Genomic DNA, 72,089 nt, shown 5'->3' on the forward strand with positions numbered 1-72,089 from the left:
CCAATATCATCTATTTTAGTGCATGGTACCAACAGCCATTCAGTTTTGAGAGCCAGAAACCTAGGAGTCTTCCTTGAACTCTCTCTTTTCTTTAATACTCATATCCAAACCCTCACAAAATCCTGTCCTAAAAACTTCTCTAATATGTACATTTCTCTTTATCCTCGTCACCTTTCCCATACATAGTCCAAGCTACCCTCTGCCCTTACCTAGAGTGTTATAATCACCTCCCATTGATTTCCAATGCTTTTCTTCATATGCCATGTTACCATCAGAGTGAAGCTCCCAAAACATATATTGCATCTTGTCAATCCCAGCTTAAAACACTTGTGTCCCTTCCACTGTTTTCGGAATGAATATCAAATTTTCTAATGTTGTCTTAGTCCATTTTGTGCTGCTATAACAGAATACCAGAGGCCAGGTAATATATAAAAAACTATTTTTCACCATTCTGGAGGCCAGGAAGTCCAATATCAAAATGCCAACATATGTCAAGGGCCTTCTTGCTATGTCATCCCGTGGTGGAAGGCAAGAGGGCAAGACAGGGTGAGAGAGAGAGAGTGGAAGAGGGGGATGACCTCATCCTTTCCTATGGAACCCACACCCACGTGAAGGAACTCACTCCTGCAATGACTTCATTAATCCAATCATGACAGCGGAGCCCTCATGACTTCATCATCTCTTAAAGGTCCCATTTCTCAACACTGCTGCATCCGGGATTAAATTTCTAACACATGAACTTTAGGGAACACTTTCAAACCATAACACATGTCCTCTAAATCTGTTAGTGGTCTGGCTCCTAAAAAGCCTCCTGCCTTACCACTTTTTCTCTAAATCAGTGATTTCTTCAGTATGATTTCTAGACCAGCAGCATCAGTGATCACCTGGAAACTTGTTAGAAATGCAAATTGTGAAGCCCCACCCCAGACCTACTAAATCAGAAGCTCTGGGTGGTGGGGACCAGCAGTGTGTGCTTTAACCAGCCCTCCTGGTAATTCTGTCACATGGTAAAGTTTGACAAGCAGGGCCTTAGAACTCTGTGCTCCAGACGCAGTGGCCTTTTCTCCTGGATTTGCTCATTCCTACCTCTAGGCTTTTGAACATGCTGTTTTCTCTACCTGGCATTCTCTTTCTCTACCCTTTGAAATAGTTATTCTCCTAGTCTTCTTTCATATCATAGCATATTGATCCTCCAGTCAAATCTCCCTTTTGTATTTCTGCACAGCATTATCACACTTTTTCATAACACTCACCCCAATTTTAATTTTAGGTATATTTTTAGGTGATTGTGTGATTATTTTCTGCCTCTCCCAATAGCATGTGAGCTAATGATGGGCAAGCCTTGCAGGATATTGCTCACCATGGTACTCAACACCCTTGTTGGATGATGTGGCACAAAATAAGCACTCGATAAATATTTTAAGGGAGTGAATACTGGCGCTTAGATTGGCATGGCTGTGAACCTAAGTGGTCTTAGTGTGATTCTCGAAGTGGCTAAATTATTTTCTCCTTTAGAGTTTTCTGTATTTACTGTTATTTTTGTATTTTATAAACAAAAAACAAATATATCCAAGGGTGAAAAAAGAAAACAAGACACTATAGCTACATGTTAAATGCTGATAAAATTAGACCTGCAATTAATTTCTGGTTATAAAGAGAATGCTCATCGTTAACAGGAATTTTACTTACACCACGCTATTGAATTTGATTTTAATAAAATTATTATCAACTGCATATTTTCTAGTTGAAGCTATTGTCTTCCAGTTGGCCATTAAAACTTAACTGATTTAATATACTTTGTATAACTTCATTTACATATTCATATATACATATATATGACTATATAATTAGGATTCCATACTAATTATGTATGTAAAACTATATGTGTATAATTTAGAACAGAGGTTATTATAACAGCAATAGGGGTTCCTGCTATGTCTAGTTAGAACTCACTGAGGGTATCCATTATCTTAATTTTTAATAGCATAGATTGTTGTTTTCCCTATTTTTCTCTACATAAATGGAACCAAATGTTATATACTCTTTAGTGTCTAGCTTGAATAGTATGTTAGTGAAATTCATCCATATTATTGCATGTAGTTGTAGACAATTCAATCTCAATGTCAAATAATATTACATTGTGTGAATAAATAAAATTTGTTTATTCATTCTACTATAGTTGGGTATTTCGGTAGCCTCATGTTAGGGCATATTTAAAATCTGTGCTTCCTTGTGTGTTTCAGTGAACATGTGCACTTATTTCTGTTGTGTATATAGCCTCACATTCATAGAATATGCATATGCTTAGTTTTAGAAGATACCATCAGTTTGGCAAAACAATTATATCAATTTACACTCTCACCAGTAATTTGGGTTCTGGCTGCTCCACATCTTTGCTAACATTTGTATTTTCTAATTTTGACCACTGTTGTGGTCAGTAGTAATATGGTTTTAATTAGAATTTCTCTGATGAATAATAAAGTCAAATGTCTTTTCAACATTTAATGGGATTTTAAATACTGACTTAAGCTTTCCAGGGTCTAATTTTACAAATGAAAACAATGAGTTTAATATAAATATTACTATATCCTTAAACTAATAAGAGAATATTACTAATTTCTTAAATATATAGAGAAAAATATGTATCTGATCTAAATGTGCATATATATGTGTATGTACGTGTGTGTGAATTACTGGCATTTTGAAAAATCTCTTAAGATAGTTTATTTTTGAAACTGAGACTCTGTTAGTTCACCATTTCATTACTCCCAATAGTGTCAGGACTGTATAATTATTTCTAACACTGAAATTCTCAACAAGTTTGGCAATGGCACCATCAGAAAAGACAGCATCTATTCATCTGAAAAATTCCCACTGCAAAGGAAAATCATTGCTGTCTTCTCTCCTACAATTCTAGGAAGTCCGAGGCAAAGATTCTCTCTCATTTAGCTCTTATTTAGACACCTCTTGTTTTATGGCCTCTAGGCAAACTCCAAGGTTTCTTTTTTATTAGGCTACTGGGATTAAATGAATATTGTGGGTTGGAATCATTTTCAAAATTGTAATGGACACTAGTAAACCAAGAGGTCCCTCATATGGAGAAAAACTAGGACATAACTATGTTTATATGACACTAGGAACATCAGATAGGGGCTTAAATTCATTCAGACTGGTTTCTTGGTTGTCATTAAGATCTATGCACATGGTATTACTATATAGATGGACTGGGTTTTTGTTGTTGTTGTTGTTGTTGTTTGTTTGTTTTTTCCAAATCTCTCCATGAAGAAATCAAAGCATTTCTATCTTATTACTATCAGAGCCACAAATTTGCCTGGAAATTTTTCCCAACACTATCTTAAGGAATTTGTTCTGCATTACTTTCACTGTAATTGGAGCCCTTATTCTTTCCTGAAAAAAAAATTGCAATCGTTTTCTAATAGGTTTCTCCATTTCTAGTTACTTATAAGTCACATTCTCCCTAGGGATTTTGAGACAGGGTCTCCCTTTGCTGCCTAGGCTAGAGCACAGTGGTGTCATCATAGCTCACTGCAACCTCAAATTCCTGGGCTTAAACAATCCTCCTGGCCAGGCGCGGTGGCTCACGCCTGTAATCCTAGCACTCTGGGAGGCCGAGGCGGGTGGATCGTTTGAGCTCAGGAGTTCGAGACCAGCCTGAGCAAGAGCAAGACCCCGTCTCTACTAAAAATAGAAAGAAATTATCTGGCCAACTAAAATATATATAGAAAAAATTAGCCGGGCATGGTGGCACATGCCTGTAGTCCCAGCTACTCGGGAGGCTGAGGCAGTAGGATCGCTTAAGCCCAGGAGTTTGAGGTTGCTGTGAGCTAGGCTGATGCCACAGCACTCACTCTAGCCCGGGCAACAAAGCGAGACTCTGTCTCAAAAAAAATAAAAAAAAACAATCCTCCTGCCTCGGCCTCCCAAGTAGCTGGGACTAGTGCATACCACCACACCTGGCTGATTTTTCTATTTTTATTTTTGTAGAGAACTCCTGGCCTCAAGAGATCCTCCTATGTCAGCCTCCCAAAGTGCTAGGATTATAGGTAGACAGGAGCCACCATGCCTGGCTAACTTTTTGAACTTAGTAAAAATGGAATCCAACTACTTATTCTTCTGCAACTTGTGCCTTACTCTCAATTTTATGGACCACTTCTGGCTTCCTGTTTGATTATTTTACTCTTGTTTGGACCTTGGAGTTGTTTCTAATTTCCTGATATTATGATTGATGCTGGTATGAACATTCTCATATGTGTCTCCTGATGTACATAATTGTGGAAGGATTGGTCTAAATTACCAATCCACCATTACAGGAAACAGAAATCCTTATTTACTTTTAGAAAAAAAAAAAAAAACCTGGGGAAATAGGTTTGATTCTCTCCAACATAATCAACCAAGAACTTCAGATTTGAAATTTTTAAATGACTTGCTCAAGGTCACAGTAGTAAGTGAAAGGGCCATGACTCAAATGACATTTTCTGATACTTATTTCCTTGCACTTTTCTCTATACCAGACATATTCCCATTATACTCTAGCTACCTCTTCCTAGCTACCTTAGTTACCTATGTATATGTACAGCCTTACTACTTGATTTTCTCAATTTTTAAAATTGAGAAAAAATAGTTACTACATTTATGTCTTTATTCCATGTCTTATTTATCTTTTTGTATATTTATTTACCCAGTTTATATTGTGCACGTATTGCAAGTCTGACAATGTGCAAGGACAATGTCTGGCAATATGCTGGATCCACAATAACTCTGATAAACAGTTTTTGAATTAATATGCTCATAAATATAGGGGATATAATGTAACAATGGAGTCATTATTTTAGAGCATTGTTCTGATTTTATGGATGGTTTTCCCAGATCTATTGATTAGTGTTTGGCCAGGAGGCACCGTAGTAAAATCATTTAACCTCTCCATTTGGGAAAAGACAGAATATAAGATATAATGGAACATTTATTCCTATAGTTTATATGAGTGATGTGAAAATTAATAAATCAGTAGACCAGATTACATATTCTGAAATTGTGTCAAATGATGCCAAAGCTATTGGTTGATTTGTTTTTTTTTCCTAAAGGAGCAAGATCAGAAATGGTTGATTTCATCTGCTCAGAGAACCATTCTATTGACCCAACTTATGCGCCATGATGGAAGGATTTATTTATTTTCTTTTGCTTTCCTTTCAGCACCTGCTTTGAACTTGTGTGTTCAGAGCTACAGACTCTAAGTGTAATGTTCATAATAGTGTATCCAATTTTTAAAAACATACTCTCAACTAATGTTTACCCTTTGTAGAAAAGAATACATCTGAGCCCAATTTTTGCCATAAGGCTCTTCCCTGTCTTTCTCTTCCTAGTGAATTTTAACTCCTTTCTTCTAGGCATTTTTAAAGTATGTAATGCTTTAAAAATTAGACTTTGTCTCAATACAGATTTTCTTTACATTATTTCAGTTTGCTGTTTCCTGTTACATTATCTCTTAGCTTGTTTGTTTTTTTTTTTATTAATCACACATTTTTCCTTCCATGATTTACTTGCCAACACATCACTGCTGAATTCTGTCCATGTCCTTTGTTGTTTTATTGGACATTTCCATTAGTAGTTTCTTTATAAAACAAAACTCAGAAATCAAGAAAGCTCTAAGAAGAAAAATTAAAAACTTCAGTATATGAGTTAGTATCTTGTATATAGTGGTGATGAATTTCTCAGTTAAAGAATACTATATTTTTAGAGGAGGCTAAAAACAAGAATAATTCATTTGGAAAACACATTTTGATTTTATACTAAATTTAGGCAGTTTTGCATGATTGACCCTGAATTTATCTGGATTCTTATTTATCCATCTTTTTTCATATTCCTTGCAGCAATGATATTCAAAGTGGGGGGAGGGTGTGTCCCATGATGAATACAAGATGAGTCATTGGTGTGCAGAAGGCAAACATGAAAATGTCTTTTCATATTTTTATCTTTCATCTCATCCTTTAAATTTTTGTATTTTCCGTATATTGAATACCAGAGGAGCACTGCATCTTTGTTCAATAGATTAAAAAAGCCAAATCTCATGAAAACCATTTCACTTGGGTAACCTTCAGAATGAAGGGGCAGTTGTAGAATATTAATAAATTTGGTGAGATTGTTTAAACACCATAAGAGGTTTTATGTCTATGTAGGAAGAATGTATTTTTTTTTTTACCTCAAAAAGCTGTCAATGAACTCTGATAATGACACTTTCTGTCAAACTTATCATGCCTCAATTATGTTAACACCTTCTTTTGAAGTTTTCTTTTTAACATGAAAAACACAATTTATTATAAAAGGTCTCCACATAAGTTGGAAGTATTCAAAGGCCCCCAACAGGCTGCTCTTAAGAGAACCGTAGGCAGGAAAAACTTGATATTCACACTGCGAGCAACTTCGTTTTCGCTTTGCTGCAAGAATAAATCATAAGAAAAAGTACATCTTGGAGGATCTGCAGCCATTATATAAGAATTTTATAGCCTCTGAACCAATCCCCTCAGGCTCCCTGAAAATCACTTCAAAATCTCCAATCACAAGATTCTCTGTGCTCCTCAGGCATGGCGTCGCCATGTTTTAGTAATTCAGTTATAGAGAGTTCACTTGTACTTTCTCTGTTTTATACGTTATTCCTGGTCCTTGTTTATCTTCCTTTCTACTGTTGCATATTGTTTTCTCTGCTCTTAGACCTCAAGACATCTTCTTATTAAGAAAGAACTGTATCCCAGAGATAATCGACAATCTTTTTAATATGACTATAACTGGGGGTAGAACACAAGGTTGGCAGCCACATATTTTACTTTGCTTTTCTCTGTAATTTTTTTTTATTTCAACATATTACAGGGGTACAAATCTTTTTGGTTACATGGATCGCTTTTATAATGCTTCAGTCAGGGTTATAAGTGTGCCCTTCACCCAGGTAGTGTTCACTATACCCGTTAGGTAGGTTTTCACCCATCCCGTCTCCTCCCCTCTCCTCTACTTGATTTCAGTTCAGTTTCGTTTCCCTCTATGCACATGGGTGCTCATCAATTAGTTCCAGTTTAATAGTGAGTACGTGTGGTGTTTGTTTTTCCATTGTTTAGATACTTCACTTAGGATAATGGTCTCCAGTTCCATCCAGATTGTAGCAAAAGGCATTAAGTCACCCTTCTGCATGGCTGAGTAATATTCCATGGTATACATATACCACATTTTATTAATCCACTCATGAATTGATGGGCATTTGGATTGATTCCGCATCTTTGTGATTGTGAATTGTGCTGCAATGAATATTCATGTGCAGGTGTCTTTTTGACTAAATGATTTCTTTTCCTTGGGATAAATACCCAGTAGTGGGATTGCTAGATCAAATTGAAGGTTGACTTTTAGTTCTTTGAGGAATGTCCATGTTTTTTTCCATAGAAGCTATACTAATTTGCAGTCCCACCAACAGTGTATAAGCATTCCTTTCTCTCTGCATCTGTGCCAGCATCTATTGTTTTTGGACTTATCTACCACTTAGTAAAAGTACTTGTGTATGTTTCAAAAGAATTCAATCTTCTGACACTCCAAAAAGCAAGCATTTGTAAACCATTTCTCTGTTAGAAAACTCATTTTTTTTTCCCTGTAGGTTAGCCCCATTAGATCCTTGCAAATGATGAATTCTCTTTTCTCTATGTCTAATTCAGGTGTTACTCTCACAGAATAGAAATGGAAAATTCTTAGCACAGTCACCCCACTTGCACCTGTTGGAGCTACAACAAATCATGACACTCTTTCACACCAGCAAAGATACATCTGCAACATGACCTTGTTGCAGCTATGACCCACTTATCAGAATGGCATTGTAAATTAAAATGTATTTGCTATCTTTGTCATGGCAAAAACACACCTCCTAAAATGCTTGTTAAATACTAAAGTAGTATTTATATTTGATGGGTAGGGATAATTTATATACCATATTAAGGATTTTGTTTATTATATATTTTTGAAAATATATTTTATATACGACATGGGCAAATGGAACAGAGGAAGAGTACGGCATCAGCTTTCTCTATTTCTCATAGCTGTTCCTACACTTTATATCATAGACTAGTCTGAAGACATGCAGATTTTTAATTCTTTTTAAAGTTTTCCAACAGCAATTAGACCACGAAGTAGGCCACCAGACCTAATTTCATTTAAATGTATGCAAATGCAAGGAGAAAAAGAGTAAGCAAAAGTATTTGGATCTTTTCTTCTGAGTGGTCTCTTTTCCTAGTTGCCCTCTTCCTTCCTCCATGTAGTCATTTAAAAAATAACTTTTAAAAATAATTTGACAATCAGAGATAAGTTTATGGCAACAAATGCTCATCTTCAGTCAATTCTTTTCTCCAGAGTAGGTGTATTTGCTTTAGTTTATGCAGCTAAGAAACTTCAAATGCTGGAACATCTGATGGAAAAGGGTTACCACAGTGTCAGCCAGGAGACGCTTTTATTTCAGCTTTCAGGATAAATTATAAGTTAGAGGAGACTAGAAAAATCCTTTAACTTCTGGTTTTCCCTTTTAGTGAGAGCAATCATGGGGGAAATGATGATCATTATCTAGCACACACATTTAGATAACACAAAGGCAGGTAGCAGCTCCTTGCCACATATTTTGCCTGGGAAAGAAAAACACGGTGTACCTGCTATGCAAGACTTTATTCTCTTCACAAAGGAAAACATAGACAATCAAAAACATCTTCACTAGAAATTAAAGAAGTAGGGTCAGACCGCCTCAAAGGTCTTCAGATTGTTCCTGAGGCTTGCAGTGTGCCTGGAATATTTTTCCCCCCAATTCTTCAAAATGGACACAGGGGAGAGATTTTATGAATAAGTCACTTAAGATCCATTATTATGGGTACAAACCAAAAGCACAATTTATTCCCACCTACTAAAGATTTCTGATGTTGTTGTTGTATGTTGTTGTTTAACACAACCTATTATTACTTGGTTGCCTTTGCAAGCTGGAAGATGTGCACATAAGTTCCCATCTGTTTTTGGAAGACCAATGCTGGAGACCAACATCCTGAAAATGTTCCTCTAGTTGGGATTGGTTGGTGGTGTCTACTGCTGTTACCCCCAAACTTTGTGGCTTAAAACAAGAATTTATTTTTTCTTATGACTCAGTGGGTTATGGATTTGAGCAGAGTTCAGATTGGTACCACTAAGCTCCAACTGGCGGTGACTGTGATCACTTAGATACATTCAAATAGAAGCTGGGCAGGGCTGAAAACTCCAATAAGCCAATCTGTGTTTTCTACATTCTTCCTAGACATCTCTCTAGCCAGATTTGCATGTTCATCAGGTATAGTTTCTGTACTTTCTATCCTCTATGTGACTGCAGGAGTATAACTTTTCTCGGGCCTCTAATATCAATTAGATACTCCTTTTTCTAGCCCCCAACATCAATTTCCTCACTGCAATCCAGGCCCCCATTAATAATATTCTCACTTCTCCTTAGGCTTCCTCTCCACCACCCTACAAGGCCATTAGCACATATTTTAGGATTATGTTATTGCAGCAGCCTATTTCTGGTACCAATTTTTCTTTCAATTAACTAATTTTGAGTAACAACCTCAAATGTCGGTGGCTTACTACAACACAACAATGAATTATTATTTCTTATAAAGCTTTGTGTTAGGATTATCAGGCAGGGCTCAGTTGGCCAGTTCTTTGACTCCACCTGGCATTGGCTGGGGTCACTCCATCAGCTGCATCCAGATGATGACTGTACTAGGCTGGAGAACCAAGACCCAAGAAGGTTTGATTCGCATGCCTGGTGCTTCAGTGCTTCTCTATGTGGGCTCTCCCTCCCTCTCTCCCTCTTCTTTTTATCTTATCATTTAATAAAGCTCAGCCTTCTTCATGTCATGGGGGGGCCACTTCACCAAATGGTAACAGCTTTAGTTATCAAGCCACTTAAAAGCTACAGTGTCAAAGCAGGTCACAAGCCCAGACTTCTTCAAGGGGAGGGAAATATACCCTATTTCTTGATGAGAACAGAGGGAGGCATGTGCATACAGGGGAGGGAGGAATTGTTAATAGCCATATTCAGTATCTACCTACCACAAGATCTAATCTGTATTGTAAATTTCAGGTAAAAGGCTCTAATTCTATCACTCTTCAACAGAGGGACTCAATAACTGTCAATATATCCTATCAAAGAAAGGGAATATTTTTGAGAAACAAGAGTACTGCTCAACATAGCACATTTTCTAGCATCTGAATTTTGCCATAAGTTTGAGTTTCCAGAAATTATTTTAGCATATATATGTGTGTGTATATATATATGTCTACATATATGTGTGTGTGCATGTGTAGGCATTTCCATCAACGTGTACTGCTTAGAAGAATATCATCCTATTTCATAATCCCATTTCCTACAAAACAGTTTGTCTCTTACTGGTTTCTAAGGCAGTTTGATTTAAAGCCAAATTTTCCTAGTTTCAAAAATAACTTTCAACTCTATGTCAGGAATCCTTTTACTTAACTACTGGTCACCAACTCAAATTCTTAGAATATTGTCATTCTTCCTGCAGTATTCCACAGTACCATTAACACTAGAATTCTATTGGAGGTTTAAGGGTAAAAGAGCTGATAGAGAATTTTGGCAATTAAATTCCAGTCTTACTGATGCTACAAATAAACCTGTTATTTGCTTCCTCAAGAAATTCCTCACTAACTCTGTCTCACTCTTAAACCCTAACCTCTGGACACATTGTCAATAGACATAGCTTCTCTTCACAGAAATGTTACTCTTTCTTTTTTCTCAGATTTCCCACCTATGGTGACTCTGCAAACTCAAAGTCCTGCTACTTTCTTAATAGCTCAATGTTTTCCTCTTATAATTTTGCATCTATGTTTGTCGAGGGTATCTTGGTATGGTAAGAAACATATAACATAAAATTTGCCATCTTAACCATTTTTAAGTGCATAGTTCAGTAGTGTGTTAAGCATATGCACATGTTATGCAACAGCTCTCCAGAACTTTTCTATCTTGCAAAACTGAAATTTTACACCCATTAAATGACAGTTCTCCATTTTCCCCTCTCCCCAGCCACTGGAAACCATCATTCTCCTTTCTGTTTCTATGAATTTGACTACTCTGGGTACTTCACATCCAGAAATGTATAAAAACTTACATATAATGACCAAGTTGCTTTTAACCCCAGGAATATAAGGTTGGTTTAATATTAGAAAATAAAGTTATATATTCAATTTCATTAACATATTAAAGAAGAAAAAATGAACATTCATCATATAATATATGCAGAACAATCATTTGAAAAACTCAATATGATTTCATAATATTTTAAAATAAAACCAGAATACTGAGAATAAAGGGACTTCTAATTTCTGATTTCTGCTCAAAGATTTCTTTCTTTAAAAAGTACAGCATATACTAAATTTGATGGTGAAATATTGAAAGTATTCCTTTTAAGATCATAAACAAGATAGGAATATCCACTATCACTTCTATTTAACAAGTTATTAGAGGTCCTTACCAGTGCAATAGACAAGAAAAATAAATAAAAGGCTTAATGGTTAAAAAGAAAAAAGCAAAACATGGGTTATTTGTGGATTGATATAATTGGCTCTGAAGAAAAGCCAAGAGTATCTAAGTAAATTATTAAAAATAGGCTGGGTGAGGTGGCAGCTCATGCCTATAATCCTAGCTCTCTGGGAGGCTGAAGCAGAAGGATTGCTTGAGCTCAGGAGTTTGAGACCAGCCTGAGCAAGAGCAAGACCCTGTCTCTACTAAAAATAGAAAAATTAGCCATGTGCCTGCAGTCCCAGCTACTCCAGAGGCTGAAGCAAGAGGATCGCTTGAGCCCAGGAGTTTGAGGCTTCAGTGAGCTATGATGACACCACCGCACTCTACCCAAGGGTGACAGAGCAAGACTCTGTCTCAAAGAAAATAAAATAAAATTAAAATTAAAAAAATAATAAGAGAATTTAGCAAATTTCTGGTTATAAATCACTACAAAATTTAATCACTTTTTTGTAATTGAGGGAAATTCTGTCATATGCTACAACATGTATGTAACTTGAGGACATTATGCTAAGTGAAATAAGCCAACTATACACACACATACACACACACACAAAAGATAAAATATTTTCTTTTCATCTTTCCTAAAAGAAATTCCACATCCATTAGGCGTCGCTTTCTATTTCCCTCCCTGTTCCCATCCTCAGCTCTCAGTGACACTAATCTATTCTCTCTAGAAATAGATTTGCCCATCCTATAAATTTGATATCAATCCAATCACACAACATGGTCTATTGTGGCTGACTTTATTCACTTAGCATAAAGTTTTTGAGGTTTATCCATGTGGTAGCATAATTGAGTACTTTATTCCTTTTTATTTCTAAATAGTATTCCATGGTGTGAATATACAGCAATTTGTTTATTCATTCATCATTTGATGGACATTTGGGTTGTATATACTTTTTAGCTAGTGTGAATAATGCTGCTATAAACATTCATGTATAAGTATTTGCATGGGCATGTTTTCTTTTATTTTGGATATACGAGTATTTCTAGCAGTATAATTGTTAAGTCATGTAGTAATTCTGTGTTAAACTTTTTGAAGAATTACCAAGCTGTTTTCCAAAGTGGCTGTCCCAGCTTATATTCCCAGGAGCAATGTACGAGGACTCCAATTGCTCCCCAGCTTATATCTAATCATATTTAAACATAGAAAATGTACATTAAAAATATGGAATAAAACATTAAAAAATGGTACACCTGTACAGGAAACTTACCATGAATGGAGATCGCAGGAATGGACGTTTTTCTAGGTGAGTCTGTGAGTGAGTGGTGAGTGAATGTGAAGGCCAAGGACATTACTGTACATGACTATAAGCTTTGTACGCACTGCACACTTAGGCTACACTTTAAAAATGTCTTTCTTCAATAAAATTAATCAGCTTACTGTACCTTTTTTACTTTATAACTTTTTAATTTTTTTAACTTTTTGACTCTTTTGTAATAGCACATGCTTAAAACACCCATTGCATAGCTATGCAAAAATATTTCTTAATATCCTTAGTCTCTCTCTCTTTCTAAATACACACACACACATACACACACACACACATTTTTTTTTTTTACTCTTTAAACTTTTAAAAAAAGAACAAACTAAGACATGAACTCACACATTAGCCTAGGTCTATGCAAGGTCAGAATCATCAATATCACTGTCTCCACCTCCACATCTTGTCCCACTGGAAGATCTTCAGGGGCAGTTCACACATGCAGCTGTCACCTCCAATGATAACAATGCCATTTTTCTGGAATACCTCCTGAAGGACCTTTCTGAGTCTGTTTTACCTCAGGTAACTTCTTTCTTTATAAGGAGAAGGAACGCACCCTAAAATAATGATAAAAAGTGTGGTAAATAACATAAGCCAGTAACACAGTTGTTTGTTACCATTATCAGGTATTATGCACTATACATAATTGTATGCTGTATATTTCTATATGGCGGGCAGTGCACATCACCACAACACGTAATGCATTGTGCTGCAATGTTAAGATGGCTGCAACATCACTAGGCAATAGAAACTTTCAGCTCCATTATAATCTTCTGAGGCTATTGTCGAATACACAGTCTGTCCTTAACCAAAACATTATGTGGTAAGTGACTATACTTGTTGTCCGTCTTTTTGCTTACAGCCATCCTAGAGGGTGTTAAGTCATGCATATTATATTAAAATCTTGCATGGTGTATGCCAGGCACACTGTCTCAAGAGTGGACACGCCTGGGGCTCTGACTCAGGGGGATGGGCGGGACACAGACAATGTATGTAACCTGAGGTTTTGTACCCCCATGAAGAGCTGAAAAAAAAAAAAAAAAAAAAGTATTGTTTTTTTTTTTTTCCTGTCAAGAAGTAAATGGGATGGTTACTAGTGAGGCTAGATTAACTTCTTTAACAAACAACTCCCCAAATCACAGTGGCTTAACAAAAACAAGGTTTATTTCTTGTTCATATCAGAGTAAATGTGGGTAGAGGAGCTCCAGGGTGGGAGGAGGTGGAGCTGCAGTTACCCAGGAAACCTCTTGCCCATTACTGGTCCCGCCTGCAGAGAAAGGCAGGCGGCTAGCACGGAGGGCACTGGGGCAGTGTTAGGGAATAGCCCATAAATGGCTCACATCATCTGCCACATTTCATGTCTCAGAATTCAGTCATCTGTCTCACCTCATGGCAGGGAAAGTTGCAAAATAGAATCTTGTCGAGTACCCAAAAGGTAAAGAAAATAAAGTTGATGAATGTATTACATTTTCTTTGCTACCACACGTTATAAATAAAGACTGAACAATTCTGTTTAAACAATGTTCTTGAAAACAGGAACTTTTTTTTAAAATAATTTCTGATGGAAACTCATTGTGCAATATTGGAATAGTCATTAAACATTGCTGGTGGCAGTTCTTCATCCTTAAATTCATTCTTGATATTCATATGACTTACAGTCCCAATTTTTTACTGCCTTTTGGTGTAAAATAATCTTTATATTTATATTATTGTAATGAAATGTAAAGGCCTCTGGAATTATTAAACGATCCATTTGAACATAATTTTAAAAATGAAATCCTCTTTCATACGTTTATTTAAAAGAAAAAACACTGGCTAAATCTGATGTTTAACCTATTATTACAATGGAAACTAAGATTATGTTCCCAGATCTAAAGTTTATTAGGTTGTTTCACTCTGAACTGCTGTTTGCAATTTAGATTGTAACATGATTGTGTCCATAAATATATTTACAAAGCTTTTAAACTGAAATTATTGGCATCATAAATACTGAAATCTTCCTTGGCATTGTAATTTTCTGTGGTATAAATCTTGTATATTCAAATTTTCTATGCATATATAGTATGTATCACAATAATATTACCAGAACCCTAGGCATTAACTACTGGACATAAATTTTGCTCTTTATGTAAATATTCTTATTTTAATTCTTTAAATTTAAGAAGCATTTTATTTGCAGAAAGACAAATTAAATCCTATTTTTTTAATATTCATTAACCATACGTAGTCTTGGAAATGTGCTGTGCTTTTTTTAAGGATATATTTTAATATTTATATTTCTCCTGGGTTGGCCAACACTTGCCAACCCAGCCATCTTGATTTCTCCTTCTATTTCTTTATTTAAACTAATAGATTTTGTTTTCACCTTTCCCTTTTACTTGGTCTTCTCAGTTCTACTCTTTCATGTTGCTTATACTCTCAAGTACTTAACAAGATAGCAAAGTAGTGAGTCATATAAATGTTGATAATTATGTAGGAAATACAGTAATGTGGTCAGACCAAAAAAGCAAAGAGAAATGTTTAATGAAACAAAAGTATTTGCTCCTGAATTCCATATGACCTGCTTCAAAAGACACAGAATACTAAACTGGAAGAAAGTATATTGTGATGTTTATAGTACACAAAATACATTCTGTGAATTCTACAATAGATCTCATACTCATCCACTACACAGAAAAGGAAAACAATATAGAAATTTAGATGTGACATAATTTATCATCTATGCCTGTTGATAATATAATTTATATCATTTTGATTGTACCAGAGAATTAAGGATGAAGAAGCATCATCACTTCGGGCTACATCCAGTATCATTCAACAGATAATTCTATTTATCTTTGTAAACTGATGTTCTGGTAGTTTACAACAATCCAGTATAGTTTGCTTTTTTTAAATAAAATTATTATGATGAATACTCAAGGTTTTTTATTTACAAGTAAAACATAATTTCTCTGGTTGTTCTGAAGACTTTTTCTTTGTCTGTAGTTTTCAGAAGTTTTGCTACAAAGTGCTTTGACATGGATTTCCTTAGGATTATTCTGTCTGTGGATTACTCAGCTTTTTGAATCTGTAGGTTATGCCTCATGACAAATTTGAGAAATTTTAAGTCATTATTTCTTCAAATATTTTTTAGGCTCATTCATTTTATCCTCTCCTCCTGGAACTCTAATGACACTAATGGTAGATGTTTTGTTACAGTGTCACAGATTCTTGAGATGGTGTTGATTTTTTTGTCTCATTTGTTGTTTAAATTTCCATTGCTCTCTTTTCAAGGTCATAGACTCTTTCTTTCTTTTCTTTGTCTTTTTTTTTTTATTTTTCTCCATTCTGCTATTGAGGTCATTGATTGAATTTTTAGAATTTTGATTATTAAATTCTTTAGTTCTAAAATTCTTATTTGGCTTCCTTTTTATCTTTAATTTCTTTTTGGCACTTTCTGTTTGTTGAGAATGCTAATTTTTTTTAAATTTTTCTCATTTGTGTTTGGAAATCTTAGTGAAGCATTTCCATTATGTCTACTTTAATATACTTATCAGATAAATCTAACATCTTTCACCTTAGTGTTGGAATTTGTTAATAGTTTTTTATTTTCTCATTCAGTTTTAAATGTTTTTTGTTCTTTGTATTGTTCCTCTAAGAGGTATTGAAAGTCTTGACTCTCCACCAGCCCTGCTATGACACTGCCCTAGAAGGGAGGGAAAGGGATACCTCATTACCACCGGATGGAAGTGGCAGTCCATTTCCCCTATGGTGGTCACAAAACACCATGGGGCTCTGATTTGGGTGGAAGTCTAGGACCCATGTTGCCTTTGCTGGCAGGGACTGTAGTTTCTCTGTGGTATTGCCTAGAGTAGGGCAGTTATTGTCTAAAAGTTTTTTATTTTCTTAGGCTCTTTCTTTCCCATCCTTTGGCTAGAAATATTTTCTTGGTGCTCTTTATTTTTCTGCACCTGTTGACATTTCCTGCTTGCCACCCTCTAGAGCACCCAGTATGAGATATATGAGACAAAAACAAATGCAGAAGACTCACTACTATGTTCTTCCTTGAGTTCTATGGTCCCTAAGCAGTCTGCCATCTTCTCTCCACCTTTGATAGCCTTCTTTTATTTACTTAATATATAATGTCCAGGCAATTTATTTGTACTTAGCATAGGGAACAGAGGAGACTCACATATTCTATTTTTAATTACCAGGAGTTCATTCTTGTTTTTTTCCTTCAGAGCATCTTGTAATTGTTTTGTATATTGTCTCTATAATGACAGTAATCATGGTTGACTTTTTAAAAATGTTTTCCTCTCCCCATCATTGTCTCTATTTTTTCTAGTTTTTTTAGAATCTTCTGTGTTTCTATACTCAAAAATACGGAAATCCTTTTTTAAGAGTGAGATGCTAAAAATATGATTGGAATTTCTTTATAAATAGTCAAAGCTTCTTAATTCCTAGGTTTCTTGTAGTGTGAATGTGTGATAAACTAGCTTCTAGCTTTCTCACTGACGATAAAGTATAATTGTCAACATGTAGAAGTCCCTTTCTCTGGGCTAGTTTAGATTCCCTAGCACTCAGGTGCTGTGCCCTGGGTAAGACAAGCTATAATTCTGGCTACTCCCATTCTAAAAATGGGTGGAGGAAGGGAGCTGGGAGCCCAGTTCTCTGGTTTGTAGATTTTCACTTAATCTTTATTTTCAGCACCATTCTCTTCTCCCATGTCTCCTCATAAACCTTCTCTGATATCACCAAAGTCCCAAATTCTTTTTGATCAATTTTTCCAGTCTCCCACTGACAGAAGGAGTACTTTTGTGGTCTAATCTTCCATATCCCAAGTTTCCACCAATTGTTGAAATTGTTTTCAACCAATATGTTTTCAATTTAGCACCTGACTTATTGCTTTTGAGATAAATTGAGTCTCCAGTTTCTAAGCATTTTTGGAGTTTTATGAAAAAAATAGAGTAGTTTCTTGGTGGCATCACCCTCTGTAGTCAAATAAGTTATAACTTCTTTTTCTAACCAAGCCAGTTATCATTTACCATCTTATTTACACCTTGCAAATTGTTAAAATAACTTATCTGCTATTATTTCTTTTTCTTTTCTCTTTGCCCTTGTGAATTTATGCCCTTATTATCTTGCTCTTATTTTAATTGAATTTAGCAAAGAAGAAAAAATAAAAGCACATGTACCCACTATGCCATATTAAGAAGTCTCAAAATGCCCCTATTTGCATCTATAATATATGAACTATTTGTTAAAGATTCCTATTTTGCAACTAAATAGTTCATACCATATGCTAAGTGAGGTTGATTAGCTGTGATTTTCCCAACTTATTTGAACACTTCAGTTTGTTTTCTTAACATTCTACGTTTGAGCCCATTGTACTTTAATTATATATTAAGCTATGAATACCACGCCTCATGAATAACGTAATTACTAATAAATAATTGCATTTTTACCTTCAAAGGAGCAAGTGAATTTCAAATAGATATTGATAGAATAGGGCCAAAAGTCCATTTAAGAATAAACTTATTAAGATGAAGAAAGGCATAAAACCGTGAGTTACTAACCAATTCTGATTTTTTTTTTTTTTTGGTAGACATAAAATGGAGTGAAAAGTCACATTTTTTTTCTAGGACTACACTTTTTATTAATAGTTCTAACTACTATATTCATGTATGTGTAGAACACACAGTGCCTAAAAACACTCATTTTAAGTGACAGTTCATTGATTTGCACATAACCCTACTTTTTTCTAGTTCTTACTAGCCTAGGAATTCAAATGAGCCCATTTTAATTGTAATGCCCAGAACTTGCTTTTTAAAAAAAATTTTCCCTACTTATCTATCCAGGATGCAAACCCTCCTTAAATTAACTTTTCCCATCCCTTCAAATATTTCTAGGCCATTTCAGGCACTGATTCACCTGTCCTTAGTTACCGAAGTGGATTGCTGTCCTTACCTTTGCCACTGCTTCTTCTCCAAACCATCTCTTCCCGCTGATCTAAGCTCCATTTGGAACCACAACTCATTTGAACCATTCTGAGTCAGCCACTCTTATTCCTACGCACCTTAGAAACTTAGCTTTAGGCATCATCTGTGTCCGTGTTAGTTGCTGCACTCTAGTGTCATTGGTAATGCTTGCTTCTGCGGCCCTGACTCACTGCTGGTGACTGCCACAGCTGCAGCTGGTCTGGACTTTGTCCTGAGCCACCTGGCACTTCTGCCATCTGACAACCTGCGGGGGCACATCTCTGCTGGTCACTGTGCTCGCTAGAGCTGCCAGTTCCCAGGCAGACTGTGGTGAAGGAAAAACGGAAATGAGTCACTCCCCTACATGCGAGGCTCTTTAAGGTTCCAAGTGGAACATTGTGTGGGTTCCAGTGTGTCACAGAGTTTAATAAACAGCTTTCTCATTTCACTCAGAGGGCATTTTCCCTCTGCAGCTAGCACGTACGCTTCAGGGGGCAGCGTCAGAAAGGAATCAAGACCTAGAACCATCATTTCCTTTTGAGCTTCGTGTTCACGTGGCAGACATTTTCAACTGAAGATAATGTTTGCTTTCCAGGGGACATTTGTCAATGTCTAGAGACATTGTCAGTTGTCACAACTTAGTGGTGGTGTTAGGGGTGCTTCTGGCATCCAGGGGGTAGAGGCCAGGGGTGCTGCTAAACATTCCACAATGCACAGCTCCCCGGGACAAAGAATTACCCTTCTCTGTCAAAATGCCGATTGTGCCAAGATGGAGAAAGCCTGTCGTACAGGAGTGGAATGGAATGGGCAGGCACACTACAGTCATGACAAAGAAATCCTATGAACTCCAATCTACCTGTGGCTGATACATAGATTTTTTTTTTTCTTTTTCCTACAGAAATGAAAGCTTTTGGACGTCATCCAAAATGAACTCACTGTATACCTACTTCTGCTTGAAGCCCAGGAATGGAATAACAAGTTTCCAGTGTAATCGTAGCTCCAGAATTTGCAGAATGACATGAGGGAACACAATTGTTCAAATCCTAACTTTTTCGTAAATGTATCTCATATAAATTTCTGCCATGCGCAACAATATTTCCCTTGACTTTAAAAATAAATTCACATAAAAGGAGGTAACTATGGGTTAGGATGATATAGTAGTGACTGATATGCCTCCTCTCAGGTTTTCCATGAAGGTATAAATTTTTCTGTAAAGATGAAAATGTGAAAGAGCGACGGGAACAAAAGCTGACAAAGACCTTACGGAAGCCTCTGAAAAGATCTCTGCTAAGTGGAAATGAATGGAGATTGAAAGCAACGGCATCTAAGATAGGAAATTCAGGCTGATGGGGAATGAATTAAATAAGCCTCTGGCTTTCTATACTGTTTGGCACAGTTTTGCGGCCACAACAAGCAGAAATAAAAAATTCCCATCCCCTCCCCCGCCATCTCCAAGGTATGAGAACTAAACTGCGAAGCAGCCAGAAACACATCTGCCTTCTACAATCTCATCTCCACCTACTTCATCCTTTCTTGTTTTATTTAATTCTTGCATTTATAACTTTTAGTACGCAATATTGGAAGAGGAAGGAGGTGACAGGACTTTGCCTTTCGAATGTGGACATAGCCATGCACAAAACTAAAGAAAGAAACAGAGCTACAGGGTGTGTCTTGGAAGCAGTGTGTGCATCTAGGTCTGCACTAGATTCCTCTGCACAAAGCAGTACACAAGAATGCCTTTTGGGCAAAGGATTTGGCAACCTGGACTTTTGCAGACTTTAATTCTGCTCAGAAAGTGCCATTCTCAATGAGTTCCTGCTTAGTAATCCGAATTGTATTTGGGGCTATAAAGAGCAATCTCCCACCTCTCTCTAATGTTAGATGGGGAATCATGAACAGTGAAGAAGGCTGAGGATGTTATGTCTGTTGACATGCCCTGGGAGAGAGTAGACGGCTTGTATTCGTTTCCTACTGCTGCTTTCCACAAACTTAGTGGCCTAAAGCAACGCTCACTTCTTATCTTATAATCTGGAGGGCAGAAGTTTAAAATGGGTTTTACCTGGCGAAAATGAAGGCAACAGCAGGGCTGTGTTCCTTCCGGAGTTGTTAGGGGATAACTTATTTTCTTGCCTTTTCCAGCTTCTAGAAGCCACCCACAGTCCTTGCCCTGTGGCCTCTTCCTCTGTCTTAAAGCCAAGAGTGGCTGGTCAAGCCTTTCTCATACGGCCTCACGTTAGTTCTCTGCTTTTATATCTCCTTCCCTGCTTCCTGCTTTCCTTATAAGAACCCTTGCAATTTCATTGGAGCGACCTAGCCACCCCAAACCCTCTCTCTCTCTCTCTCTCTCTCTCTCTCTCTCTCTCTCTCTCTCTCTCCCTCTCAAGATCCTTAACTCAGTCACATCTGCAAAGTCTTTCTGCCATTGGACATTTTCCCAGGTTCTAGGAATTAGGACTTGAGCATCTTTAGTGGAAAGGGTGCATTAGTCTGCCTAACACATAGCACTTCATGCAAGGATTAGTATGCAAACAGAAACTCTGTCATTGGTAGCATCTAAATTAACCTATTTGTAGGAACATCTGCAAAGGAGAGTTCAGGATGAATCCCTAAGTTTCCTTGTTCTAGAAAGAGTTAGCCTAACTTTCCTCAGTGGCCCCATTGTTCTTGGACAGGACACACAGGTGCTGGGCCAGGGAGCACTTACAGATGGGTGCTGTCGAAGATAATCTGTGGTCAGAGAACATTCAGGAAGGGTCAGTTGTGTCTCAGACCATAAAAAAAGAGACTGAATAGCAGCACCTGGCCTGTATTCTCCCCAGGTTTTTTTTTCAATTCCCCTTGACTGTAATTTCTCTGACCAAGCCTGCCTTCCTAGCTCATTCCTTTAGCTTTTATTTCTCTGAAAAAAAAAGTAGCTACTGTTTTCAACACCCTACCTTGTGCCAAGTACTCCTTCAAATACTAATTGAATTTAAACCTCTCAAAAATATTATAAGGTAGGTATACACTTGTTAGACACAGGTAAGGGGTACTGGACTTGCCACTCCACCATTCCTTCAAGATTGGCCCCCCAGAGACAGGGAAGGGTGGGGCCAGACCCCAGGCACAGTACAGACATTCAATACATGTTAAATGAATCAGATTAAATCTAATGTTTTATTTTCTACTTGGTAAGATAGAGATGGTGGGGCAGAGTTGAGAATTTCTATTTCAGTTAAAATTTCTATCAGTCTAAAATCGGATCAGTAGATGTCATTTAATCAGAAGTGAAAGGTTATGATTCCAGGAAGCATCATCACGAAGCTTATGTCGTTCGTTATCTGCCACTTTAATTGGAATTTGTCAATATTTACAAACACATACCTGTGTGCATCTAGAAGCCTGAGCAGAGCGTGTAAGGTAACAGGAAGGTGGAGAGAAAGAATCCTTATTCTAGAGAAAGAAATCACAACACTTTTCCTTATTGCTGTGTGTACGCACGTGCGTGCGTGCGTGTGTGTGTGTGTGTGTGTGTGTGTATACACGCATTTGTTCTTCTACTTTTCCTGACTTCCAGAACTTTGAATTCTGCTTGTCTGTCTATACTTGTGGTATGCATCTGAGAAGATATGAAACAAAATCCACTTGGACGTCAGACAAACCTAGGTTCACGTCTTGGTCTTGGCACATACTGAGTATACTTCTGATATCTTGCAAGTTTCTTCACTAGGCTTCAGTTTCCCCATTTTACAAATGGGGAGAAATTGCCTGTCTCAAGAGGTGAGTATTGAGATTTGGCTATGTTGCAGAGTTGGAGGTTGTGATATTGCGAAATATATATTTGGTCTTTGACCCCGTTTCCGGGCATATACCACCTAAAATCCTTAGGATCTCCAAAGTGATGTCTTTTGTATGCTAATGAGTTGACTGGTGGCCAGCAGCTCCAAGGTAGCTCCAGGATGGGGGCTGGTCACTCGAAAGACCAAGGCAGGATTGGAGGGGTGGGACGTTCAGCCCCACCCTCAACCTCTGAGGAGGGGGGGAGGCTAAATGTTGAGTTGATCACTTATGGTCAATGGTTTATCATTTATGCCTGTGTAATGAAGCTTCCATCAAACCCAAAAGAACAGAGTTTGGAGAGTTCCCTGATAGCTGAATGGGGAGGTTCCTGAAGCGTGGCGTCCCCAGGAGGGCATGGAAGCTCTACGCCCCTTCCCACGTACCTTGCCTTACACATTTCGTCATCTATGTCCTTTGTAATATCCTTTAGAACAAACCAGTAAACATAGATAAGTGTTTCCCTGAGTTCTGTGAGCAGCTCCAGCAAATTCATCTAACTGAAGGAGGGGGTCCTGGGAACCTTGATTTATAGCCAATTGATCAGAAGCGCAGGTATACCAACCTGGGCCCTGTGATGGCATCAGAAGTAGATGATGAGGGGCCCTCATGGGGACCGAACCCACCACCTGTGAGCTCTGACACTATCTCCAGGTTGATAGTGTTGGAATTGAACTGAATTAAAGGACCTCCATCTTGTGTCCACTGCTTGCATGGTTTGCGGGGGGCTGGGAGGATCTCTGCATATCTAGTCATAGAAATCTTCTGTGTTAATTGTGGGATGAGAGCAGAAGAAGAAGTTTCTGTTTTTCCTCACAGAGTGGCCAATAAATGCTAACCTCTTTTTATGATGTTATTTTAAATATTGTTACGGTTATAATGACATTCAGCTTACTGGGTTTGAGGATTTAATGAGTAAGTAGGTGAAGAGTTGGTAGGACAATGCCTGGCCAAAAGCAACAAAAAAGATTATTTCATATAAAGCCTAGCTTTTCATACTATTGTTTTGATTATTAATTATTATGTTATTCACATCAGCTTATCTTTGCTTCATGGTGTCTGGCTACCTTTTGAAACCAAAGTTTTCCTATTTTCTATCTAAGCAGAATAGCCAGACTTTGTATTCAATCTCCCCATTTTTGTGGTACTTGTTTGCTTTTCCTGATATTATTTAAAACCCTTGACCCTGATCAATTCCATATATGCTCATAATATCTAAAAACACCCTTCAACCTAAATAGCCTTCTGGAATTAGCTTGGCCTCTGCTGACTTTCCTTTGTTGCACCGTAATGAACACCTCGGTATAACAGTATCCTAGGCCCCATGAAAATTATGAAACCATAAAGCCATGATATTATGTGATAAGTTGTCGCTCTGTGAACTGAAATATTTCTCTACATCCAATCCTCAGTCCTAACGCTACAGAGCAAGTCATGGCAATTTTTTTGTTCCTGTAAAGGGCCAGATAATAAATATTTCATGCTTTGTGAGCCAGACAGTCTCTGTGGCAACTACTCAACCCTGCAGATATAGCTCAGAAGCAGCCATAAACAATATGTAAATAAATTGACATGGCCATGTGCAAATAAAACGGTTTATAAAAGTAAGTGGCCATGGTCCTACCTTGCATACCCCTGTCATCAATTAGGGTTCTATCATCCCCAAGGGAGTATATAATAAATTGGATCTTGGGGAGGTACAGAAAAATTACTCTTTTAGTACAAAGCACAGATATATATACAGCATAATAAGAGATTGTTCTAGGTTGAACAATGTCTTCCAAATATTCATACCTACCTAGAACCTTGGGATGTGACCATATTTGAAAATAAGGTCTTTGCAGATATGATCAAGTTAAGATAAAGTTGTGTTGGATTAGGGTGGACCCTGATCCCGTGACTGGTGTCTTCATAAGAAGAGGGGAGTTTGGCCACAGAAACATGAACCGAGGGAAAAGGATATGAAGACCCACGGGCTGAGTGCCCTGTGACTGCAGTGAGGCCTCTCCAAGCCGTGGAATGTCCAGGTCGCCAGCGACAACTGGAAGCAAGGAAGAGGCAAGGAAGAAGGCTCCCCTGTAACCTGCAGAGAAAGCTGATCCTGCTGGCATCTTGATATCAGACCTCTGTCCTCCAGAACTGCAAGAGTATGTTTTAAATTACCCAGTTTGTGGTATTTTTTTACAGTATCCCTGGGAAACAAATGTATAGCTATATAGTATATCTGTGGTATCAAATTTCATAGGAATACAGAGGTGATTGGGGGGAAATTGGGAGATGATAATTTTTTAAAAAATAGTTGAGAAACATTACTCTAGATGTATCATTTTCCTGACTACCTTTGCGGAGTTTCAGGCAAGTTCCAACATTTACTTTGAAAAGACTTTCTAAACCTGGCTCCATGACTACCCCTGTATATTTTGTTGTTTGGGTTTCATCCTCAACCTTTCTCCTCGAGCTATTCCAACTCTTATGAGTGATGAATTCATCAAAAGTACTCAGTATTTGCCCATTTCACCTTTATCTTCAGGAATGAAGACACAGAACAGCACTGCCCCAACATCAGGGCAGCTCCCCACTGTCTAATAATGCTGAAGAATTTGGCTGTTCCAGCTCTAAACTTCCAACCATAGGTAGAATGAGATATTAAAGAGCTACAATTCCAGGACACTACTGAACTTGTATTTCTGCTGTGGACCAGATTATGAACTAAGTACTGTGAGCTCAATGTTCTTAAGCCTGATTTAGAAAGAACAAAACTGAAGCTTAGAGATACTAAGAAACTTCCCCAAGGCCACATGTGTTTGAGTTGTCAGGTCTGGATTTAACGCTAGTTGTCATATTCTTAATTCTGTGTTATTTTGTATCTGAGACCCAGAGGAAAGAAGGATATAGAGGGGCCTCGCAGAAATCTGCCTTTGGGAGAGTTAAGATTCTTTTTATTAGATGCTCCTACCAGCATGGATGATGCTCGAAGGATGAGCAACAGAGCTTTCTTGCCCAGAGTTCTGTTGCCTGGTCAGCCAGGAACTACTCTGATGCCCAGCCACACGCACACAGCTGGGAAACACCTGTCTCCACGCATCCCATCTTGACCTCTCTTAGGCTTAATTCCTGAGAATTCCCGTTTCTAGTATCAGCCTCCTTTGCCCCCAAAGAAGCGACATGGTTTATTCAATAAACATTGATTAAGAATCTTCAGTGTTGAAAAACGGTGGTGAGGAAGAACATGCGGAGAAGTGGGTCAAAGGGTACAAACTTGCAGTGTGTAGGATGAATAAGTCTAGAGATCTGATGTGTGGCATGAGGACTATAGTTAATACTACTGTATTGTGTGTACTGAAAATTTGCTAAAAGGGTAGGTGCTCTTACACACACACACACACACACACACACACACACATTTGTGTTCAAACTCAGAATAAGGGGAAAGGGACAGCATGACTGCATTTCTCCTGTATCTGTCAGAAAAGCAAAAACTTTTCCAAAATCCTTCCCTTGCTTTGACCAGAAGAGGGTCACTTTAAATCAGCATGGATGTACCAAATACAGTGTAATAGATCATTCTTTTAGAACACCCTTCATTGTTTTAATTTTATGTTTACATTTACTGTGAGAGTTTTCTACACACACATGTTCCCATGAATACTGTCATTAAGACACTATGCTCCTGGGTAAATGGAATATGCTCATGGTTTCCTTTTGTAAAATGCCTAGCTGGGTACCACCAGCTGCAAGATACTATATGAAGACTTATTACAAAATGTTGATACTTGGTAATAAAGGATAACTGGATTCATTTACTCACAAAAATCCTGTAACATAGGTACTGTTATTATTCCTATTTTAAAGATGAAAAAAAAAAAAAAAACAGACACAAAGAGATTTAGTAACTTGCACAAAGTCAAATAGGCAGAATGTACTGAAATAGGATTTGAACCAGGCAGTCTGGCTCTTGTTCAATATGTCATACTTGGCACATCATAGTCACTTAATAAGTATCTGGGTAAATGAATGCATCAAAGTGGAGACAACATATTAAATCCAAACTATTACGAGAATGTAAGAGTGGTGCATGCCATTATAGAGTTGGGGACACCAGGCTATGCTACATCAGTTTGAAATACAAACTAGGGCTTGAGGACTAAGAAGAATTCTCAGTAGCCAGAATGGCCTTTTTATTCCTTTCGTTGATGATTTGAAATACTGACAGTTGGGATAATTGGCATTTACAACAATAGATTTCACAGTTTTCCATAGTAAAAATTCATATTGAAGAACTTATGATCTGGAGACGCCCAAGAACTTCATTTGTTCATGGGATTAATTCAAGACTTACAGCACCTCAAATATTGTTTTCAGAAGACAGACAAGAAAGCAAAAGTGTTATTCCTTTTGATCGAAAGAAAGAAGTCCTAAGCCAGAATAGCATAAGTAGAAGCAAAAACAGGTGAATGAATAGCACTTTCAGAAAAATGCAAGAGATTTTGAAATGCCTGAAAGCTGAATTATCTACGTTACTCTTACAGAGTTCAGAGCAGTACCTGGGGAGCAGCTTCCTTGGACCTGGTCTTCAGGTTGAACAGCCTGCCAGCCCTCCAGTTCTCTTCTCCACTCTGCTTTCAGTGAGCCTAGCTACGGAATGAGAGAATTGCAGGAGGCACGGGGCACCCCATATTTTCTCTAACCCTCAAAGTAAACATTCATACTTGCCAGACAGAGAAACATGGGATAATGTTCATGTCAGAAATGTATTATATAATAACAATCAGCTTCTTGGCTTTCTGCAACACCCTTTTAGCCCATTGTCAATGCTTACGGTACAAATTTAAATAGAGATTATGCAAATACCTATGATACAAGGATGCCAACATAAATTCCATGGGGCTTCTCAAAGCAGAGCGGTACCAGAAAAGTCATGGCTTTCAACTTAATTGCATTAAAATTGGTCTCTTTTGGCATATTTTCTTGGAAATAAAAGGGAGATAGAATTATATTATCTTTTTTTTCTGTGTGGCTTTTTTTTTTGGCAGAATTGTATGTTGTTCTAGAAACATCTCACCACTCATGAATAAAGACCCAAACCAATTTCAAAATAGTTCACAGATATTAAATACTAGAACTTGAACCTAAGTTCCATAAAATGGTCATGAGGATATATAGAAGAATAAATAATTATGGTCTCTCTTGCTTAGGAAATGAGTGCTTCTAATAATTAAACTCTAAAGCAATTTGCTTATTTAAAAGGTATAAAGAAAAATTAGTCAACTTCCCTCTGCCACTTTTATTCTCATGAGCATTGGTCATTTTTCTCTTCCAGTATGGCTGTCTCTGGAAATATGATTCACGGACATAATGGTTTGTACAGTTGAACCTGAACATGCCAGTACAGTCCTGCACATGGACTTGCATTAGTACGCATCAAAATGGCATTTCAATTCTAATTTCTTAGGGTCCCTTATTGCTACATAAGTACATTCTTTGCCTTTAGTAAAGCATTTAGCTATAAGGCTGCACACTCATCAAGGAATTACATGATAGAATGATAAGAGTATCAGAAGATAAGAATCTACTTTTTTCCATAATACCCTCAGAAAGATTTTCTTCATCTACAAAATACCATCTCATACAGAGAACAAGTTCAGTGGCTCAAGCGATAGGTTATGTTTTTGTATTGCTCTCAAAATATGAAGAACTAGCAGATAAATGTAGTAGCAATAATTTTCAAAGCATGAATAATGTGATCTTCTTACTAATTTTTTTCACAAGAAAAAAAATAACTGAGATTTCAGTGCACAGAATTTTCCTTTCGTTGGAAATATAAAGCAGAAATTGACACAGATTTGTACCCCCTGGGACATACCCCACCTCTAAGGAAAACAGCTTCCTCTCCTTTGCAAGCACCCATAACATATAAAGATGGCTGTTAAGCTGTTTCATAGAAGCACCTGATTTGTCCTCTTTCTGAAGGGTGAGGCGTCCCTTATGGCTGAATGACTCCAATATGTGTTGACTCATTCAGCAAGAGACTTAAATAAAAGAAAATTTTACCCACACCATGCCTTTGACTTCAAAATCCATTTTCTAACCTTTGAAATTTCAGTGAAAGGCACGCTTTCTCTTGTGTGCTGTCAGAGAAACCTCGCCGCAGTCACATTTCCCACGCCTGGCGCCGCGTCGGTGACAGGGTCTTGCAGATGGAACCATTCTAACCAGGCTGGAACGCGCGCCCCGAAGCCTCTGTGACCCTCTGCGTGGCGACCCCCTCAGCGAAGGGCGATGAAGTGCTTGTTACTTTTCAAGTTTCTCACAGACAGGGAGACTATCGCAAGCTCTTGGGAGATGGTTTTAAGTGAAGTTATTTTAAAATCACCATGGTCTACAGAAGATGCGTTTTACATAATTATATCCGCAGATAGCTCACCAGCTCGTGCCATTTCCCCAACTGGGAAGTTTATGTGTGTGCACCTGGGAAGTACATGTATGTGTACTGGGTAGTGTTATTTCAAATAGGAACAAACAAGACAGAGATAATGATTTGGTGGTAAACAGTTCTTTCCAACTGGTAACACAGATAATTTATTTTGAGAGCAGTGGACCCTGTCCCACCCCATTATACTATCATCTGCACTAGAATGAAAGCCTGAAACAAGAGTGTAACTCACATTGTTTTGTCTTGTTTTCCATCACATGGGCAGCACCTAAAACATAAACTGGCACACAATAGGTGCTCAGCAAATATATGTTGAATCAATAATATCACAATTCCTTTAATGAATTGCAAAATCCCCTATTAAACTATTCAGGCATACTTCTGGTGTTACTTTACTTGATTTACTCTATTTTTCTTTCTATGACTTTAACATCTACAATGTGAATTTCTCATGGCCAATTGTGACTTTAAAAATATTTCTCTGTCTTTTGTTTTTCTGATTATCATCAAAATTCTTATTCAGGTACATTCTAATTTCAAACAACAACAGGAAATTGAAATAAATGAAAAATAAAATATATTACCTTACTTTAAGCATATTCTTACAGACCAATATTGTTTTTTATTATAGGGCTGTAATTGATGGTCTAGCTTTAAGATTGTTCCTATACATGAAGTATATGGTCCATATAGAATTCAGGCAAGATTATTTTGCAGCCAATACATTTCTACATCTTGATGTAGTTAAATAAACATTAACTTATTCCTTAAATATTTATTGTTCACTGCCTACTAATGTGCCAGCATTGTTCTAGGCACAAGGAATACAGCTGTGAACAAATTGATAAAACTCCTTACCTACATGGAGCTTTTGTTCTTGGGGCAGTGGGGGTGGGGACAGAAAGTTAAAAACAGATGAAAATTATGTTCATACACTAAGAAGTTATTATTACCATGGAGAAAAATAATGGGGAAAGGGGTGGATGATTCGGCATCCTAGGGGTCTTACAGTTGTAAATAAAGTGACCAAGAAAAGTGACTTTTGAGCAAAGACTTGAGAGGATTTGAGAGAAGTGAAACAGTGAGCCATGCAGATACCAGGGGGAGAGCATTCCAGGCAGAGCTGGTAAAATGTGATTAGATTCTGGACATTTTTTGAAAGTATAACGGATATGTTTCAAAGAGAGGAGTCCAAGGTTTTGACTTATCCACTGGAAAGGTGATCTTGAAGTTAATTGAGTGGAGAAAACTACTCATGCAGTAGGTTTGAGGGGAGGATTTTCTGGCAAATTTTGTGTGCGGGGTGGAGCTAGGGGGTGAACAGGCAAAGAATGTGGAAGTCAGTGGCTGCATGTCAAACTGAAGAGGTTCTATCCTCAGTGAGATGCACTATGTTCACACTGCTGGCTGTAAAAAAGTAGTGTAAAAATAGCGAAAGATAGCCTTTTCAAATTATTTATATCTGGTACTCAGCTAGTCAACACAGCAGATTATATCATATAAAATTATCTAATCTATGTAAAAGAAACTTTTCTATTACAGGTAATACACATCACAAAAATACCTACACATTTCTTTGCAGAAGGCATCGATTTTGGCGTGGATCTTTTTGCTATAATAAACTATGTCCATGAGTATAATAGATTTTGAGTCCTGTGAATCCTTGTAGTGAACCACCAAGTCTGAGAGTGGTCTTGGGGACTACTAAGCACATCTTTATTTAAGATATATTCAAAAATTGGACTACTTAACACCAACTACTTTGCTGCTAAATATGTCCCTGGCACCATTATCTCTCCCTGGATTACTGAAACAGCCTCCCAGCAGGGGTCTCTGCTTGTACTATTGCCTGTATTTTATTCTCCACATAGGAGTCAGTATAGTCCTTTTAAAACATAAGCCAGGGATTTATACTTCCAGCTCTGGGATTAACCTGTATCAGATTAAGCTTCCCAGCAAAAACAACCAGGAAAACAGGATAAAATATTAGTGAAATAACTTTAAGGCTAAACTTTGTAACTAAAGAGTTACAAAGCAGGCCGGGCGCGGTGGCCCAGGAGTTTGAGGTTGCTGTGAGCTAGGCTGACGCCATGGCACTAGCCCAGGCAACAAAGTGAGACTCTGCCTCAAAAAAAAAAAAAAAAAGAGTTACAAAGCAGTGAGAATTGAAGGACCATGATCTTAAAGATAAATGAAATATAAAAATGACCTTGGCATTTGACACAGCTTTTCCTCTCAAGGCATTTGCTGATTCAGATACAGCATACAAGAAACTGAAAAGTTAAACAGATAAGCCAAGTTTTGGAGAAGCTAAACAACAGAGAAATAAAGTGAACTGAATGGAAAGCAGAGGCCAAGAAGTTAAGAAGCCAAGCCACATTTTAAGCTGCCTCATAAGTTTGGTGGACTTAAATAAATAAGTGAAGTTCAGGGCATATCAAGGATATCAAAACAAAGGAAAAGCAAAAAGATGGCATATTTAAACTCAAATGTATCTGTATTGTATTAAATATAAATACTACCCTAACTACGAATTAAAAGGATCCTTTTTTAAATAAACTAATTAAAACAATAACATCATCGATCTAAACAAGAAAGAAACTAACTATAAGTTGTTTATAAGAGAAAAACACTTAAAAATAACACAGAAGAATCCTAAGTGAAAGGATGAAGGTAAATAACATGGAAATACTAACAAAGCAAAAGTTGACATCGCTGTACTAATAATATCAAAGTAGACATTGAGACAAGATGCACTGCTAGAGGTAAGAGGAGATTCCATAATGACAAAAGAGTCACTCTGGTAAAATATAATAATTCTAAATTTCTAAACATAGCTTCAAAATACATTTCTATGTATAGCCTAAAAATATATAAATATTGTTATGGACTGAATTGTGTCCTCCCAACATTCATATATTAAAGCCCTAACTCCCAATCTGAATGTGTTTGGATAGGTAACTTTTTAAAAATGAAGCAATTAGAGTGGGCTATAATGCAATATGACTAGTTTCCTTATAAGGAAAGAAACAGACACACCAGGAAAAGGCCATATGAAGACTCAGGCAGCCTGCAAGTCAAGAAGAGAAGCCTTGGGAAAAATCAAGCCTGCAGACACCTTGATCTGAGACTTCTAGCCTACAGAACCATTAGAAAACAAATTTCTGTTTTTCAGGTTACCTAGTTTATAGTATTTTGATATGGCATCTCTCGTAAACTAATAAAAATATATAAAATAAAAACTGACAGAACTAAATAGAGATGATGGTGGCTTCCTCTCCTTGTCTATTAAACTAGAAGTCCTATCAAGTTAAGGCAAAATAATAAATCAAAGGGAAAAAGATTATAAAGGAAAAAGAGGATATCCAAATGTAATTTTTCATTGTTTATACATTATAATATACAGAGAAAATGCATAAGAACTTTTAGATAAACCCTTAATAAGTAAATCCAGCAATAATTTTAATAAACAAAAGTCAGTGTTATTTTCATATACCAGCAACAAAGAGAAAATAATTTTAAAATGGTGCCATTATAAAGGCATATATAAAATCTCTCTATATATGTCAAATATCTATAAATAAATCTAACCCTGAATTACACAAAATAGTCACATAAAAAGCTACCAAACTCTATTGAGAGAAATTTTTAAATCCTTAAATAAGTTGAAGGATTTATCACAACTGATAAATTGAATGACTTAATATTATAAAATCATCAATTCTTCTCAAGTTGACCTATATAGTAAATGCAATCCCAGTCAAAATCAAATACTAAGAACCAGGATAATCCTCAAGAAGAAGGTGAAAAGTGGAAGATGAAAAATTTTATCATACAATACTAAAATCAAATTTATTATAAAGCTACAGAAGAATAAACACAAGATAGAGAAATAGACCAATAAAATAGTCAGTAAAGAGACATATGTATATGGAAACTACTGTAGAGAAATGAAGGTCTATTCAATAACTCTTCATTGGATATTCATATAGAAAAGTGAATTTTGGCCTATACTTGATACTATGCACAAAGACAAATTCCAGGTGGATTGTATAATAATCTAAATGTGAAAGATAAAACAATGGATCTTCCACAAGGTATCATAGGAGAAAACATGCATGATCTTTAGGTAAGCAAACTCGTCTTAAATAAGAAAATAATAATTGAGAAGGAATTAAAATTAAGAATGACAATCCATCAAAATACTATTTAGAGAGTGAAAAGTTAGAAAAATGGGCAAGGGACTTAAACAGATGTGTTTAAATGGGCAATAAATATAGAATTTTGAAATGTGAAAAAATTGGCACTCTCATGTATTGCTGGAGAGAAGGTAAACTGGTTCCACACTTTGGAAAACCATTTGGCAGTGTCTATGAAAGCTGAAAATAAATGTACCCTATGATTAAGCTAGTGATAGACATATTTAAGGGAGGACATTCCAGGCAGAGGGTACCTCAAGTCCAAAGACCTTAAGATAGTTGATTGTCTGGCACATTAGAGCAACAACAAAGAGGCTGGTGTGTTTATTTTTTCTCTCACCTTCCATTAGAATGTAAATGACATGTAGAGACATCTGACCTGTCTAGTTCACTGTTGTGTTCCCAGAATTTGTGCTTGTGTCTGGCATACAGTATAAAAACTCAATTAAATGTCTATGGAATGAAAGAAATAATGATGAAATGAGAAAGAGACATCCACTTTCCTGGCTTTTCATTAGCACATGTCTCTTCTTTTATTAATGCCATAAATCTTTGTGATGATCCAAATATTTAAGGGATGGCAGCTTCTGCCTCAGGAGTGTATTTCTTTAAGTGTTTTTGGTGGGCCATTAGTTCCACAAAATCTCACTAAATGGAGACAGTCCTATGATCATATATGAAACCTCTTCTTCCCATGCCTCCCACTTGGAAAAAAATCACACTGTGCGTTAGCATATGAAAATATAAGCGTTTCTGAGAATTTCTGCAGTCGGAAAATACTCCCATCATAACTTTTCAAGTATTTCCTGCATTGATTTGACCCTAGAATCCTTTTCACTTGGCACCTATTTACATTCTGAAAAAAAATGATACTGCATCATACTGACTTGAGGAAATTAAGAGAACACTGATAAATAAACAAGGCTTGCTGTCTCGAGTTCTGCTGAGGCCAAGACAGAGTGAAAGTCAATGGCTCAGAAAGAAGGGACATATAATAGTCCCTTTCCTTTGCAAAGATTTTACATAAGAGCCACATGGCATAGAGAGGGGGTGGCTGGTTAACTCAGCACAGAGTGTACAAAAGAAATACAATGAAACATAGTGGCAAGGTTCCCATGGAACCAATACTAAAAATTCTGTTGCTTTCAGTGACCATAAAAAGAGTAAATCCAAAATGAAAGTACCACGTTCTACTGAGGCAGCCCCAAGCCCTTAGTGTCATCCCCTGCAGTTCTTGCTCAACACACAGAGAAGGCGGATTTTTTTTTTTTTAATGATAGCTGTGATAAAACACAAAAGTAAGGACAGAAAAGACTGAGAGAAGCACAAATAATTGTCCCCATCTCTGAATATTTGTTGTGCGGCTGGAAGAGCATTTGGTGGTCGGATAAATTACTCCTTTATTCCCCTTTTTCTCATAATGTGACTTTGAAATTGGTCCCACATTTCACAAGCGTTCTCCATACAGTTCCAAGCCTGATATTGCCTTTTCTGAGATGTTACTCCTGCTACCGTCAGGATCCATGCCTTCCTGTAAGATGAAGCATTCTTAATAGCAAGTTTCCCTACCAGAAAAAAAAAAATTCTTTTTTACTCAGCATTACATAAACAAGTCATATCTAATTCTCTGAAGTGAAAATGCCATAAAAGATATATACATATACATTCTTTCAGCTAAATTGGTGCCATAAAGCTGTATTACAAAAATGAATAATGCTTTTCTGCAGGGATGTTTAGGGCTATACAAATACAGTTTAGAGACATTTTGGTTGCTTCTACCTTTGCAGGATAAGACATTAAAAGAAATCATTACTATATATTATTGAAGATAAAAGTGTTGGGTTATAACATTTTTAATATGGTGAACCTAGGCCAAATATTGAAGCTGGTATTTGTTTTATTGCTTTTGACGTCTCTTGTTTAAAGTCTCTCAGAAATGAAAAATTCCAATGAAAGCCATACTGAACTTTATTGATATAATCTCTATAAAGTAAAATCTCAATAAAAATTTATGCCACCTTATTTAATGAGAAGACAGGAAATGAAATTATTCTTGGAGACATTTTTAAATGGCCAATCAGATGTAATTTAACTGTCGCCTGGATATTTTACAGTATTGGAAATTGCAGGATGCATTTTCAGAAATGTTTTGTTGGTGCCTTCTTATTCTACAGAGGACTTAATGATAGTTATTACAACATACCACATTACACTGATTGTACTAAAATAATTCAATAATATAGCGTTAAAATGTTATCTAGGATCTATAAAGACTATATTAATTCTCCTAGCTCCCTACAAAGGCCTCTGTAAGTCAGAATATATATGTGATAAAGAAAATTGATATGAAAATTTCTGCACATATTTCTTTCATACTATTGAATGTTGAATGTGTATTATGTTGAATTACAGCAAAAGGTAAGTTTGGAGGCATATACAATTAACTCTTGCTTTGGATTCCCTCATGTTTAGTGTTAATGCATATGTGAATTAAAAAAAACCTCCAAAACATATGAAGTTCTCATCAGTAAATAAGAGTTATTTATGCTCTAATCCAAGGATGCCATAACATTTTCACAAATAACATATATATAAATGACGCTAATCAATATCAATAGTGTGTGTCTGCTAAAATTTTGGAAAACAAAACTCTTGTGCAGTTTGCCTTCAATCAAGCTTATTTTACATGTGTATATCAAGCAGTTACCTTCTCATTGGCTAATTCCTGGGTCCAGTAAGGAAAACTTATCTTATGGACCTTCCCAATGATATTGGTGTCTCCTGGGGAATTTTATTCTCTCCTCTCTATGTATGTTCTTATCTACTATTTTGACAAAATCATAAGGACACCAACATTTTCTAACTAGACCTTTATCTGAAATTCAAACACCACTTGTCTAAATTCCTGGACCACCTCCTTAAGACGTTCTGTAAACACATCAAATTCAATCTCTTGCAATTTCGAGCTGTGTGTGCTGCATTGGCTCCACGACGGAACTCATATTAAAAAATAATATGAATATTTGACTTACCCATGGTTTCACAAAAATTGCTTTAAAAAAATCTGAAAGAAAATCACAAGCCAAAATGTGTGTTTGAAAGACTGAGGATGTACCTTCACAATAAAAATAAAACAAGAAGTGTGAAAGTGAAATGTCAGAGATACCAACTGTCAAACTTAGTACTTAAAGAAATCGGACATTTCATACTTAATAACCTAATACTATGCCTTGAAGTTGGGTAATGTCATTTCTCTAAGTCTGCCTTTCTTCTTAAGTACTGTCTTGGCTATTCTGGATATTTTTCCTTTGCATGTAAGTTTTAGAATTGTTGCACATCTTAGGGGAAAAGCATCGAGTTTCTCATGAGTAAGTTTGACTTTAGCTGTAGGTTTTTTGTAGAGATTCTTTATCGAGTTGAAGTTTTTCTCTAATCCTAGTTTCCTGAGAGTTTTAACATTAATGGGTATTGAATTTTGTGAATCCAAATTTTCTCTGCCTCTATTGATATGATCATATAATTTTTTTAGTCAGCTTGTTGATGTTATGATTACATTAATTGCAAATGGTGAACAGCCTTGCATAACCCTTGCCTAACTAGAATAAATCCCATTTGATCATGGTGTACAATTATTTGTATACATTGTTGGATATGAAATGCTAATATTTTTTGAAGATTTCTGTGCCTATGTTTATAAAAGATATTAATCTGTAGTTTTCCATTCATGTAATTTATTTATTTGGTTTTAATGTTAGGATAATACTGGCCTCCTAGAATGAGTTAAGAAGTATTCTCCCTCTTTCTCTGGAAGAAACTAAAACAGAGAAGTGATGTTATTTCTTCTGTAAATGTTTGGTAGAATTCACAAGTGAAATCCTATGGTCTGTTGGGTTTTATTTTTTGGGTAAGGTTATTAATTATTGATTCAATTTCTTTAATAGATATAATTTTATTCATATAATCTATTTCTTCTTGTGGGAGTTTTGGCAATTTGTGTCTTTCAAGGAATTGATTCATTTTTCTTAGAGTATCAAATGTGTGGGCAATGTGTTGTCCATAATATTCTTTTATTATCATTGTAGTATTCATGAGATCATAGTGATGAATGACCTTTCTACTTTTTGATATCAATAATTAGTATTTTCTCTCTTCTTCTCTTAGCTAGCCTGACTAGAGGTTTATGATTTTTATTAATATTTTTAAACAGTTTTTATATTTGTTATTTTTATCTATTCATTTCCTGTTTCTACTTTCATTGATTTCTGCTTTAATTTTTATTTCCTTTTTTCATGTAGAAAATATTTAGAAACATTTTTGAATATTTTAAAAATATATAAAGATTTCTCTTGAAAGTTTTTTTGACCCATGATTTATTAGAAGTATGTATTTTAATCTCCAAATATTTTGAGATTTCCTAGCCATCTTTGTGTTATAGATTTATGGTTTAATTTAATTGTAACCTGAGAACATATTTTATATGATTTTTACTCTTCATAACTTCATGTTATCAGTAATGCTTTCAGTTAACAGTAGGCTATTAGTAGTTACATTTTGGGGGAATCAAAAGTTGTACACAAATTTTAGACTGTGCAGGGGGTCAGTGACCCTAACCCTCATGCTGTTCAAGGCTCAAGTGTATTTGCAGATGATGTGAATATCTACATAGAATTCTATATGAATTTTACATTCTATGGAATTCAAAGATTCTGTGAGACAAATGGTTAGAATCAGAAAGACAGCTACTGCATATTAGATCATTATGTGAAAAGTAATCTGCATTTAAGTGATCTAAGCATAATCATTTTATAAAACCAAACCAAACAACATTTAGAAATATATTAAAATCCCAAACAATGGAGAGCCACAATATCTTGATGAATTAGTAAGATACAGTATTTACTCCATCAGTTGTCTCAAAATGATACAAAGATTCAATAAAATTTTACTGTAAATATCATTGCAGATTTTTATGGACTTATTAATTTGATTCTAAAATTTATATGGAAATGCAAAGTTCTAATAATAGCTAAGACCCTCTGAAAGAACAAGCTGGAGGATCGTGTTTCAAATATTATGATTAATAATAAAGTTCAAGTTATTAAAATAGTCAGATAAGTAATATGGTTAAACAAGACTAATGAAACAATAGAGATCTCTGAAACAGACCCACAGATTTATCATACTTAATATTTGGCCAAAATCTACATTTTATGTTAAAAGGGAAAAATGGATTTTTAATAAATACTGCTGAAACATTGGTTATCTATGTGGAAAAACACAAAATTGAATCTCTAGGTTAAACCATATTCTCAAACCAATCCCTAATGGATTAAGAATTTAAATATGAAAAACAAAACTTCTCTTCTCTTTGAAGAAAATTTAATACCATGTCTTCACACCATCAAGTATAATTTATCATGATAAAGAGGGTGAAAAATATTAATATTAGCTATATATCTGGAAAAGAACATTATCAAGAAAATAAAAGAACCCCAGGAATAAAGAAGAACAATGAAGTAGAAAAATCAGCAAGTGATTAACCATAGAAGTCTTTGTTCATTTTCGTTAAGAGATATATTCAACATAGTACATGATCACATTGTTTATAAGAGCAAAAATCTGAAAACGATTGAAATGCCAGGAGGGATATAATTGGAAATCTTGTAAAGGAATACTACACAGCAGTAGAAATAAACTATGGTTATACTTTATGATATTATAAGTAAAAAACAAAAACAAAAAACAAAGATGAGTCACAGAGGAATGTATATTGTATGATCCCATTTTTTGTGTAGGTCACAAATGAGCAAAACAAAACAAATAAGTGATCAAATTAATTTTTATAGAGAATTATTAACATAAAATCAAGATGGTAATTACTTCCGGAGAGGAAAGGCTGGGCTGAAAGCCAAGTGATGCCCATGGGGAATTTTCCATAATATTGACAATGTTCTATTTATTCAGCTAGACACAATGTATTTGCTTGTATTCGCTGATTAGTATTCTTTGCAATGCATCTATATGTCATATCTATAGGCCAGAATAAAAGAGTCATAATATTTAAAATGAAGTATGCCTTTTTCTTTACAAAGACAATTCAAATATCTCTTCCTAACACAATGTACTACATAATGTACTAAATAATGTACTAAATATTTTTTGCTTGGAATGAATTATTTTGGGAGTTTGATGAAACTATTAATATCATCTTGAGCAACCTGCAATAGTCTTGAAGGGAGGTAAGTGGATTTTAAGGGGGTGACCTTAAACTTTTGTGCCTTTTGGGGGTTTCCGTTCTGATTCTACTTCAAGAATCTGTCAACCTGTATAATTATAACTCCCTTATAAAATCCTTATGTATTTATTTTTAAGTCTCCTGACATCTTTATTTTATGAAGACTCCTGCCTCGAACGCAGTGATCCCCTGAAGGTATTATACATAGCCATCATTTGAGAAATCCCTACAGGGAACTGTGAAGTTATTTTGCCCCAAGAAGGCAGACCAAGCCAGAGGAACAGTGGTATGCACTCTGAATCAAGACACAAAACTGAGCTAATCACTTTCGATAGATATTCCATTGCCTGCACAGCTAGGTGCAGCATGCTCATTTTGTAAATATGTTTTGCTATTTTCCTGGTATTAGTCAGCTTGCTTGAATAGATTAGAAATTGAAAGGTGCTTTGTCTAACATCATGGTAAATTCATATCCTGATACAAGAATGCAGATATCTTGACAGGCACGATATTGCCCCTACCTTCCTTCACCTGGTGCTAGAAGCCAAGGAGAGAAATACCACACGAAGGCCTAACCTCAAGATTCTTAAGCTCTTGTAGCAGCTTGGACTCGTCATAAAAGACATTTAATCCACTGAATTTAGTGCAGCGTTCAAGCTGTTGGCGTATTTTGGCAGTATAAGAGAAAGGAGATTCAGGAGCAATAAATACATTTTTTCCTTCATTTTACAAAGTATTTTTCTACAACTAATTTCCCTCCACCATGAGCAGTAGGAGCATTATCAGGTATGTACCCAGAATGTCTTTAGAATAGGGGATAAATTCATCCAAACATTCTGCATCTCATATCTCTGATTAAGTGAATAAAAAATATTTAAAAGGCATTTTAGGTGGCCAGAGTGGATGAGAGGAGGCTATTCAGAGCGTGAGAACTGGAGACAACTTTTAAAAAACAACTTAATTTCCCTAATTGTTCTAATGGTAACAGAGAAGTTGTGGCAGATTTTTTTCCCCAAAGCAGTGGTAACAATATCTACTATACTGTGTACTCTTCCAGAACCTTGCCACTCTCTGATCGAGAGGTAGGGTCTAAGCCTCTTACCTGGATAGATGGTTGTGCCTCCACTAACACATACAGGAGGCAGTGTCACTATGTGACTTTGTACACCACTAGATCATAAAAGGAAACACAAATGTCCACCTGGCTCTCTCTGTCTTGGGACACTTACACTTGGTACCCACACAAGAGGAGGCCCAAGCCACATGGACAGTCTTAAGTCAAGTAGAACAGAGTCTCCCAGCCCTCAGTCCCACATGAGCAGAGAACAGCCAGTAAGTGCTAATTTTCAGCTCTCTGAGCAAGTAAAACTGGCAGCAGATGCTCCAGCCCTCAACTGAAGCTGCCTTGAGTAGAATGTAATTGTTTCCACCAAACCTGCCCAAATTGAAGATTTGTAAGTAAAATTAATGATATTTTAAACTACTCAATTTTGGGATGGTTCATTAGGCAAAAATATATAACTGGAACGGAAGTCCACAAATTTTGGCTGGGTAGAGATAAACTAACAAAAAAATGAGGTCAAACTCCCCCTCCGCCAAGAAAACAAAACAAACAAACAAACAAAACCCAAACATTGGATGGGCTTTGATGGAACTCTACAATCAAAGTTTCTCTAAAGTTCTTCAAAGAAAAAATTCTGTGAGACCATTGGAAGAGGTTAATAAAAGTAAGCTTTGAATTAGAGGCAATTGAGAAAATAATTAGATTATTTAATGTATGCTTTAATGCAGTTTCTTTGGATGAATCACTATCCAAAGTTCTCCTTTGAAGTAGGGATCACCAGTGCAAATGAAGCCTTCTAGAACTTCTTGGCAAGGAAAATGCCAATAATTATGGAGACATAACAAAATCCTCTTAACTTCTAAAGGGCCGACATTGTGGAAGTGCTGAATATAATGTGTAAATTATTATTTTTACAAAGTTTTAATTTTATATGCATTAGTAATCTTGAGGGTTTTTTCTTTACAGGAATGGCAGTCAAAGAATTCCCCTACTTCAGTATAATCCAGTTCCATTAAAGTAGATTACTGACTACAGACTAAGTTTTGAGACTGTTGATCACTTCCTTATAAGCTCATCTTTTACTTGGGGAAGGCAAAATGGACTTTGTAGGGGATATAATCCCTGACTGTTAAGAAAAATATGTCATATCCCTAGGCACTTTAAAGAATTGATAATATCCCACATCATATACTTATTTATTTATTTGAGACAGAGTCTTGCTATGTTGCCCAGGCTGGAGTGCAGCAATATGATCATGGCCCTCTATAACCTCAAACTCCTGGGTTCAAGCAATCCTCTTGCCTCAACCCCAAGTAGCTGGGACTATAGGTGCACACCCACCATGCCCAGCAAATGTTCTTATTTTTTGTAGAGATGGGGTCTCTCTATGTTGCCCAGGCTGGTCTCAAACTCCTATCCTCAAATGATCCTCTAGTCTGGGCCTCCCAAAGTACTGGGATTACAGGCATGAGCCTCTGCACCCTACGTTATTTGTTTATTTATTTTTTAAAATTTCCCTTCAGCCTTTATTTATGTATTTATTTTTAGTTTAAAAGAAAAGAGATTTATTTCTTACAGTTCTTGAGGCTATGAAGTCCAAGAATATGGTGTGAGTATCTGCTCTGCTTCTGGTGAGTACCTTGTGCTGTGCCACAACAGGGCAAGAAGCATCATAGGGTGAGAGACACATACTGAGAACCAAACTGGCCTTTGTAACAGACCCACTCTTGAGCTAACTTACCCACTCCCATGATAATCCATTAATTCATTAATCTATAAATGGATTAATCCATTCATGAGTGCAGAGCCCTCATGACTCAATCACCTCTTAAAGGCTCTACCTCTTTTTTTTTTAATTTCAAAATACTATGGGGGTACAAATGTTTTCAGATACATATATTAATTTTGTTATGCTTGAGTAAGGATTATAAGCGTGCCCATCACCCAGACAGTGATCATTGTCTCATCAGGTACTCATTAGGTAGGTTTTCATCCATCCCCTCTTCCCTACTCCCCCCTGCTTGATTTCCACTGAGTTTTATTTCCTTCTGTGCACATGTGTGCTCATCAGTTATTTCTAGTTTAATAGTGAGTACATGTGGTGTTTATTTTTCCATTCTTTAGATATTTCCCTTAAGATAATGGTCTCTAGTTCCATCTAAAGTGTTGGAAAAGTACTTAATTCATCCTTCTTCGTGGCTGTGTAGTATTCCGTAGTATACATGTACCACATTTTGTTAATCCACTCATGGATTGATGGGCATTTGGGTTGATTCCACATCTTTGCAATTGTGAATTGTGCTGTAATAAACATTCACGTGCAGGTGTCTTTTTGACAAAATGACTTCTTTTCCTTTGGGTAAATACCCAGGAGTGGGATTGCTAGATGAAATGGTAGGTCTACTTTTAGTTCTTTGAGGAATCTCCATACTGTTTTCCATAGTGGTTGTACTAATTTGCGGTCCCACCAACAGTGTATCAGCATTTCTTTCTCTCTGCATGCATGCCAGCATCTATTGTTTTTGGACTTTTTAATAAAAGCCATTCTAACTGAGGTAAGGTAATATCTCATGGTGGTTTTAATTTGTATTTCACTGATTATTAGTGATGTTGGGCGTTTTTTCATGTTTATTGGCCATTTGTCTATCTTCTTTTGAAAAGCTTCTGTTCATGTCTTTTGCCCACTTTTTAATAGGGTTGTTTTATTCTTGCTGATTTGCTTGAGTTCTTTGTAAATTCTGGTTATTAAGCCTTTAAGTGATACTGTTGAATTCTATGGACTTGAAGCCACTTCTGGTAGGTACTTTCCTAGAACTCCCTTTTCTTATGTTGACCCAATCCTTAAGGACAGAAATTTCTTCATGCAGCTCACATAACTTCACAGTGTGAACAAGGTATTCAGAGAAAGCTTATAGAAGGATGATGTTGGATAGTTATGAGATGCCTAGAGCTCTTTCCATTTTACCTGATTCAACACAACAGAATGCTTAAAGGATAAAATGGAGTTGTTCTAATTACAGGTCATTTCAAATGTATACGACATGGGAAGTAAAGGAATGTGAGGAAAGGATATGAAATAGATCAATTACATAGGCACAAAACCAATGTTCCTCCCATCCACATTTTGAGTTTTTTTGTTTGTTTTGTTTAATTCAATTTAGTGCAATATTTGTAATCAAGGATTTATGCTGGTCCATCCTTGTTTTCCTGGCCATGTAGTGTTAAAATTTCTGAGTGATTTTAGTGACATAAGTTAGTTCCTTAATAGAGAGTGTGTTAAGTTGGTCTTCACGGGAACCAATTCTTAATCTCTAAATCATTAACATAGAATGTTAATTAACTGCATATATATATATATATATATATTAACTAACTGTGTATATATATACACACACACACACACACACACATATATATGATTTTGGAAATACCTCGAGAGTAAAATCCATGGACTAATACATTCTTTTATTATAAGCTATTATGTACATTTAAATGAACGTGTGTCTAAATCTAGATCTGCATCTATCTACCCATCTATTCATCTGCCCATCTGTCTATCCGTATCTTCCCATGCTAATGAACACAAACTCTAGTAAAAGATTATTTTTCTTGAAAAAGCAATTTCTCATCCTTAAAACACGAAAGCTGGCACATCTCACCAATCAATTTAATTTGATTGAATTAGTGTGTGACTATCAAGGCATTTTGGAAATGAACATTTGCATATAATTAGTATACTATTTAACATTTAGAAGGGGGGAATATAATTTAGTCCACAAATTAGGATGCTTTAAAATGAGTGTGTTTACCTTGAAAAGTGTCCATTGATTTAGTGTAAGAGAGTTTATGTGAAATATTTATTTAAATTTTTCATTGAGATAGATACATAGTCAAACTGAACAATATAGAAACAAAATACAGAACAAAGTATCAAAAATATAGCCTGCTTACAATGGCATTTCATTTTCTTTTTGAATTTTGGCTAACCAGAGTCAACAAAAGTTCAATTATTTGTTACTATTTATTTTCAAAAGCAAATGTGCTAAAGAGTATTTTAGATATTTATGCATTTTTAAAGAGCTTAGGTAGCTGATTTATTCATGAAACATTAAGGGGACACAAACAAATCCCCAAAGTGATGCTAATTTTTAAATTAAATATACATAAATTAATCCACATAACTCTGGGAGCAAAATAATTCTTAGAAAATGCATGGAATTCATTATGAACCATTAAAGAAGCATTCAATAATTACTAGCACTAAGAATAATTTATAAAATAAACTTACATTTTTTCCCGTTTTGTAATATTGCAGCTTACATAGATTTAAGAGAATCCAGTTGCTGTTTGTAGTGTTTTCTTGAAAGAATAATGTTAAATTTTCTGCTCTTCCAATAGAAAAAAATAATACTCAAACTTCAAGATATAGAGTTTGAATAGAAAACTTTTGACAGGAGTATCACTAAGGCTAAAACTACCTCCTAATCTCAGTCTTTTGTTACTTAAATAATTAACTGTCTTTCATGGTCTTGCCTAATACTGCACTTGGTTCCACAGAAATACTGTATGAGTGAGTTTAAACATTAATTCACTTGCCTGCAGCATAATAATAACTACATTTAATGTCTGTTAACAGGCTACATACTGTCACAGGTATGTTACATTACCTCAGTTACTCTGAGTGACTTCAAACCTATGAAATAAACTCTATTGCCTCTATTTTATAAGTGAGGAACTTCAGTAATTTACTCTCTGTCAGAGGCCGGCAAACTATGGCTTATGGTCCAAAATTACCTATTACCTGTTTTTGTAAATAAAGTGCTAGAAAACAGCTAAGTCCATTAATGTACAGGTTGTCTATGGCTGCTTTCTTTCTACAACATCAGAACTGAGTATTTGCAGCAGAGACCATATACCCTATGAAGGAACAATATTTACTGCCTGGCTTTTTACAAAATAAGTTTACTCCGCCTTAGGTCACTCAGAAATGTCTTTCAAATCCAGGCTTTTCTCATGCTAAAATCTTCTCTTTTCACTACACCATGATACATCTCAAAGGAAAAAAAAATGTTGAGAGGAGGAATAAATTATGAACTTACTTTTTTATATATTTTTATTTGCCTTTGTGATCTACAATAATAAAATGAGGATTTTGGATTTAAATTCTGTCTTAGAAATGTATTGTGAATCCAGACCAGGCATAGAAATATTTATGGACTGAGACATATTTTAAAAATGAGAATAACAATACCTGATTTTTCTGCATCTAAGGTCTTGGACAGATGCGCTCTTTATAATTCTTTTATCCACTTTTCCGTAACTCTGATTTCCAGACCAGACCTGTGGCAAGTCTGATTCACTTAGCTGGAAATGATCTAAAACAGTTTGCAAAAGTGTTTGCAATTGACAATGTAGATGATGTATGCTTTATACCTACACAGTAATAGATATACCAGTAGTATATTAGTAGTTCATTTTGGGTTGTTATGAAATATAACCAATAGCAATTTAATTCAATACAAAAAAAATTTTTTTAAGGATTTTCTCAGCATTTTGTGATGTCTTCCAGAGGGTAATAGTAATTAATATTTGCATAGCTATTGATTTAATGTGAGAATCACTTTAACACATATTGCTTCTCTTGAATTACCCACATACACATAATAAACAAACAAGTATGGCCTATTTAATCTAGTTAAAATTTAATAAGCAGCTACAATGTGCAAATTACTATGCTAGGTGGTAGGCATCAAATGCTTACATTCTCGAGGAGAAGACATATTATGAAATACTGTTTTTCTCCTCAACATTAAATGAAAAATTTTATAACAAAGGTAATCTGGGCACTATGATAGATTTAGTTTGAAGAAACTGATATTTCAGATTTGAACAGGGGGAGGCAGTGTAAGTGTGTCAGTGTAGAGCAAACACTTTTCAACTCTGGCCCATCAGCACTATTGACATTTCAGGCAGAATGACTCTGTGTTGTGCTATTTGGGGCATTATAGGATATTTAGCAGCATCCTTGGCTTCTACCCACTAGATGCTGGTAGTGGCCTTGTTTTTCCTAATGGTGACAACCAAAAATATCTCCAGATGTGATCAAATATCACTTGGGGAAAAAATTGCCCTTGCTTGAGAACCACAATGTAATGAATGAATCACAGGGAGCAAGATCAAAAATGAGTCTAGGACATGAAAATAGATCAAATGCCTATTTTTGTCATGAACAGAAGAGGGAATGAGATAAGGGCATATTTAGGTGGTAGAATATGTAGGACTTGATAGACTGGAAGTGGGTTGTAGAGCAGTTTTCCAGCTTTAGTGGTAAGATGAATCACCAGTGATGCTTGTTATGAAGTTGAAATTATGGCAATTTTGATGCATTTGGCATAAAATAACAGTGCAGGAATACAGTTTTTAGCACACATCACATTTTGAGAAAAAATTTATGTAGCTAGTGGAAAACTATTAGAAGGGCTGGTAATAATGAGTAAATCAATTACTGGCATAACCAGCATAACTAGAATAGTTGGCCAAGAAATCATAGTGAAGTGGGATCTAATCCCTTTTGGGGCTGAGAATCTTTGGGGAATGTATGAATAAGCCTTTGTTTTCTTGGTTATTAAAACAACAGATTCTTTTGTTCAGGAGCATCCTGAGCAAGAAAGGGTTACTGTATTGGTTTTTAACAATTCCAGGAAATAAAAAATATAACCTGCAATTGTCAAAAATGTAGATGCCGCCTAAGAACCATGCATATGAAGTGAGGTAATTTGGGGAAACAGTTCATGTTCACGATTTGTAAATTTGAAGTTCATGTTTCGAAATACATACAGAGGAGAGTATTTTTTGGATCTACTGGAGGCACAGAATGATGCTTTATTAGGCCTTTTGCTGTCTGTGCTCATCAAGTTGGAAGACACTAGAGGCTTTAGCTCCTTGGAGGAAAGAATCTTGCGACAGACTACAATGCCTCCTGGTACTTCCTAATGGCTTATGGTGTATGGTTCATGTTCAAGAGCCCTGTGATTGATGTTAATAAAATGAGATGATTCTGCAGAAGTACCAGAGTGATAAATGTAATCTTAGAAATTGAATATCCTGACCCCATGACCTCAGTTCTTGACTTAAACCTCACTAACCATTTATAACATTAGGCTACTTATTTGGTATTTATTTATCCATGCCAAAAATAACTCTTTTAAAAAGGAAAGAGGAACAATTTATTCTTTTAAATGTTCAGTGCGGTTTTGAGGAGTCGAAGAGAAGCATTTTTAAACATTTTATTCAACATTTGCCAGTAGTTAGTGAACTAGAGAACAAGGCTACTGAGGGTGGCATATCCACCAACCATGCATCTCCACTTCCCTAAAGAAAAGACACTGATCCAATTATAAATCTTTTGTATTGTCTGTAATTTTCTTTAAAATTCTCCCACATAGATAGGATGCAATTTGTCTTTAAATTATGACCTAGTAGAATTTAATTAGCATTTGTGCTCTAATTGGATATACATATTCCAAGGCAGCAATGGTATTTTAATTAGCATGCTGGCTGTTAGGAATAATTTTTCAGTTGTTGAAATTCGGTGATGTTAAAGATATGTGGATTGTATAGAAATATTGTAGGGGCACTCACCTCCTGGTCTGCATAGCGTATAAGAATGTAAGTGATTCATATTCTCTAACCTTTGAAATGGAGGACTAGGTAGGGATTCTCATCTCCAGGCTATCTAAAAGGGACTTCATTTCACTGTATTTCCTAGGCCTGCCACGTTAATAAATGTACATCCTTGTGGGAGAATCAGTCTGAAATTTCTTTCTTTGAACCACACACCTTAAAGCATGGATGCCACATTGGAGAACAAACACCATATTTCATTGACTCTAAAATGCACCTTTTAAAAGTAATATAACATTTCTAAAATTGGGACATAGCATACAATCTCTTTCGGCTAGGTAGTAGTCAGGATATACTTGTCACTGTCAATACATTCTGGCAAGATCAAAAACGTGCCAGCATTTTAACTTGCAGAATAGGCACTGGCCTTGAATTGAGAGATGATGGTGTAGACTCATTTAAGAAACATTGCATCAATAATCTTGATAGAACAGAGGATTATATTGCAAGGGGAGAGATGGCGGGGCAGTGATAGTGATGCCTCTTGGTCCCAGGTTGATTTAGAAAAGATCAATTTTGAATGTGAAGATGTTTTAAGGACACATTAATTAATGTACTTTCCATGTACACAAAAAAATGATATATAATAATTTTTTTAAAAAGCCATGTGTTTAAGTGGCTCTTTGATTAAGCATAAAGAAAGCTGAAGTGATAAGAAAGATGTGTTCCATAGTTTAGCAGCAAATGATTTTTTTCTTAGTGGTGTGTAAAACAAGAGTTTGTTTCACAACAGATGGCATTTTAGAATGGATGAAATAATGGTAATTTTGAATGGTGGACATGTCTTAGTGTATTTCTTACAACACCCTGGCGCAGAGTGAATGTGTCCTCGCAGACAACTAGACTGAAGAGTGTCACTCACTCATGGGAGCTTATGAACTCGAATTCCAAGGACACTTGGAAACAGCCTCAAATTTCATTACAAATCCCATCCCCCTTCCCACTCCACTGCATCTGTGCGAATCTAGCCCCAGGAACAGTAAATAGTTCCTCAAGGTAAATCTCCAAATGAACCATCATTATGACCCTGGATATATTGATTTGGGAAACAATTCTTCAAATGACTTTAGGGTATGCTTCTGAATATAAAATATACCCAAAGGGTTTATAGGTTAAAATATTAAATTGTACAATAATAGAACTATTCTGTGCTTTAATAAATAATAAATTTTTTCAAGTTTATGAAATGAATCCAAGCCACTAGCCCAACAATTAATGCTTTTTAATCCCTCCTATCTGAATATACAGCATGGGATCATTTGGAAGGATATCAACATATAAATGTCTTTAATTTAGGATGCCATTTTCCCCATTATAAGGAAACAAAATCCTGTTGCCATGTTGTTTTGTTCTGATTTGGTTTCCATATGAGATTTTTCTTATTTTTGTATTCTTTACCCCCTTCCTCAGATATTTAGATTTTGCACAGTTTGGAATGATTAATTAATATAGCAAAAGACTAGCTCATAGAAGAAAAAGGCCTAAAAAGGTTCTAATTTTTAGTGCATACTTTAATCATACTAAGAATGAACACAAAGTCATAAAATATTATAAAGGACACAAATGAATATTTCAAGAAACTTTTTAGAAATTAGAAGTTGCTGAAGAGAAAGTATGCTGAAACTAGAAGAAACTGTAACATCAATAAGGATGAGTTTATGTCAATTAAAGTGTACTACATTTTAAATTAACTTGTGAAAAATCTAAATTTACAAAGAAAAAGTACAGAAGGAGCTTTGTAAATGAAGTCTTCAATTCAATAAGCAATTTCGTGTATAATTATTCATGTGCTAATTCTGTAGAGTATAATGTCACTGTGGTACAAGAAAGTCCCTATCAGAGTGTCACTCTTGAAAGGTTGCCTGGGTGGAGGACCTTTGAGGGAAGACCTGAGAAGGAAATAAAAGCCTCTAGTGGGAACTGAAAGTAACTCTTGAGGTTTCACAGAAAAATAAAATTGAAAAGGAAGTAAAGTATGAAGTTGGTAAGGGAGAGTAAAAACAAAACAAAACAAAAAAACAAAACAACTAAAACACTCCTTTATTAAATTAGAGGCCCCTCTTCATAGGATGTGTGAGTTTCTGGAATACGTGGAGAAAGCACACCAAGAAAGGCAGCAACTTTGTGGTTGGTGGATTCCTGCCTAAGCCCCGGCATTGCATCTTTCCCATCTGTTCACTGGCAGAATGCCTTCCACAAAGAAAGGTCAGGAGAAAAAGAAGGTTGTTCTACCAGCAGCGAGGGAGTAACTAGGGCATATACTATCAATATTCACTAAAGCATGCATACATTACCATAAATTTGGGCTTTAAGAAGCAAGTACGGATGGGTGAAATCATACCTAACAGGTGCAATGTACACTATCTGGGTGATGGGCACACTTATAACTTTGACTCAAGCAGTACAAAAGCAATCCAGGTAACCAAAACATTTGTACCCCCATAATATTCAGAAATAATAAAAAAATTTAAGTAAAAAATTACAAAAATAAAATTTTATGATTTATTAAAAGAAAAGAAGAAGAAAAGAAAGAAGAAAGAAAGAAGAGAGAAGGAGGAGGAGGAGGAGGAGGAGGAGGAGGAGGAGGAGGAGGAGGAGGAGGAGGAGGAAGAAAGGAGAAGGAGAAGGAGAAGGACAAGAAGAAGAAAAGAAGAAAAGAAGAAAGAAGAAGAAAGTACCTTACTCAGTCAAGGAGATTTGGAATTTACCATGAAGGAAACAAGAACTTCAGATGTCAGCATAGACATCAGGCTTAAAGGAATGAGGAATATTATCTATGTATAGGTAGTATGGAAGCCTACCAATCAAAGGCCACTAGGAACATGCTGTAGTCACATAAATTTCAAAGTTAACCTTATTTGGTTCCTACGGTATGGTGAACATGCTCCAGCTTAGTCTTAAGAGATCTCAGTAAGACAGAGGTGGAAAGGACTCCTCACAGTGTATGGGGGTCTGGATTTGTGCTAGATGATTCTGAAGAAGGACTAGAGAAGTTGGATCCTATTCAAGGTTAGATGCTATCAAAAAGCAAAAACAATTCAGAAATTTGATATTGCAATAACATTTGTCTTCAGGGTATGAAGATTAAAGTGGAGCTAGGATTGTAATTAATAAGCAAGTAGTGGTATTTCAAAATAGGGTAAATAAGTGGTTTGGAGGATTGCAGTTTGGTCTGGTCTATGTTCCATCAGTCTTGTTGGAAACATTGTTATATTATGTTAGGAGCAAGGCAGCTTGATTACCAGCTGGGCAGATTTTTCATTTCCCCTGTAGAGTTGACCAGAAAACATAATGACTTTGAAGATTTGCCAAAAAGCTCTATACGTTGTTTACTTATTAACTGTCCAACTTATTAAAAAAACAGTCAAGGCCGGGTGCGGTGGCTCACGCCTGTAATCCTAGCCCCCTGGGAGGCTGAGGCGGGTGGATCACTCGAGGTCAGGAGTTCGAGACCAGCCTGAGCAAGACCCCGTCTCTACTAAAAATAGAAATGAATTATCTGGACAACTAAATATATATACAGAAAAAATTAGCCGGGCATGGTGGCGCATGCCTGTAGTCCCAGCTACTCGGGAGGCTGAGGCAGGAGGATCACTTGAGCCCAGGAGTTTGAGGTTGCTGTGAGCTAGGCTGATGCCACGGCACTCACTCTAGCCTGGGCAACAAAGTGAGACTCTGTCTCAAAAAAAAAAAAAAAAAAAAAAACAGTCAAAATGAATGAAAGTGGACAGATTATTCTGATAATGCTATAAAGCAGCAAGAATTAAATAAATATATGACCCAGATTGGCACCCATCATATCACGGGCACCCTGAATCTTTGGCAGTCATGAGCCAAGTAGAATAATGCCCCTGCTCAGGTCTTTGATAACAAGGGAAGAAGAAAAAGGGAGATTTGAAAGCTTCACAGTGTTGCAAGCCAAAACATACTGGGGGTCACATTTTCTACAATTCTGTGAGTACAAATGATGTGATCACAGATTGCTTTGTATGATAGGCATTCCCATGTGTTATATGTTGTAATTAAGAGGAACGTTCATAAAATCCTTGTTCTGGTTCCATTGAGCCCTGAAGGGGAATTTTGGGAGAATTAAATGGAAAAAATCTAGACATCAGGAGTTGAATCACACATATCATGTATGTGACCTTGGAAAAGGAATTTAACCTCTCTGAGCTCCTATTTCCTCTCTGTAAAATACGAATAGTGATATAGATCTTTTGGAGTTGCTAATGCTGTTCACTTAAATTTGTGAAAATGCCTGATCCACACGAAGTGGATCCACACAATTAGCGTGGATAGAATGTTAATATGAATTTGATTCCTCTCACTCCAAATTCACTTGCAAATTTTCAAACTATCTCTTGGTTAGTCAAGAGATACCTATCTTAAATTCTTTTTGGTTGTAAGTTTGCAAGTAACACAAATGGATATAAACAATTAGCTGAAGAAGGAAAAGGAGGAGGAGGAGGAGGTTGCAGTGGGTGAAGTTAGGGGTGTTTATATGAGGCATAGTGCTTAATTTCTGGGCCTGCAAAAGGCACTTAGAGATCTAGAACTACTTATCAGCAAAGCCATAGCAGCACAGCCTACATTCTCTGCATTTCTTGTCTTTGCTTCCCCCCATTTTTCTACCTTACCGATCTCTTTTTGCATTTCAGATTTATCAATGCTTCATATACATATGTACCCAGCAATGAAAAGACTACCCTATTTACTATTTGGGGTACCACCTAGACTGTGTGGCTATCACTCACTTCAGCTCCATGAGGAAGAGAGTCTGATTGCACAGTTGGTGAGGCAGACCCTGAGATTTAACCACAGCTGCCAGAGGCTCAGCTTTGGGGAGCAGAAACTGACTATACGTTGCTCTTGAATAAAGGGTGTCAATAGGTCATTGGGAGTTGGGAAGCTCCAGTAAAGGATATTTATCCCACATATCTAATAATAAATGTTAAATATTTTTTTAGGTCATGGTGGCAAGACCAGAATTTAAACTTTGTTTTCATTTAAAGGTGAATTTGACTAAAATAATAATAAATATCAGGGAGAAGCGTCATTTTTTACTGACATTGTCTCATTAATCCCCACAAATCCATGGGTCTGTGATGCTGTTATTCCTAACCAGAGATGAGGACTTTAGGTTTTGAAAGGATGTTCAAATCTGTATGCTTTTAATATCTATAATTGAGAGTGGAATGTCTTTAAACCCATTAAATGGTCCAAAACTGATTTGGGACCTAAATATCAGAAGTATGCCAATAAGAATCTACGTGAGAATGAAAGACATTTCCAATGGAAGTTAGGCACATTTTAAGACAGGAAAGGTGAGAAAAAATTACTCAACTTTTCAAAACAAATGTATTGAAAGTAATAGCAAATTTTTTTTATTTTAATGACTATGATCAACCTTATAATAAGAAAATCAGCACAGAAACTTCAATGTATGATTTCAAAGAATCTCTTTATTTTACAGTGTTGAAGTTTTTAAGTCCTGAGCTATACAATTTTGACTATAGCTTGACATCAAATACAAAGACATGAAGAAGACGGTGTGCTATGGTACAGATCCCTAACTTGATCAATTACAGTAGTTTAGCTAATGCAACTGAAGGGTAAGTTTGTTAGTCACGTGCCAGCCCATACTTAAAGAATCATTCAACTAAGAGTTAAACTCAATTCCGTACTTAAGAAAAGGTGAAATAAACAATAGCCTTGCAAAGGAAAAAAAGAAAAAAAACTACCTGAAACAGGAGATGAAGCATAAAGGTGACAAAGGCAAAGTCAAATACAGTAATTATAACCTCTTGTGGGAGAGCTAACTTTGAGAGTTAAGACTTGTCTTACAATTTTGTGAGCATGGAATATAAGCCTGATATACAGGGAAGCAGTACGTCAACTTCCACCTTACAATTTAAACACATACAGATTTTCAGCAAACACATCTTCATACAGGAAATAAAAAGAGCTGGGTTTTATATAGGTTGTAGTTTCTGAGCCAATTTTCTATAAATAACCCACTGATGTCAAGTGAATTACAGTCTTCTCAGCTAAGGAAGCTGTAGGCAAACCCAGAAGCCTATTAAGAGGGAAATGACAAGTTGTGGGCACCTAATTGCATTAGCTCACCACCAGGAAGACACCAGAAGTCTAAAACCAACCTGACTGGGGATTGACTGGAATTGAATCTTCTCTAGAATGTTTTTCCCAACTTAAAAGCCCTGAGTGTTTAAAGGAAAAAGTTTGTTTACTGGTTTGGTCAAAAGCAATTTTATTTTTTCTCTTGTAGTCAATGAGATAAATGTATATGCTTTGATTACTTTTAATAATAGTTATAAGAATAAGGATATTTATAGGAATATACAAAAATATCTTTGGGAAAAACAACAAAGTGCATATTTACTGTCTACTGATGAGTCATTGGTTATACAGTCATAAAGTATAACCGGTATATCCGTATACACTTAACCCATCACAGAGACCTTTCTTTCCCTACCTTCACTCTGTCAAAACACTTTCCCGTCCTCTCTATAGACTGTTTGTTTCTTTTTGTGTTATCCAGTAGCCATTGCTACTTGTAGCAGATACAATCCGTGTTCTGCTCAGATCTTTCTGAATCACTTACTTACATAGTAGGCTTCTTTGTGGTGTCTGTGTGCCATGGCTTCTAACTGTCCACACCTGAAACTCCTTCAGACACACTTCCTTGAGCTGTTGTAAGCAACTAGCCATCAGGCAAGGAGCTGTCCAACACTGGAGTTTACATCCCTGACGCCCACCCCTGGTAGGGCACAGATAACTGGATATTAGAGTTAGGAGAGCCCAGCATCCTTGCCTTCAGTGGGGAAAAATCCTCAAGCATGGCTTATGCTCCAGGGCTCCCTGCAGAAGCAGGCTGAGACTGAGACTTTGCCTGAAATCGCATTCTCGCTTGACATCTTTCTGCTCCTGACTTGCTTCCTCTGTTCCCTTATTGGTTTGCCTAAGAATATTTCCTTAATAAGTAGCAGATAAATTCTCCTCCCGGGGTCTGCTTGGCCTGTTTTGGGGAACTTGACCTATTTCTCTCCTTTCTTGGTTTCTTTATTATTATTCTCATGGATGCATGTATCTATTAAATTAGCACTCATTCTAGACATTTCTTCAATACTTTGGATGGGCCAGACTCTAAGTTCATATGCCCTAGGAACTTATAGTTTACTGGGATAGAAAGAAAAAAAAAATAGTGTACTGTTGTTACCTATTCACAAAATAACCTTCACCTATATTCCCAGATCCAGCACCTGCCATAATAATCTCTTCCTATGGTGTGCTACACTTGATTTATAAACATGCTAAGCAAGGGGGAGGGTGGAGTTGGAAAATCTTGACCTCTGCAAAAGTTGGTAAGTTAATCAATTCTAAAAAAATTTTTTCATACATTACATCTGAACCAGAAGACACATATAACCCTCCCTCCAAATCTAATGCAACACCTAGTGTCTCTTAGTGTATTGATTAGTTAAATAAATAGAAATAAAATTTGGTACATCAAGTTGTTCGGTGATATTAAATTGAGTAGTTCTAAATGGACTGCATTCTAAGTTTCTGCTAACAGCATATCGAAATAAGAACTGTTTTTGTATTGGTAAATTAGAGAATTGATTTCTTAATGAACAGATTGAAGTGAAATGAATATAATAACAAGGATCTTCAATTACAGTATGAAATACAATCATACACAGATAAGACAGAAAGACGCTAGCAGTGGGGAGTGGACTGGGAGTTGCACAGTCAGCTCCCCTGATTCTCAGACCTTTAGACTCACACTGAATCATCCCACCAGCTTTCTTGGCTCTCCAGCTCGCAGATGGCAGATTATAAAATTCTTTGGCCTCAGTAATTGCATGAGCCAAGCTCCATAATAAATCTCCTATTTTATATCCATATATACCCTATTGGTTTTGTTTCTCTGGAGAACCCTAATACAGGCATGATGATTCTTAAGCAGAGACATGAGAAAGAGTAAATATGCTAAAAAATATGAAGAATTTAAAACACTTTTCTATTTCTCTATATTTATCTTTAAATATTTTTTTTAAAAAGGTTACTGAGGAGGCAGAACAAGATGGCCGGATAGAAACCTCCAGTGATATCCCTCCACACGAACACCAAATTCAACAGCTATCCACACAGGTAAGCACCTCAGAAGAAGCATAAATCAGGTCAGCGATCATACTACCTAGTTTTGACATTATATCAAGGAAAAGGGGCACTGAAGAGGGCAGAAAAGATAATTTTGCATCGCATATGCCACCCTCCCTCATCCCCCAGCAGTGCCACGCCAGCATGCCCAGTGGAGAGAGAATCTGTGTACCTGGGGGAGGAGAGAATATGTGTACCCAAAATAATTAAAAATGAAAAAGGCCACTGACTAAAGTAAAAATAATAAAATGTATTGTGTACATTACCATATACTTAGAGTAAGCATATATGTTAATAATAAGAGTGCAAAGATTGGGAGATTGGTAATTTGAAGAAAATTGTTGTAAGATTTTTATATATTTAATTAAAAAGCAGGATATTCTTTGAAGATAGACTTTGATAAGTTACCGATACATATTGTTAATATAATCTCTAGAGCAACTGCTCAAAGTAACAAGAAATGCATCATGAGAAAGTTAATGGAAGGAATTCCAGTTCTGGCCAAGTTGGGGTAGCTTCATTCTATTTTTCTCCTGTCTTTTATGACTAAAAACTCTGGCCATAAAACATGAAAAGAAACACAAGAGGACTCTGAAATGTGGAAAGAAGAAAGTGGCCTGGATAGGGACCACGAGATGTCAGGAATGACTCAATATATCCCAGATGGGGCGCTGGAGGAACCTGTTACCTGAAGCCACTGGCAGATGGTTGGAAACACAAATGACAAAGCCCCAAAAAAGCCTGATTCCTGCAGTCAAAGGGAAAAGGTTGGTTTAGCAGAACAGAAAACCATTTTGGTGCTACTCACTCTACACTAAGCAAACAGCAAAGCAAAAACTGTCCTGCCTGTGATATCGGCGTGGTTGATTGCGATGCTGGACACCAGCTCCAGGCGCAGCGAGTGGGGGAGTTGGCCCTCCACTGCTTTCATTGTGGTGGTGTCAGTTGGGGTCCCATGAGGAGCTGGACTTCTCCTCCCTCCCACGAGTGATGCGATGGTGTAAGTTACCTCCCCATTTATCCCTCCCTGGTGTTGACACTGCACAGTGAGGAGCTGAGCATTGGTCCCCACCTGGCAGCAATGAAGTAGAATAAGGCCACACAAGGTGGTGCAAGGTCATGCTGGTTGGCATTCTGCTTCCCCCTCCCTGGGGTGTCAGTGGAGGGTCCAGCAGGTGCTGACTGTTCACCCCAATCCAGCAATAATGAAGTGGAATGAGGAAAATGAGGCTGTGGGAGTTGACACTTCCATCAGCCCCTGCTTCTGTCAGTGGAAAAAGAGGGGAGCTGAGATTTCCTGACACTTGACAGCAAATGGGCAGAATGAGAGAGTGGGAGGCCATGCTAGTCAGTGCCCAGTTTTGCCCCTACCAGTGTCAGCAGGGCCCAGAATAAAGTGGAATTCCTGCTATTACAGCAACAAGGAGACAGAATGAGCATGTGCAGCGCATTGCTAGTGGCCACTTTACTTCCCTCCTGTCCCTTCTGTCAGTGGGGCCAGTGGGAGCTGAATTGCTATTCCCACCTGGCAAGGTGAGACAGTGGGAGTGAGTGCTCTGCTCTTGCTGCTTTGGTGTCAGCAGGACACAGTGGAAGCTAAATATCTACCCCACTATGTCTCTTCACACTTCACTTAAACAGGATGACTGGCCTCCAAAAAAGAAAAAGATTAAATATGATCCAGTGTCTCAGAACATAATACCTAAAATATCCAGTATATAATTGAAATATATTCATTATGCCAGGAATCAGGAAAATCTCAACTCAAGTGATAGACCATCAACAGATGCCAACACAGAGGAAACACAAATGTCAGAATTATCTGCTAAGAACTTTAAAGCATCCATTGTAAAGATGCTTCAGGGAGCAATTAGGAAGATGCTTAAAACAAATGGAAAAAATGGAAACTCTCTGCAAGGAAATAGAACGTACAAAGAAGAACCAAACGAAAAATTCAGAACTGAAAAATACAATATCCAAAATGAAAACTCACCAGATGGGTTCAGTAGCAAATGAATACAACAAAAGAATCAGTAAGTTTTTAAGATTAAAAAAATGGAAATTAGCTGATCTGAACAATAGAGAAATTAGACCAAAAAGATATGAACAAAAACTCAGGGACCTGTTGGACAATAACCAAAGGTCTAATGTTCACATTATCAGAGTTACAGGGGAAGAAGGGAAAGGAGGTATGAGGGTGAAAAAATATTTGAAGAAATAATAGCTGAAAATTTCCCAAATTTGGCAACAAAAATAAAACCACAGATTCAAAATTTTGTGAAAGATGTAAAATTTGTATACAGACTCATTTTTTTGTATGTAGATGTACATTGCAATACTGAGAGGGAAATTTATTGCATTAAATGCTTATATTAGAAAAATGTTCTCAAAAAATAGACCACCAATCATCCTCCTGGGCATTTATTCCAGAGAAATTAAAATTTATGTCTAAGCAAAACCTGTATATTAATATTCACAGCATCTTTATTTATAATAGCCAAATGCTGGAACTACCCAATGTGCTTCAATGAGTGGTTAAAGAAATTACGGTACATCCATACAATGGGATATCACTCAACAACAAAAAAAGAATTGACTATTAATACCACAATAATTTGAATGAATCTTAAGGAAATTATACTGAATGAAAAAAGCAAATCTCAAAAGGTTCCACACTGTATGACTGAATTTATACAACATTCTTGAAATAGCAAGATTATGGAGATGAAGAACACAGCAGTGATTGTTGGGGGGTGAGAAAACAGGGGGAGGAGGATGAGTGTGTCTGTAAATGGGTAGCAGGAGTTCTCTGTCGTGAAGGAACACCTTATGTAGCAAATGTGGTAGATTCCACCAATCTACATGTGTGATAAAGTTGCACAAGACTACACACACACATATACACTCACAAATAGTGGATGTAAAACTGGTGAAATCTGAATAAGATCTGTAGTCTGAACCAATGTTGGTTTCCTGTATTTGACATCGTACTCTAGTTATCTAAAGATATTCTCATTGTGGAAAGCTAGGTTACAGTTAGGACCTATTTGTTACTCTTGCAACTTCCCATGCATCTACAATTATTTTAAATTTTAACAAAATCAAGAGGACGTAAAGTAAAATATTAACACAAACAAGCTATAAAATTTCCATTCATCCATAGGAAGAAGACAGAAAAGACAAAACAGAGGAACAAATAGCAGATGGAATAAGTCAAAATCAAACAACAAAGTGGTATACTTCAACACAAATATATGGATAACGGATTTATTAACAAGTTGAGACATACTATGGAATATTATTCAGCAACATAAGGAATAACTTTTGGTATGTATTATAGTAATGAATTTCAAAAGAATTATACTGTGTGAAAAAAATGCAAAATACACAAAGTACTGAGTCTGTGATTGCATTTAGTGGAGGCTTAAATCCAGACCAAACGAATCTATGGCAATACAAGTTAGAAAAGTGGCTGCCTGGGAGGGGGGTTATTTGACTGGAAATGGATGCAGGGACTCTACAGGGTGTTGGAAATAACCAGTGCTTTGGGAGGTGTGTGGGCTACACAAGTACAAACATTTGTCAAAACTAATCGAACTGTACACTTAATATGAGTGCATTTCTATGGATACAAATTATACCTTAATTTTAAAATGTCCTTTAAAAAGAACTTTAAAAATTTTTCCCACATCCGTGTGAATCATTTAGTGTACCTCCTGGGAAGCCCACACTCCCCTCTGAGATCACTGGGCTATAATAGCATATGGTATAGGGCTGGGAGGCGGTTGGAGCTTTAGATCCAAAGGGCTGGATGAGAATTTTCACATGACTAGGGGTTGGCTGGATGATATTCAAATACTCTACCTTGCTTTAACAAAAAGACAAAATGAAGAAGACAAGTGTTTTTAACCATGGAAATAGAGATTTTTTTCCATCCATTTTGAATGGCTATAAGGAGAATGCTGACAACATCTTCTCCTTTTCCTTATGGGAGAAAATAACATAAAAGAGCCTCAAATCAGGGCAGCAGAAGCTTCAGTTAGATTTTTGGAAACATTTGAGTAATCTGTAAGGATATAAATCTAGTTAAAAGCATACTATGAAAAGGAGCAAGTATACTTCTCACAAATTTTATAAAATTACAAATTTACGGTGAAAACCACTCTCTCATATGCCACCTTAAATCCCTTAAGATTTGTTTCCCATCATTTTAAGAGTTGGTGCTGCACAATCTTTTGTCTTACATTCACCAACTGTGGATCTGTTCTTGGAAAATGATCTCTATGGTAAACATTGGTTGGGATATTCTGTCCCTCTCCAATATGTTTTTATTGAACTTGACTTAAAAGGCTAGCAAATAGTTCAACTAAACAATAAAATGGATACAGTGTAATGTCATTGGCAGCATTTATAGAGATATTATGAAGAGAGTCTCGTCTTCTGAGAATGTTTAAAAATCAATTAAATCTGGAATACGAAACAAGACCAGAAATGTCCTTCCAACTGCTTCATACTGCTTGTAGAAGCAGCAACTATGTCAAGAAACTGTTTAAATAAAGCTCAAAATAAAGTATATCTAAGATTAATAATACATGTGTGTATATATATGTGTATGTGTGTGTACCTAAATTGCTACATATATATATATATATATATATATATATATATATATATATATATATATGTGCATGCACACACACACACATATAGCAATTTAAGTATGTGGCAAAATCTCTACAAGTTTTGTCATATCCTGGGAATTTGAAAAGCGTCAGCTTTCCATGGGTTTCTATTATCTTTGTCTCAGAAATAAGAATTAGTGTTTTATGGTTCCCTTTTGTGTGTTTTACCATATCACTGTCAGTTGTAGGGCCTGACTCTGTCTATTAAATAATATAAGCAAATAAATAAGCAAGCATATGTATTGAACAGACAGACACATGCAGAATCCAATGACAATTCTCCCCTGAGAAATCGAAAATGAAAACACAGATCCCTGTTTTCATAGAGATTAATATCTTATAAAAATTTAGTAAATATTGGTTGATAAATTGAGTAAAAAAGTATCAGGTCTACACAGGGGGAAGAAGGAAAGAGAACTGCCATTTATTGCATGTCTATAATTCCCGTGCTCTGAGGTAAACCCTTTATATATCATCTCATTTAATCTCCAACCCCACTCTTATCTCTCTTTAGAGATGAATAAAGGAATTTAGAAAATTTAAACCAACTGTTCCAAGGCACACAACTTAAGAATAAAGCCATAATCCTATTCAATTAGACTGCCACAGCATGACATTACAATTATTTTAATTATTTAGTGGCGACTACAAAAGCCAAGTCCAGAATCACGTTATTTTGAATTCCATTGTTTTAATTTTGCTTATTTTGTGTGTTAACAGCTCCTTTAGTGTGAATATTTTCACTAGCCAAATACAAATGTCACTTCCACAGGGAAGCTTTCCTGGCATCGCACACTAACACAAATCCTTTGGTTATATCCCTTCCTGATGCCAAGGATCTTTCCTTTATGCCACTTACTATTTTAATATTTTCTGCCTCTTTCTCTAGATTATAAAAATGAGAAATGGAGCAGAAAATTCACTGTCTAATCCACAGAAGGCACAAAATAGTGAGCTGGAATTATCGAGTGAATACCTATTTTAAGGGACCATCAAAAGAAAAGTAAAGTGTCCTAGGCCTAAAACTGATGGCAAATTGTGGCTAAAATTCCCTAAGGGGAGAATTTAAGAAAGAAAGGTGGGTTCAGGGGAACAGAAAGGGCTACTGAAGACACACTAAATAGTTCAATGCTTCTACATGGCCCTAAACAAAGTAATGCACCAGGGCAAACTCTATGTGAAGAATAGGTTGAAGCTATCTATCCACTGCATCAGCTGAGATAGAAACCGTTAACATCTCAGAGTTACCCAGACAGAATTGTGGGTCCAGTTTCTCAAATCCCCAAACACCGATTTGTAGCCCCAAGAATGGATATTCCATCTCCCCAAATGATTCTTGAGTCACCAAAAATTTTTGTTCACAATTAGAATTTTGAATTTAATACTTTTTATAGATATACAAAATAGTTGGCTAGAGGGTTCAGCAGAAAAGAACTAGGTCACCTTCATTCTTTCCTCTCAAACAAATTTATTGAGTGCTACTATATTTAGCAATAAAAGGAATTTTTTTCAGAAGAAATAAGTTCTAAGTCACCGTAGATACCAGGCTAGCACTGAAAGAGGATGTTACATTTGAGGCAACATGCCCAGAAGAGGGCCATTTATTGAGTTTCACAATGTGCCATTCAGGTCATATAAACTCCAACTGAGAAAAGAGAAATTGAGTAACTCTCCTAAGGTCATTCAGTTATTTGGTGCCAGAATTTAGAGTCAAAGTCTAGAAGAATTTTCACTCTAAGCTCTATGTGATAAGCTAATAGGTTCTAAAATTATTTGTTGAAAGAATGTTAAAATGAATGCCAGCAAAAAGCATGATGAACTGGAAATTTCATCCATTTCCCCATATCTGGGTTCCACATTGGCCTCCTAGAGCTTGACCTTTTATAGGGAGAATAAGCCACAATAGTATCAAAGAGAAAATGCCCTTGGAGACTGGTAGAATGAGTTGGTAGAGTCAAATTAATTTTATTTAAAGTAAATAACAAAAATTATTTATTTTTTAAAAAAAGACTTCAGTTTTTAGACTGGGATTTCGGTCATTTCTCAGTGCATTTTTGGCTGTATCTCACACATTATTAGCTTTGGGATTCCAAAATTATACCCATGATATTATTCTTCATCTACCTCCCGAATGTATGTGCATGATTTTGTCATTTTTTTTAGACATATCGTGTTAGAAAGTTTAAGTGTGTGCATGAATAGAAAAGTACATTTCTGACAAAGTTGAACAGGAAAACAGATTGAAAAATCCCTTACCCCCAAACAACAACATCCGGTGCAGTTTGGTGAGGAAGGCCTGAGTAGAGTCAAGTGCAAGTGCTTTTCAATGATTTTTATTTCTCTAAAATCTTCTTTGAAGTGGTGCTTTAGGAATCATAAATAACTTTCACTGTCCCTGCAAAGGGCAGGATTAAAGTCCCATTATGAGGAGGAAATGAAGGCTTAGGCAGTTGCAGCAAATTGTATGAGGCTTTGGCCAAGTGGCAGTGAAAATTACCTTGTCTGGTTTATAGTGGTTTTTGTTGGACATGAAAATAATTGGGGATGGCTATGGTACCTAATAGCATGACAAAGTTTCTTTCTAGGAAACTAATTCAACTCTCAAGTCACGTCATATTCTTGAAGAGCCTTTTATTCCCTAGTTACATTCAAATTCCTACCTCAAAAATAGATACAGTGCTCTAGCACTTCATTTCATTTATCACCATTTGTGCTCACAGTATAGTTATGATGGTAGATAAGTGGTATATCTTGGCCTTCTGGGTACTTTCTGTTGTCATTTACATGCTCTCACTGAGTTCCTTACATCAACATCAATTTTACTGTACAAAACATTCATGATTTTTCCCCTTTATTTTTGTCTCCTTCCACTCCACTTGAGAAATAATCGAAGTAGCAGGGATCATGTCCAGGCAAATGAGCTAATGTTGAGTTAATTTCCAATCAGATAGTCGATAATTTTCTTCTTCATTCCAGTTGAAGTAATTCAAGATGAACATGAATTCTCTCATGAATCTTTTTAAAAAGCCACGTTGCTGGTTGGGGTTGGCCCCTAGGGGAAGTGGGGATGGTGGCAGTGGTGCCATTGGTATTGGAATGGTTGTGAAAAGTTGTCCTTATGTTTATTGGTGCCCCAAAAAATGTATGGTATTGGAACAGTTGTGAAAAGTTGTCTTCATGTTTACTGGTGCCCCAACAAATTTATGTTATTTCTGATTGGACTTTTTCACTGCTTTGTCTACTTCTGATTTTCCCTCAATTAAGCAAGCACATCCTGAGATTTACTCCCTACCTCACCAACATTTCTGTGCATTTGGCAATTAACATTGTGATACTTAATGAATTGAAGAATTAAATGGCTGATCGAGAAACCAGCATCCAATTAATTATGTATATGAAGCCTTCCTAACAGCCACCATTCCTTCCCAGGTAGAAGAAAGCCCTCTTTTGTGAACCTTTCTGCCTCATACATACTATTCTTTAGTATTGCTTCTAGACGTTTACACAGTTTTAATTTACTATTATTGTCTTCGGTCAAAGGGAAAATAATACACAGTTACAATAATTGTTGAAAGGCACTTGTTAAAATTTACAAATCATTCCTAATTTTAAGAAGATTTAGCATATAGGAATAGAAGGAATTGACCTTAAAATTACTCTTTAAAAAGTTATCAAAAGCAAACAATATAGAGTATATTTACTGATACAATGATTGTACTGACAACCAGGAACTAGACCTAAAGACCTGGACTTAATACCATCATTTATTTTTCTGATTGTTCTAGACATTGGATTAAAAAAGATTAGGAGGAACAAAGACAAATTTGCCATAATTTTCAAAAGATGTCTTTATACTGAGAACATGCAAGGAAATCTCCTGAAAAAACATTTAGAAAGTATAAATGTTTTATAAGGTGAGGAAATAGCTACAAGTTAAATAAGGCAAAATGAGTAACTTGTCTATTTTCATAAAATAATCAGGAGGAAAATAAATGCAAAAATAACAAATCTACAATAGAAAAACTAATTTGGAGTTAAAAAAATTCCAGAATCCAGTAGAGCTAATTCTCCTTATTTTTTCCTATTTGTTCCCATTCAACTTTTCAAAGTTTGAAAATCATTTTGAGATTTTGTTGATTATACTTCAAGTTCACAATCATAGTCCACCCACAAAGTGTTTTGACATTTTATTTGGTTTCAAGAGCTCTTAGTGATTTTAGGCAAAGTCAATGGGTTACAGCAGATAGATATATGCAACTGAAAAAGATAGATTTCTACAAAACTACAAGTTTTATACATATGTTCATGCATATATTCAAAGCCAGTTGATCCTTACAATTTCATGTATCTCCTTAGTGAATATATGATTTTCTGTGCTGTTCTTTGAATTTCTTTCTTGTAAATCAACTTCTGACGCACAATTCTTTAGAATATAAAGACATATTAGAACAAATTTGAAAAGGGGCCCTATGTGACATGCCAGAGCCATGGAGCCTGATTAGAACAGGAGTTGGAATCATTTATGGCACTGAATATAATTTAAGACACCATGTTGTTCCTTAGGAGGAAGCCTTATTTATAACAGCAGTACCATGCTGCACAACAGATGCCAGTAGAAAGTGAAAGGATGATGAAATTAATTTGACCTTTCTCAAGCCTGCAGAACATAAATCAGATATATTTAATAAAGATCAAGTTTGCAAGAAATAGCTTCGACTTGAGAAGTGTAAATGCTTCAATGAGAGAAATGAAGGCAACACTTTGTACAGTCCTGAATGTGGTTTAAATTAAGCTAAAATGATGAAAAATGTAGTTTGTAGATGTGCAACTTTTCCTCATTAAATACATATGGCATACTAAGTAATTCAGTCATTTCACTGCAATTTTTTTAGGCCATTAGGCACTGTTGCAGGTATCAATCTGTTGTGTATCTAAGAAAAACTTAATTTCTGATGCTTAATTTCTGACTAGGATAACTGCTTTAGGTAGTATTTTGGTGTTTATTTAGGGGTGATTTTGTTACCAAATCCCCTTTAAAGTCTCTAATCTAATTTTTAATAGGATCCCGGGAGCTTGAAAATCTTTGCATATGAAAAATGTTAGAGCAATTCTTCCTCAAAATAAAAGCAAAATGATTGAAGTTTTTCTGGCGAGGACAGAGGGCAAAAGTTTATTCTGAAGACAGAGATTTTTAAGATTAAAGTCAGGCTTGGCAGGAAGCCTGCTTTATTTTAATAAAAAAACGGACAGGGGCCAAAGTCATTACTATCAGAATACCTAGCAGCCTCCAAGCACATAAGCAAAAGCAAGAAGAGATCACACGCATTTTAGCTTGCCAAGACCAGAATAGAAAAGAACTGAGTTCACTCATTCATTCATTCATCCATTCAAATGCCAATCCCTACTGTGTGACAGATTCTAGGAAAGTGAAGTGAGTAAGGAGCAGATACTGTTTTCAAAGCAGCAGTCACCAACCTTTTTGGCACCAGGGACAGGTTTCATGGAAGACAATTTTTCCATCAATGGGGTAAGTGGGCTGGGGAGTAGGGTGTGGGAAGGCAGAGCTCAGGCGATGATGCAAGTGATGGGGAGTGGCTATAAATATAGATGAAGCATCACTCACTTGCCCACTGCTCATCTCCTGCTGTGCGACCTGGTCCCTAAATTTCATGGAAGACAATTTTTCCATGGATGGGGAAGGTGGGAGGGGGGTCAAAGGGCAGGGTGGGTGAGGCGGAGTTCAGGTGGTGATGTGGGTCGGGTTCCTAACAGGCCACAGACCAGTACCTCGGGTTGGCCACCATAGCTTTAGAGGACCCGAGCTGAGTCTTTTAATATAGACAGGAATTCAAAAGGCTGAGCAGGGAGAATGAATGTTCCAGGCAAAGGAAAAAGAAGGAGCAAAAGACACAGAATGGAGAGTGAGTAGAAAGGGCCTTGGATGCCATGCAATGGAGATTGAATTCTATTCAAAGTAATGAAGATTTTCAAAAATGAATTAAGCCAGAGGCATAATCCAGCTATTTTGCATTGTAAAAATTCAGTCTTTTTGGAATGTGACTCTGAAGATGGTGTGGGGTGGGCAAAGGTGAGAGCCTTAGACGCAAGGAGGCCTTTTAGGAGGCTGCCTTAAAGGACTATAAGGGCAGAGGGGGTCTGGATTAGGACAGTAGCAATGGTGGCCGAGAGGGGAAGATGGACTCAAGTAACATTTAGGAGGGATGATTAACAGGGTTCATGTCTCTTTAGATGTATAGGAAATCAAGACAGAATTAAAAACCATTTATATTAAAACACTTGGATGTGGGATCCCTGAAGAACACTAGTAAGATGTCTAAGAGGCTTCAGAAATAAAGGACTGATTCAGAAGTATGTGGTCGGAAGATACGATGTCAGAACTCATCAGCATGACTTCTTGTTCAAGTCACAGAGTAGATGAGGTGGCCAAGAAATATATACAGGGTGGGGGGGGGAAAGGGAGCACAAAGAAGACACAGGAGAAACAAAAACATGTGGTTGGAGGGGCTGGGAAGTGTGGCAGGAGAGAACAAACTCTCAGGGCACTTCCCTGTGCCACGCAGGGCACTAGGCTTTTTTCACACACAGTTTCTCATTAGTATTCCCTGCATTTGATTTACTCTCCACAACATTATGCCCACTTTTCAGAAGATGAATGTGAAACCCAGAGAGATTGAGTAACTGCTCCAGCTCACTAAGCTATTAAGCAGCAGAAGCTGGATTTGAACCTGGGTCTGGTTCTAAAAACTCTGGTTATTTGGGAGTAAAATTACATGTGGTATGCATGCTTGTTCTGTGGGATGGCTGAAAAATGGTCTATCTTCCCTAACAGGGTATGATTTTGTGGTAGGGCATAATTGCCTGTGTTAAACACATTGCATGATCCTAAAGTAGGATTGTAGTAAATGGAGGTCCTTCTGAAATGCTCTAGCTGCTTCCCCCTTCCCCACTCACATTTAGTCTTTAAAACTGGTCTTGAATTGAGAGCTTTTGTATGACCTACATTCGCTGTATTGTGACTGTCTTATAATAGGGTCGACAGGGCTATGAGCACGACGTTGCTGGGATTTAAAAAGGAGATTTGAAAGGGGAGAGAAGTTCCAACCATAAAGGACACTGCTTAGAGAGGAGTAAAGTAGCAAGTGATTTTGTTGACAGGGGAGGGCAAATGAGGGAGGGATGTCAGAATGCAGCCCACCTGAACATTGCCCAAGGGACTCCATGCTCAAGCTGAGCTGGCCTCCCACCTCCTCACTGGGTCAATGTGTTCTCCAGGGCATTCCAAGGAGCACACCATAGCCTGTACCCACTTCTCTGCAGCCTCCTGCACAGCTCTTAGATTGCTCTCTCAGCAAGGCAGCCAGGGATACAGAGAAGTTTTGCTCCCCACTGGAGTATCCCCCAGAATGCTAGGGAAATTAGAATAGCTCATTAATAAAGCAAACTAATCTGCAGTTTTCAACTCCTATCAGGAGGGACAGCTTTTGGATTTAGGGAACAACTCAAAAATCTTGGGGCACATTCAGTTGTGAACAGAGAATTATTATAATTCAGATTTTATTACAATGTATGTACAGCCAAACTAGTACTTGGCTGTGTCTTGGCTTGATAGCAGCTGAGGACTCATCTGAAGCTGGAAAGTTTTGCTTTTAATAAAGTGCCACGTTAACATTGTTGTATATATCTTGGGCCTTACAGATTATAATGATGAGAAACTGGATAGTTCACAAACCTAAAAGGGATCATTAAGATGATGGATAAAGATACTTCTCCATGCAGTTTGTAACTAATGCATGTGATTTTTAAGTGTCTAAGTCCACATTCCATTTTATGAGATAGGAGTTTACTATAAATCTTTCTCCTGAAAAGTTTGGTATTTTATTTTAGGAAGAATCATCTGGAAATGCCTGTGTTACCTATTTCAGCTCCTTCAAAAACAAACAAGAGTTAATTTTTATTGCGATTTAACCTGATATTTTTCATAACCAAGTGTCTTTGAGAGTTTTTTCTATAACGCAGGTGCCAACATAGCAGAGAAGCTAAAATATCTGTATCAACAGTAATGCGATCAATTTCTCAAACACTGTGTATCAAAACCCTATTATTCAGGCATTATTACCTAGAATTGTTGATGACAATGCCAAATATTGCACTTTTAAAAAAATATAAACTATGTGGTAACTCTCCCATCCCTCTTCATTTTTCTTTCAATATCTTCATCATTTTGAAAGAATCATGCTTTGAACAAGCAGCAGATGTTAATATGGAAATATAGAACATCTCAATTTTCTCACTGCTAACTCAGCTTACTGAGCCAATTTCACAATTCTCACATTCCTGAGTCCTGGGAGAAAATGCTAATTTAGATTGTTAAAATTGACACGGGTTAGGGTATAAAGGGTAATTAGCATAAAATCCTACAGGAAGTGTTTTTAGCACCATTAATCAACACCCACCTAGGCATACACTTTTTTAGTCAAAGCTGATGTTTAAAGGAGCTGAAAAATATCTAAAATATTCTCTTCTAGTTAAGTAATAAAAAATGCAGAGTTTGTCCTCAAATTGAGTTTGAGGATTTTTTAAGGAAAAATACCTAATGTGCAGTTCAAGCATAACTTGTATTTCACACTTACAAATTATTTAAAGCATATAAAAGTATTCTCTTGAGGAAAATGCCTCTTAAACACTTGTGTTTGACATATCTGTCTCAGTGCTGTTCCATACATGTGTTGTTATTGCTGAAGAGACTGATCTGTTTTCTTTTTCCCCACTCGCTACTTGCAAAGGCTGTTGCATTTGGCACCATTGTTCCTATTCTCAGTACAGGACCCTGCGGTGTCTCTGCTTCTTTCATTCGCCAGACTCCTAAACCCAAATAAGCCACTTGGGTCTGAATCTGCTCACGGGGACAGAGGTGTTATTAGAGCCCGCCATAATAATCGAAGCTTCCTTTTTCCCTCTTCACGCTAATGATGTGAATTAGTGGCAAGGCAGCTGTCTCCTAGTTAGATGAATGATTCCAAGTCACTCAACTTTTTTCTGCTCCTTACTTTCTTCATTTGCAAAAGAGAAAAAAATGACATAAATAACAAAGATCACATGTATGACACACACATACAAATCTTTAAATTTTAGGGCCATAAATAAAGGATACACATTCCCAGGAGCCAGTCCACCTGTGTCCCTGGGGATACCAGTAAGACTCACCTCTGGAAATTCTATCTTGGAGATCCAATGAAGGGAGCAAGGCTGCAAACATGCTATATTACCCCTGGAGGCCATTTATTCTGCATAAAATAATGCTGCTTTGTATAAGACATTGGTTAGACACAGGAGATGGAAACTGAACAGAACAGTCTCAGGAGAGAGATTGTTTAAAAAAGTTCCAGCACCACAAGATAAGTGCTCTAATAAATGCTGGTGCTGTGAGAACATGCAGCAGGGCACCTAATTAAAACAGGGAAAAGGGACTAGGAGGAAGGATGCATAGCATTTGCCTGGGTGATTAGGAAAGAGAAGAGACTGTTTCTGACACAGTATGTTTGGGAAAACAGAACAGGGCGAATTCTGGGAGCAGAAATTTCAATACAGTTGAGGGAGACAGACTAAAACAGAGGTGGCCTGAGATGAAGCCGGGCACTAGGCAAGAGCCAGGTGCTGGAGGGTCTTGTGCACCGGGATAAGGAACCGGATCAAATCTGAACACTAATAAGAAGTCAATGAAGGGTGTTGAGTGGGGAAGGGCAGACGCATCCTTACATTTTAGAAAGCCACTCTGGCTGCACAGGAAGAACAGGTTGGACCCTGAGAAGACTTGAGGCAGGAGATCAGTGGGAAGGCTGTTACAGGGACGCCGTGACAGATGCCTGTGGTTGGTGGGCAGGAATGGTATAGGATGGAGAACCAGGATTAATGATAGGAATAGCTCACATGTATTGATTATTATGTATGAGACTTGACAGGTTCTGTGTGTTGTTGAATTGTCGTATGCAAAGAATGATATAAATATAGGCATTACTTTACTACTTAAAGGTGAGGAAATTCAAGTGTAAAGAGGAATCCCAGTGCAAACTCAGGCCTTTCACAATGCAAAAGCTGGGATTTGAAGCCAGGGACTTCTAAGAGCTCCAAAGCACTGTATTTGATCTGCCTTCCAGACCCATTTAGGGGGAAGAATTGACAGTGGACATCGCCCCATTGGTAGAGGGGCAGGTGGTCAGGGAGAAGGAGGTCACCTGTGTTGAAAAGTGGTGAGGAAGGCAGTTCCACGGGATACTGAATGCAAGTGCAGATTGACAGTTGGTGAAGGGCAGGAGGAGAGATCTAACCAGATCAGTGGATGCCTCAAGTTTGAGGTGGCTGCAGGATGGGCGGTTGGCAGGGTGGATTTGGGGCTGGTTGTATAGGCTGTGGGATTAGCAGTATATCAGCATATTCCTTGGGTATGAGATGGTAGAGAAAGAGGATAAAAGGCCTCAGAAGGAGCAGTCATAGGCTTAGAAGCAAAATTAGGAGCAACATTTTCATTGTCAGAAAAGCCAGGGTAAGTGGTGCTTCATGACCAGGGAGCAAGCGAAAGCATCAGACTCCTGAGAAGTTAATAGGATATGGACGGAAAAAGATGCCATTTGATTTTGTAATGAGAAGGTTTTTTGCTGAAGGTGCAGGACTTGGTGGGCACACAATGTAATACACATACACAGGCCTTAAATGCTACTATCCCTCTTCAGATGACACAATGACACCATTCTACAGCTTACACATGCAGACAAGGGGGCATTTCTGAGCTATTTACTGCCTTCTGTAGCCTCTAATGTTCTTATTTGCACATCTAACTTGACTTGGAAAGACACAGATTCCAGTGCCATTGAACTTTGGCTTACATAGCTGGTGAAGCCATATTCTAAGGCCTTTACCATTTACCACAGCTGAACACTTAAGGCCAGAGATATATTATA

The sequence above is a fragment of the Lemur catta genome, chromosome 1, assembly GCF_020740605.2.
Source record: "Lemur catta isolate mLemCat1 chromosome 1, mLemCat1.pri, whole genome shotgun sequence".
Lineage (NCBI taxonomy): Eukaryota > Metazoa > Chordata > Mammalia > Primates > Lemuridae > Lemur > Lemur catta.